We start from the raw sequence: 72,089 nt of genomic DNA, 5'->3' as shown, positions 1-72,089 counted from the left end.
TAAGTTTATAGTTCTGTTAGTTAAAATACTGAGTGAAGGATTTAGTGGAAGAGGCATGGGAATGATGAAAGGTAAATGCAGTGGGTGAGCTAGAGTGTAGGTTAATGAAGATATTTAGTTGAGCAGGGTTATTGTGTTTTCAGTTGAAGTGATTACATCTGTTGGCCCAGGGGTTGCAGTGTGCTGGTGAGAGAACCTTGACTTTACTAATCACTTAGATGGGTGAAGCCTGGGAAGTTTGTATGTATGTGTGGCAACAGTACCATCCTTGATATGTGAGAACAACTCTAATTTGAGTTGCACTTTGGGTTTTAGAAAGGATCACTAAGGTCTGAAGTATTTTCTGACCCTTAAGTGGGAGTCTAGTGTTTGGGAGGTTGAGTTAACATTATCAGTGTGAAGTCACCATGAAAATTGACCAGTCATTTCTTAGTATTCACATTGACTTTTAAGATTTTAGCTGTGTTCTTTTTATGTACAGTGGTGATGGTGGCATTGTAGTGTAGGACTGTAGGACTCAATACGTGTGTAGACATTGCTGTTGGTGCTATTGATGTATGTGTGTAATGTGTTTCTGCAGTTTCCATCCGTCAAATTTCACACACAAACCATTGATCATAGATTTAGTACAGATACTTGCTACCCAAAGTGTGGCTTATGCATCCAAACACAAAACCACATGGTTATGAAGCAAATGTCTTAATCACACAGCCATGCCTGCACCCATATATGTATGTACGTGTACATAAACTATGTAGAAGATGGTATCAAAGTGTATCAGTGTAAGCAACGAAATTGTGATGAGAACTGAATGTAAATTAAATAAAGTGGTAATGGTGTTGGTATTGTGAGGATGGTAATGAAAATAATGATTATGTTAATTATAATTATAATATTTATGCAATCACCAGTTGTATTTTGTAATAAAGCTTTACAATGAATTGTCAAATTTATATTAAAAAAATGTAATTATGGATTCTAGTGAAAATGACATGGTTTCTCTCTGTGGATTGTTATTTGACATGTGTAATAATATAATAAAATTGTAAGAATAATGTCTGTCAGAACTATGGAAGTCTATAAAATCAGTATTTAGCTCTACAGCTTGCAACATTGTACAGATGTGAGAAAAATCTCGTCTCTCTTTACTTACCTCAAATACAAATGCCATCGATTCACAAGATCAGTTTCCTGCAAACAGGAGATTTTTTACCTATTAATAATAGATCTGTCACCTATTAAAAGTAGATTTGTTTTCTGTTAATGGTATACGTATTACCTGTTGACAGGAGATCTAATACCTTTTCTGAATGGTTAGGTGAACTGATGTAATATAGAATTAATGTTCTGACAGATAAATACTTTTCACAGATGTCATTGTTTCAGACACATGTCTACAATAGCCTTGCACATTGGTAGTCCAATGTCTTGACCATCCCAAAACTGCATGTTATATATTACATGGAGATAAGAGGCTAAAGAATTTTGTTTAGTCATTAAAGAGAAATAGGCAATTGGTAGAGGGAACAGCAAATGAAAAAAGCCTGATGACAAACAGTCAAAATGTGAATTTACAGTGGGGTCAACAGTTAGAATGTCTGTTAATTAAAAAAAACAGCTTTGGTCTTAAAGTAAGACATAGACAACAGGGTATAAAGCAACAGAAATAGATGATGGAAAGCAGATACAGACATGGTAAAATGGTGGAATACAAATGAGTATGGTCCCTAGAGCAAGATCTATATGTAGAACAAAGACACATGTGATAATGGAAGAGAAGGAGAGCAGGAAAAGTTGACTGAAGAGACCAGTAGGGAAACAATTTTTGAAATAAAAATATTGCTAACAACAGCGGGGTGTTTACTAATAAAGGGGTACTGACTGAACTTAGTTTTCATTTTGTGACAGAGATAGTGTAGAAATGTGATATCAAGATTTTGTATAGAGATTTTTTTCTTTTTTACCTCAAAAGGTACATTGGACATGAGATTAAGGTGCTGGACTTTTTTAGGAGTGTGGACGATCTTTTAGTACCATGAGTGAATTGTAAGGGTATAAGAAAAAAAACCTGTGTGGGTGGTGCATCAATGCTGTGAAAAATAATGAATTTTTACTATGCAACTTGTGTTAAATTACTGTTTTGTCTTAAAGCTTAAACCATTATTTTTAGTAATTGGGTTTTTAGAGGACTTCAATGGTGAGCAGTTTTGGAATTGGATGCAAATAAAATTATGATTCAGGTGAAGGGGTTCTCCATCATTTACTTGATCATATGTTCAACCTTTATTTACTATATCACAGTGTGTTGTGCCCTTAGGGTTCAGACACAAAATACTGCTTGCCTAAGTTTGCCTGATTAACAGCAGGTCAAATTTTGCTTCCAAGATATATAGTTAGCTGTAGAACAGACATCCACGTCTAAAACCAATTGCTCCCACAAATGGAACAAAAGAAAACTCATTACTCTCACGCTTACATGGAAATATGGGTGTAAAATAGTAAAACAAAACAATATGGAAATTATATTAAAAAAGAATAGAAATCTTTTGTTATTGACTGTTAATTTGTTGGTGCAGTGATTTATGTGAAACTGGTGATGAATAATTGGTATAGGGCACAAGGCACTTATTATAGAAACACTCAAACACTTTCCTCTTTACTACAGCCTAACACATGACTGCAAACACTATTTCTAATAATTATATTTGTACATAATTTAACAAGCTCTAATATCTAATAAATTATATATAATATCATATATGTGTATGTATTGTATTTATATTTATATTTCAAACTGTATGTGTGTGTGCGTGAGTGTTAGAGAGTGATAAGCTTCCTGGAAATTGAAGACTTCATTCCAGGTTGTACCATTTCACATCGTTTCTCATACCCACAAAGCTGGCTTACCCTCAACATAGAACACAGAGATGAAGTCTTCAATAGTAATCTAGCACTCAAACAAAATTTATGGAATGTTTCACATTATATATATATATATATATATATATACACATATATTTGCACACGCACACATTTCTCACCAACTGAAGGAAAATAAATATCATGAGATGGCACACGGGATCATACCCTATTGAAGTCAGCTGGTGTGACTTTCCAGCAGGGTCGCTCCACTATTTCCTGCGGAAGATTGGTCTAGAATCCAGACAACTGAAAACTGGCCACCAAGGAGATAGTTATGATTGCTGAAACCAGCTCAAGATGACTACGGTTGACAGGAGACCTCAAATGAAACCATTCTGGTGAAGACTAATTCAGTTCTTGCTGTCCCAATCAGTTGAGGTCAACAGGCTAAGATGTGAAACACTTGTGACCCTGAGACACCAACTGACAATACAGAAGGGTTTCCAATATTGTGATGAATTCAGAAGAGCTTGCAATAACTCGGAGTAGCATTTATTTTACCCATATCATCATCATATTTATATATATATATATGATTGATACGATTATGTGCATTCATGTATGTGCATGCGTGAGAATGCACTGCCTAGTGGTTATGGTGTTACAATCGTGAGATTGTGATTTCAATTCCTAGACCAGGTGGTGCATTGTGTTCTTGAGCAAAACACTTCATTTCATGTTGCTCTGCAATCACTTCAACACCTGACACATGGCACACAGTGCACCTGTTCAGGCAACATTGATTTGGTGAAAGAATGGCACATACACTTGATCGCTATAAACAAATCATTTGTGCAGGTCATTTGGCAAGAGCTGTACACTCATACACCATCTTCGACAGGAGTCCATCATCATATATATATACATATGTATATATATATATATGTGTGTGTATGTATATATATATATGTGTGATATGCCTATTGATATATACATGATATGTATACATATATATGTATGTGTGTGTGTGTGTGTGTATATATATATATATATATATATATATATATATATATACATACACACACATACATACATATACATAAATGTTTTAACTCATTATACCAAAACAATGCAAGTTATAAAAAAAATAATTATACAGGTTGATTAGTATTTCAAAACTTCAAGGTTAGAACTCTTTCATCAAGAAATTTACAGTGAAAAGGTCTTGATAGTTAATTTCTTTGCTCTGTAGCGTATGTGTATACTACAGAGCAGAGAAATCAAGCTTTTAACACCATTTCTCTGTATATTTCTTGAAGGTGAAGCGTACAGGTTATATAATATATATATTTATATATATATCTTTATATATACATACACACACACACACATATATATATATGTGTATATATATCATCATCATCATCGTTTAACGTCTGCTTCCCATGCTGGCATGGGTTGGACAGTTTGACTGGGGACTGGTGAGCTTGATGGCTGCAAGAGGCTCCAATCTGATATGGCAGAGTTTCTACAGCTGGATGCACTTCCTAACACCAACCACTCCAAGATTGTAGTGGGTGCTTCTACGGGCCAGTCAGGCAGTACTGGCAACGGCCACACTTTAATAGTGTTTTTATGTGTCACCTGCACAGGGGATAGTCCAGCGGCAATGGCAAGACCCTCGCTCAAATGTTGTTTTTCACGTACCACTGGCACAAGTGCTAGTAAGGCGACACTGGTAACAATCATGCTCGAATGATGCTTTTTACATGCCACCGGCACAGGAGCCAGTCAGTTGCCCTGGCAACGATCATACTCAGATGGTGCTCTTAGCGCTCCACTAAGCACAGATACCAGTCATGTGGTCCTGTCATTGAATTTGATTTCGATTTCACTTGGCTCAAGAGGTCTTCGCAAGCAGAGTTTAGTGTCCAATGAAAGAAAGGTACACCTAAGTGGGCTGGTTACACCACTGGCATAGGCCAAGCTCCTGTGCCTTGGCTTGCCGGGTCTTCTCGAGCACAGCATATTTCCAAAGGTCTTGATCACAAGTCATTGCCTCGGTGAGACCTATATATATATATATATAGTACATATGCATATCAGCGGTGGCAACTTTAGTATCCAAGAATTTATTTTCTTCTTTGTTGAACGCTTCCTTTATGGTGATGTCATTGATGACTCTGTAGACCAGTTCTTGCATAGAAGAGTCAATGCCAATGACTGCATGGTAATGTTGGTGGAGGACAAGGTTGATTTTGTATATATATACTGTCTTATCTTATTAAACTCCAAACTTCACAAAGTCACTCAGAGTTTCACATAACTATTATCAATTGTGATAATACAGACTAGAAAAGAAATTTTATAATTTATGTGTGTATGTGTGTGTGCATGTATATATATATATATATATTTGAGCCAAAAAGTAATGCAAATAAAAATTGCATTACTTTCCAACTCATCTTTATATATATATATATCATCATCATCATCATCATTCATTATCATTTTAACATCATATATGTGTGTATGTATATGTGCATGTATATATATATATGTGTGTGTATATGTATGCACATGCTTATATGCATGTATGTTTGTGTAAATATTTATGCATGCATGTATCTTTAAATATCAAAATCATCCCGTCCAGAGGACTGACTTAACATTGGACATTAGACCCATCCATAATCTTGTGGATATTAGTTAGATTTCACAGGAGGTGAAGTGATTTTTTTTTTTATCAGACTGATCTGCTTCAACACAGCTAAAGTCATTAGCAGACCACTTGTACATAATAATAACATTTTAAACAAGCAAAATGCCACTAATAATAATGGTGGTGACAGTAACTGTGGTGAACAAATGTTTGGTTGGTGGTCAGTATGATGTGTGATGGTTATGGTGACAGTGCCAACATTGGTAACAGGTTTGTAGTAGTGGTTTTGGTGGTCTTTGTTGTTTTCTTGGATTTTGTTGTTATTTTTGATACACTGATATTGATGTTGATATTGCAGTGCTGATATTGGTAAATTCTGGTTTAGAAGCCTCTTTTGACTTTGAGCCAACTCACTAAATGTTCAGAGAACCACAAAATGAAGTCTTGAGATTTGTCTTGTCTTTGCCAAATATGAATTCATTACTCTTCTCTATTTATTCCAATGTATGTATGTATATATATGTGCCACTGCGTGGCACCTTGGGCAAGTGTCTTCTACTATAGCCTCGGGCCGACCAAAGCCTTGTGTGTGATTTGGTAGACAGAAACTGAAAGACGCCTGTCGTATATATGTATATATATATGTATGTGTGTCTGTATTTGTCCCCTCCAACATCACTTGACAACTGATGCTGGTGTGTTTACATCCCTGTAACTTAGCAGTTCGGCAAAAGAGACTGATAGAATAAGTACTGGGCTTACAAAGAATAAGTCTTGGAGTCGATTTGCTCAACTAAAGGCAGTGCTCCAGTATGGCCACAGTCAAATGAGAGAAGCAAGTAAAAGAGTAAAGAGTATATATATATAGGTATAGGCATATATGTATGTATATGTCTATATTTATTAAAAGACTTGAATATGTGGTATCATTTTAATGCTGATACACATGTTTCATGACAATATGGGAAATACATTTTATGAATATAAATATTAATATTAGTATTAATAATATAAATGTATTAAATTCATAATAGAAATATACATACATTTAGATCATCCTCCATGCATAAATCTTCAAGCAGAATCTCAAAATAATACATTTAAGACTTGAATAATTTCAAATATATGGCTTATTGAAATTCAACATGTATGTATGTATGATTTTCTCATTTAAAATAAAACATCTACATACAGACAATTGATAGCATAAAAGACACAAGGACATGTTAGAAATATCTCAATTTCAGCTGGGCACTTTCAGGAGTAAAAATAGGTTTGTGCATTAATGCTTATGGTACATCCAACTTTGCATATAGTGCCTAGAGTGACTTTTTAAGGCATGGGAGGGGAGGGTATTTTACATCCCATCAAGTACAGTGTGTGTATGTGTGCATGAATGAATAAATAATAAATGTTTATTTTATCAATCTGGGAAACAAAGAACTAAGGTTACTGCAATAGGATTTGAACTCACAACTGTTAAAACTATGTTGTGATTATTCAGCTATGCTGGTCAGTTTGGCAGTTTTCTGTTGATTGAAGAAAGAAATGTTATGAGTTTAATAGTGGCTTCCTTCACTGGAGAATTCATCAAAGAGAAGTCTATATACATACAGCAGCACTGTCTAAAACTAATGTTATGCGTACATGTTTGTGTGTATATATATATAAACATACAGAACATTAATACTCATTAAAGATATTAATGTCAATAGCTGCAAGCTAAACCATATAGGCAAAATTAATAGATATATATAGAAGAATTATATATAACAAGGGCACTTGTTATAAGCACCAGCTTTGCTAAAAATAAGATACAAAATATTCTGAAATCCACAAAAATTATCTCTAGATTTTCACAGGCATGGTTGGGAAAAAAAACTAAGTGAAATTGGGATTGCGTCTTACCTCGGCAAAATGCAAGAATGAAAAAGCACCCTTGTCATCATCATCATCATCATCATCATCGTTTAACGTCCGTTTTCCGCGCTAGCACGGGTTGGACGGTTTCGACCGGGGTCTGGGGAGCTCGGGACTGCCCCAGGCTCCAGTCTAGTCTGGCAGTGTTTCTACAGCTGGATGCCCTTCCTAACGCCAACCACTCCGCGAGTGTAGTGGGTGTTTTTTACGTGCCACCTGCACAGGTGCCAGAGGGGTCTGGCATCGGCCACGTTCGGATGGTGCTTTTTATGTGGGGGGGGGTGCAGAAATATAGGGGAGCACCAGTGGGGAGGGGTGGTTCAGAGAAATGATGACAGGTTCTAGGCAAGTAGAACGTAGGATATCGAGAGAGGGGTAATGCATGGTGAAATAGTGTATTGAAGAGGGGGGTTCGAAGAGTAGACACCTATAATGGTGGTGGGAGAAGCGACATCCAGTATAGATGGAGCAAAATATAGAGATATCCGGTATTGGTGGTGGGGGTGGGCAGGGCGGGTGTACCGTGAAGATACGAAGTTTGATTTTAGACGAAAGATATAGATAGATAGATAGAGAAATTAGATAAATAGTTAGACAGATAGAGAAACATAAATAAATGTTAGCCGAAGTAAAAGTTAAGCATTCAACTTATCTGCTCTCGGGACTACAGCTTGTAGATGAATGAGAGAGAGAGAGAGAGAGAGAGAGAGAGAGAACATATGTGTATTAGAGGGGCATACTTCAAGATGGCGCGAAGATACGAAGATACGAAGTTTGATTTTAGACGAAAGATAGATAGATAGATAGATAGAGAAATTAGATAGGTAGAGAAATTTGATAAATAGTTAGACAGATAGAGAAACGAAGATACGAAGTTTGATTTTAGACGAAAGATATAGATAGATAGATAGAGAAATTAGATAGATATATATATCTTTTATCATTTGTATTTTACATGTTCCAGTCATTAGACTGCAGCCATGCTAGGGCACTGCTTTGAAGTCTTTATTCAAATGAATCGACCCCCAGTACTTCTATTTTTTAAGCCTGGTACTTATTCTATCAGCCTCTTTTACCAAACCACTAAGTTACAAGGATGTAAACACACCAACACTGGGTGGCATGTGACAAACAGAAGCACACATACAGATATATATATATATATATTATATATATATATATATATATATATACACAAACACACACACAAAATGGACTTCTTTCAGTTTCCATCTACCAAATCCACTCACAAAGCTTTGGTCGACCCAAGGCTATGTATGTGTGTACACTACACACACACTCTGAGCAACTTATGTGTAAGTGGGGTATCAATGACCTCTGGATATGCTGGCAGTATAGGTTTTATAAATATATTGTAATAATGATACCAAGATGTGTGCTGACTTTAGGGTTTGTTCTAATTATTAAATGTGAAAAATAGCTGCAGTGTTTTGTATAAATAGTTTTGGGGGACAGAGTTGGTCGATTATTAAAGTTGGAAAGATTGTAAGCAATATTTCAGATCTTTTCAGTTTGAACGGCAGTTTTTAACATAATTGCTAGGTAACTAAAAAATTTAAAACTTTGTATACTGGTAGAATGTGTTTGTAAAACATCTTTTTCTCTTGGCTTTATTGAGAAAATTCTATAGTTTGTAAGATATTTGTTGTTTTTTTTCTTCAATTTCTGCAATTTCAACCAATCAATTATGTCCATTCAGGTAAACAACATTCTGTGCCGTATGAATATGTCCCTCGTTTAAGAAACAGATTGGGTTTATTTACATTTCTGAAGAAAAAAAGATACCCTTCCCCCCACCCCTAGCTCTAACCCTAACCCAAAAACAGATTGAAATGCAATAGATCGATACTAGGGTCATAATTGTGGGTGACAATTTCATATGCCACCGCTAGAAAATACTGCCGTTCAAACCGAAAAGATCTAATATTTCTTCATTTCTTCAAGAGTATTCTTCATGTCTTACAGTTCATTTTCTGACACGATCAAGCAACTGAGTCACAAAGTATCTATTCCTCTCTCTCTCTCTCTCTTTCTCTCTGTCTCTCTCTCTCCCTCTCTCCCTATCTTTCATTTCATTGAGTTAAAAGAAAATCAAAACAAACAAGACATATTTAATTCTACTTCCTTCCACTTCAGACATAGCTTCAAATAGTTACAGTTTAGTGAAATATTCCAAGCAAAATATAGACAATTTTTTTTTTTGTAGAACTTCTGGATAAACTCTGATAGAATTCACTGACATATGCCATAGGAGCAACAAACCAAACTCTTGAATATAAATCGCAGCTCAATACATTTGTTGCTATCCTACTTTTTTAATCAGTTTTCCTTAGTGTGTATAATGTGTGTATATCTATATCTATCTATCTATCTATCCATCTACCTATCAATCTATATATATATATATATATATATATATATATATACTTCTCTTACTCTTATTAATTTAGTTAATTTTGACCAGTCATTTATTTGGTAGCAAGGTTGTGAAGGAAAATATCTTGTTTAAACCATCATCCTTTAAATCTTAAGAAGGTCTTGCAGATTTCTCATTTGTAGCATATAAATATGTGCTAGCCCGTCCAACCCATGCTAGCGCGGAAAACGGACGTTAAACGATGATGATGATGATGATGATATTGTGTGTATATGTATATGTATGTATGCAGTATATATTATATATATATATATGTATATATATATATGTATATATATATATGTATATATATGCTTATGTATATATATATATAAGTAGTTGAATGAATTATCTTAGTATCTTGTTAAATCGTCGTTCAACTCCATTCTTTCATTTATATATATATATATATATATATATATATATATACGTTTATATATCCATTTTGCAAGATTCTTGATGTGAATTCGTGTGTTGAAACAGATATTGTTGTATTTGGGGGATAGTCAATAAAACATATTGTTGTATTTGGGGGATAGCCAATAAAAACCCACGCACTATATATTTGGTGGTCACTTGCTTCAACTTTATACAATACAATCAATATAAAATAAAGCTGAAGCAAGTGAACACCAATTATATAATGTGTGTGTTTTTATTGGCTAAACTGGCAACATGACCATCCCAAAATACAACAATATATATATTGGGTTATCCCAAAAATAATGTGGGTTTTTTTATACTTCTTTTATTTTTCAAAATTAAGTTCTTTTTTAATCTAAAATATACTCTCCTTCATTTTCTACAATGCTCTTCCATCTATCTGGTTGGCTTGCAAGGCACCTCTTCCAAAATTCACTTGTCTGTGACAAAGAATACTCCTCCAGTACTGTTCTGACCTCATCTATAGAATTCATATTTTTCCCATCCACATGACTTTGGAGACTGCAGAATAAATGATAATCAGATGGGGTAATGTCTGATGAATATGGTAGGTGGGGCATCGTTTCCCATTCAAACTGCACCAGCCTCTGGAATGTCATCCTCGCTATGGAACTTTTAAGGTTTGAAATACTAAATCAGTGTTAGCAAGGTAAAAAACACAATAATATTAATTATCTTATCATTTGGCTATCTAATAATGTCTAAATATACACACCAAATTTTATTTATTAGTGACAGAATTAGTCTAAATATCGAGTGGATATTGTTAGAATAAACTAATATGTGGTAGTTACAATGAGAGGAGAGATAAATTCTCACCATCTCCAGCTCAGAGACCACCAGATCACATGATTTCAACCTTGCTTGGTTTCATCAATGATGGATGCTCAACTGCTAAAGATAGTTGCGGCTCATCTCCCTACCAGCAATATATAGAATAACAGGGCCAGAACAGGCGTTGGTGTCTCGATTAGCCAGTGAGCTTGCTAAAAAAAAATTATATCTTTATATATACACAAACTTGCTAGATATACACTGCAAATTCAATTTTTTCTGTTAAGACAAAAATGTTTTTGCAGAAATGGGAGTAGAGTCAGTCTAATCAGCATAAGTGTTTTTCAAACATCCTTTCAACCTCAAAGAGTTGAAATGTGTAGTTGACCCTAGAAAGATTTGGATTCAAAATACAGTGATTTCAAAGTTAAATTTACAATATTTAATTTAGTTCTTAACTCAGTCCCTATATAAATGTTCTTTGTTAAAATTGACTAAGACTCAAGATTAACTCGTGTGTCTGTCTGATCTAATCAGCTTTGGAGGTGAATGATTAAGCCCATCCAGGTTTTGCAAATTTGAAGCACATATAGGAAGATGTGGTACTTGGGGATACTGATAGTTCTAGCTTTGCAGGGTGAACATTTCATCTCAGCAGCAGTTCTTTCGCATTTGTGTATGTCAGACTGTACCACTTTGGTTGGTTTTGGGGTAGGCTGTTCCCAGGCAAAGTTGAGGTCACTTAGAGATACTTTTAAACAGTACTTGAACCTCTTCTTTTCAATCCTCAACAGCAAACTTTCCTCGACAGAGTTCACCATAGACTAGCCATTTGGGATACAGTGACAGGCATGCATCTGATGTGACCAGCCCATTGCAGATGCAATTTCTGCAACAGGTTATAGTTTCAGGATGTTGGCATACGGAAGCACATCAGTGTCAGGAATCTTGATCTGCCAGTGGATGTTCAAATTCCAGTTGCAAGACATTGATCAACTTGAGTCTCTGATAGAAGACACTGATTAACCTGAGTCATTGATAGAAGACATTTAGTCTAAATACCATGCAGTGAGGATCAAACCCAGAACCATGTGGCCCTTAAGTAAACTTCTTATACACCCAACCATACTTTCACTTCCAATTGGATAGAGGTCTATATCCTATCATTGGCACTACACAGTATCTGTGGCCAGGATATTTCAGTCACAATAGTTCAGCCCACTAGATGTTGAGTAGGTACAATCCAGTGATACATTCACTGCTATAAACAATGAGTGACTTGCAAAACTGATGAGTATTCAGTATTAAGTTTAATCCCTGTGATAGGCATGTATCTTCAAGTGAAGTGGTCCCAATCAAGATACTTTCTGGATAGTTTAAATGAGGAGAAATCTTTCAGTCATGTTCCAACAGCAGATAACCTTGGGGATAAATTCTCTCTCTCTCTCTCTCTCTCTCTCTCTCTCTCTCTCTCTCTCTCTCTCTCTCTCTCTCTCTCTCTCTCTCTCTCTCTCTCTCTCTCTCTCTTCCTACATCCCTCTCTCTCTCTGCATATGTGTGTGTGTGTGTGTGTATATAAATATATATATATAATATATATATATATATATATTATATATATATATATATATATATATATATATGTATGTATGTATGTATGTATATATATATATATCATCATCATCATCATCATTTAATGTCCACTTTCCATTCTAGCATGGCTTGGACAATTTGACTGAGGACTGGTGAACCAGATGGCTGCACCAGGCTCCAATCTTGATCTGGCAGAGTTTCTACAGCTGGATGCCCTTCCTAACGCCAACCACTCTGAGAGTGTAGTGGGTGCTTTTACATGCCACTGGCACGAGGGCCAGTCAGGCAGTACTGGCAGTGGCCATGAAAAAATCATGTTTTTTTTTTTAGGAGTTACATATATTATTATTTAAAACAGTTTCATTTGGCCCCATACAACTTCAAGTTTCAGAGGCATCTTAAAGAAACTTATCTCATCAGATAGCTAGATAGATAGATAAATGTGAAAATATATTTGTTTGTTTTATTTAATGAAAAGCTTACACATTATTTAAAATTCTTTTCCTAGTCTTCAATCAATAATGAAGGCTGATTAAATAATTTAGAGAGAAAGTGATAAAAGAATAAAAAAGAGAAGAAAGAAAAGATTAATTTTTACCTCTTGTTTCAGCATGACACAATCATTGTTTTAAAATAATAGAAACCAGTAGCTACATATGTAGTTAAAAATGTAAATATTTTCTTAATTTTTCCAAGTTCTCAAATCATTTTCTTCTTTTTGCTTATTCATTATATATAAATACACACACACACATGCATATATGTATGTGTGTGTGTGTGTATATACATATAGTGTCGATGTGCATAGCAGAATTAGAAAAACAGTATGCCTACAGATAAGTGAAAACTGTGGGATCCATTGCTAGAGTGCTATGAATTTATAAATTGCAGTGGTAGGTCTGCATGTACTGGGGGCAACAGTGATTTCTGAGATGACTTCTCAGAGGAGCAAAATTTCTTTCTGCCTTTTTTCCTAAAATTTGTATGAATGACAGTCTTCAATATATGTAAACACTTTTCTGTAATCCCATGAAATTCCTAAGTCCATATATGATGTATGCTTTATGCTGCTCACTTGCCCCCTCAGAAGTAACCATAAAATGAATGTGATAAATGGTTCTATTATCATCACAAATGCAACTATATTCCCATTCTGCATAATTAGATTGTCACTCTTCTAGCTTCTACCAAAATATATTCTAAGAATTAATTCATTTCCTTCCAGTTGCTTTTATTGTTGATGTTATTGTCATTATTTCAAATAAACTTGTTGTTCCCATTATTGTTACTATATACTCCATATCCCAATCTCATACACACACACACATGCACACACACACACACACACACACACACTGTATCTTAAACAATGTCATACTACCATTTCTATCACAACCTATTACTCTCTCACCACCACTACCACCAACACCATCGTTTCCCACCACCATTACTACTAACACCATTACTCCTCATATCATCACACCACCACCTCCACCACTACAAATACTGCTTAAGCTAGCAGCATGTTGAATATACTCAATCCACAAGAACTAATATCCTAAAATCTTTTTCTTTTTTCATTTCATATCAACCTTTTGTTCCCCAAAATAAATTAATTCCACATATAAACTTTAAAACACACACACACATACAGCTGTCGCTTGACAGACTGGATATCATGCAATCATAAACTATTGTTCAGAAACAAGAAGGAAAAAAAATCAAAGCAAAACAATATTGAAATGTTTTAAACATTAACTAATTGAAGACAATCTGAGAACTAATAACCAAAAGCTACATGTTTATGAACTGCTCTGGAACATTCTAGTCCAAGGAATCATTGAAACACATTGACTACTGAGAATCAAAACATTGACTACTGGTTATTAAAACATACTGACCAGATTAGTCATAAGATAAACTCAACCTACTGTTAAACAGTTTGAGCTGTTGGTTGAATAATTTTCTGTTCATAAATTCACTGAAATCTAACTGTAAAATAACTATAAAATGACTGCTATCCATAAATATTAACCACTGGTAACATGAAATATTCACCTTAATGCCAAAAACACTAATTATACAGACACACACACACACCACTTTAAAAAAATTTTACTGGTTTATGACATTCATTGGCAAAGTAATATGAACTACACATACCATCGACGATACTACTTTTTATGCTGCTGACTAAAAAAATTAAAATTATTAACAATTGTTACAAAATCTGTAAAGAATTTGAATAAACTTGTGTAATATTTGAAGAAAATTCAATGAAATGTCAATAAATTCCAATGAAACTTGGAAGAAATTCATTAAAGTATATCATGAAAATTTCAATGAATTTCACTAAAAATGTAAAGAATTTTACTAGAACTTGAATATATTTTACAAAGGCTTATGAATGAGTTTCTTCAAAAATTCAGTGATTTTTGTGAATGAAATTCTGCGCCAAAATGGAAGAATTTGCATTGGAAAATTGATAAATTTTACAAATGTATTCCTATAATAAAATTCTGAATGAATTTTGCAAATATATTTCAATAAAGAATTCGTGAATTTCTCTCTAACTTCAATGAATTTTCTTAATGAATTCCAGTAAAAGTAGATTGGATTTTGATGAAACTTGTATGGACTCTTATCAAAAACAGAATCAATTTAAATAAATTTCAAATTATTTCTTTTTTCCTTCAAATGGAAAAATTACCCTACTAGATGGATTTCAATTAAAGACACATGTTTTACTGAATGCAAACAAATTCCTACAAAAATTTCATTAAAATAATTTTATTTATTCATTAGGATTATGTTTCACTTAATCTCAAATCAGTTTCAGTGAATTTACAAGGAACAAAACCTCTGAGAATGATTGATGAATTGATTTCTTACAGATTTATGAATATGAGTGTGTACATGCTCATTGTAAGTATACATGAATGCTGACTGTGAGTATGACATCATTAGTGTGTGTCTGCATATATGTATGTGAGTCTGAATATGTCAAATTATTTTGATATATTGAACAACAGAAATGTGATTTCAACAGTAATAAACTTAGGTGAAATGTATATTGTTGTCTTGTATATTTTACATACATATAAAATCAGTGTGAATATATCTTTAATGTAGATATATATATAGTGGAGTAGGCATGGCTGACTCATTAAGAAGTTTGCTTCCCAAACAGGTGGTTTTGGGTTCAATTCCACTGTGTAACACCTAACTGGCTCCCATGCTGGTGGCATGTAAAAGCACCCACTATACTCTGGGAGTGGTTGGCATTAGGAAGGGCATCCAGATGTAAAAACTTTGCCAGATCGGATTGGAGCCTGGTGCAGCCTTCTGGAAAGTGGATGTTAAACAACAAAGATGATGATGATGATGAGATAAATAAGTGTATATGTATATATATATATATTATCATCATCACCATCATCATTTAACATCCTTCTTCCATGATGGCATAGGTTGGATGGTCTGACAGGAGCTGGCCAGGCAGATGCCTGTAGTACACTTCTGAGTGTGTTTTGGCATGGTTTTTACAGCTATATACCCTTCCTAACAACATTCACTCTGTAGTGTGGGTTGAGTGCTTTTTATGTGGCACTCACACAGACAAGGCCAGTCTTGGTATGGTTTTTACAGCTGGATGCCCTTCCATATGCCAACCACTTTACAGTGTGGACTTGATACTTTTTAAGTGACACCTGTATTGGCGGCATCACCAAGTAAGTTTGCAAGACAAAGCATCATTGAGAGGAGAGAGGGCATTGGAGGAGGTGAGCTTCTGTCAAATGATGAAAGATTAGAGTGTGATAGAGAGGCAGAAACAGGTGTCTCGTGGTAGAAGAGGTCCATGGTTACCCGGCCAAAGAGAGCGAGAGTTAACAAGAATGAGGGAAGAAACAGTTACCTAGAGAGAGAGAGAGAGAGAGTGGGAGTTAACAAGAGGTGAGCTATTGTAAAGGAGATACATGGTTCCCTAGCCAGAAGTAATGGCGAGGGAAGGAAGGAGAGAGAGTAGTTAAGAATGAGGGCAGAAACACGTTTGTTGCTGTAGATGAGATTGGTGATTACTCAGCTTGAGGGGAGAGGAAAGAAAAGAGAGAATAGGAGAAGCAAGAGCAGGGGAGGGATGGCAGCAAGTGCCAGGGTATACTTGCAAGGACCAGGGTATCAGAGCATAGATGGAATGGTAGAGTAAGGAAGAGGGAGATGAATTGTAGCAGGGAGGGGGGAATGCAATGACTGGAGAGAATCTAGCTATATAGAGGGGGTACAGGGGGGAGCAGTGAGGACTGGGTTGGGGAGTAGGGGTAGGGAATGCTGTGACTGGTGAGAATCTGGGTTTGCAGAGGGGGAAGGGGACAGTGGGAAGCAACAAAACAGTGAGCAGGGTAGCAAGGACTGGGTTGGAATGGGAGATAATCATAGTGTATGAAGAGAAGAGAAACACTCTGGGAAGGGAAATGGAGGATGTAGTTTGGTTTGTTGGGGGTAGGGTGTGTGAAAGTTTTATTGTGGAACACAATGCTTCTGGATCTCAAGTTCGCTGACATGGTGGGGGTCTTCTCTAGAACTTCATATCACCAGACATCTCAGCCCAATATCGTTTCCTCTGTGAGTCCCAACATCCTGAAATCAGTCCTCACCACTTCATCCATGTCTTCCTGAGTCTCCTTCTTCCACAGGTGCCATCCACTTTCAGTGACTAGCACTTCTTTATACAGCTGTCTTCATTCTTATGCATCACATGACCAAACCAAAATATAGTCTCTCTTGCAAGCTGCATTTGATTCCTCTTATGCTCAACATGTCTCTCAACACATTTGTGCTTCGTTGTTCATGTGCATTGAGGCTGCACATCCCGCAGGGAATACTACCTTCATTTCTCTCTAGTCTACACATGTCCTCTGCATTCAGTGCCCAAGTTTCACTAGCATGGCGCATAGTTGTTCATACACAACCATTGTACAATCTACCTTTCACTCTGAGAAAGAGAATCCTTTTGTTGCCAACAAAGGTAGGAGCTCTCTGAATTTTCTCCATCCTATTCATATTCTAGAAACAATACTTTCAGAGCATCCACCCCCACCTTGCTAATTTGGTAACCTAAGTAACAGAATCTATCCACTACCTTGAGAGAGCCTCCTGGATATTTGAGAGGGTCTAAGTCCCATGTGCTCTTAGTGTTTATTGTTTCTACATATCTGCCACACATGAAGGTGATCTTATCTGTTAATCTACTTGTGATTTCACTACATCTCTTATATGTCCATAACTTACATTTGGTGCAGCAAATGGAATTATTTCCCACTCATTTAATACAGATTGAGCAGGGCCATTTACCTGATGGAATTAGAGTCTTGTCTGCTTTCTTGCTAACAACTTTGATCTTTGCTAGATCAAACTTGGGATTTACCAACTGAGTGAAGTACAATTTAATTGTTTGTCTTAAATGATTCTAAAGGTTCCCTTTCATTCAATGCAGTTAGCCAGATCTGGATGATATCAGAGTACACATAAGGTGGCTGCCATTTAAAGTGATGTCATTTTTCATATGTGATGTAGTAGTGTTACAAAATTTGACATGTGCATAATAATTTCCATTATGTTCTTTATATTGTATCAAAATTTCATGCATTTATTTGTAAAGTTAAGGAAGTTATTAAAAATTGAAACCCATCAGTGACTTTTGGGACACTCTGTATATACATACATACATATACATATATATATATATATATATATATATATATATATATATATATATACAATATATATATACATATATATATATATATAATATATATATTTATATATATATATGTATGTATGTGTATATGTATGTATATATATATATATATATATATATATATATATATATATATATATATATATATATATATGTATATGTATATATATGCATATATATACTCATATACATACATATGTATATACACATATATATCCACTACCTTGAGGGAGCCTCCTGGATATTTGAGAGGGTCCTAAGTCCCATGTGCTCTTAGTGTTTATTGTTCCTGCATATCTGTCACACACGAAGGTGAACTTATCTGTTAATCTACTTGTGATTTCACTACATCTCTTACACGTTTGTTGCTGTAGATGAGATTCATGATTACTCAGCTAGAGGGGAGAGGAAAGAAAAGAGAGAATAGGAGAGGCAAGGGTAGGGGAGAGATGGTGGCAAGTGCCAGGGTATACTTGCAAGGAACGGGTATCAGAGTATAGATGAGATGGTAGAATCTGGTGAATAAGACAGGTGCAGAAGCGATGCAATGTTATTTTTGTTGAGAAACTTACAAGTGAGGAGAGCTCAGTGACTGGGCGCTTTGTTGTCATGAAGAATCCAATTTTAAATAATTTAATTAATTGTATTTTAATTTTTCTAGTAATGATATTATAGTTTGTTATTCTTTTCTTATATAAGTTAAAATTTTATTTTCGTAAATATAATAAATATTTATACCTATTTATTCTAGTTTTATTTACACCAGAATATATTTGTTAAGATATTTCGTATTTTACAAGATTATATATGTATATTTATTTATTTAATTATTTTATTGTTTTTATCTTTGACCTGAAGAGTGGCTGTATTTAAATTGAATTGATTTTACAGTTATCAGTTCTTAAGTATAGCCACGAAACACGTGTAGTCATTTTACCAATTATATACGTTTTATTTATTATTTTGTATATTATTTAATCATTGATATATGTTTTATCTTATATTTAATTGTTATCTATATGGTGTAATCTTTTTCTATATGGTATAATTTGATTTTTTCATAGTTGAATTGACAAAGGGTGGTTTTTTATACACATACATATATATATACATACATACATATACATATGAGGTGGTATCAAAAAGTACCCAGACTTGTTACTTTTTAATAAAAATAACTTATTTACCCAAGATTTAACATTATCTGTTTCATAATAGTCACCATGTACAGCAATTCATTGGTCCCAGCATTCCTGTCACTTATGGAATTTGACCTGGGAGTCATTTTCTGTAAGCAAGTCAAGGGCCTTCTGCAATTTGCTCTTTATCTCAACAACAGTGTTAAAACAGTAACTTTTGAGCTGCATTTTCATCTTGGGGGAGAAGTGGAAGTTTGCAGGTGCTAAATCTGGTGAATAGGACAGATACAGAAGCGATGCCATGTTGTTTTTGGTGAGAAACTCACAAGTGAGAAGAGCTCAGTGACTGGATGCATTGTTGTCATGAAGAATCCAATTCTCTGTGCTCCAGTTGCTTTTGCTGAATGTCCTCTCTCAAATGCTTTAAAACATCATTGATTGTCCTCTGATGACCTTCATGCACAAGCTGAATAATTTTCTCTGCCTTTCTGGGAATGACACTTGTGGTATGTTTTCCAGATCACTCATTGTCTTCCAGGGATGTTCTTCCATTTTGAAGCACCCATGCCACTCTAAACATTACGTGCAGCTCATTGCCTTATCATTATAAGCTTGCTGAAGCTGGCTCCATGCCTCTGTAGCAGAGTTCCCAAGTTTAATGCAAAATTTCACACTGGCTCTTTATTCCAACTTCATCATCATCATCATCATCATTTAACGTCCGTTTTCCATGCTAGCATGGGTTGGACGGTTCGACCGGGGTCCGGTAAGCCATGGAGGCTGCACCAGACTCCAGTCTGATTTGGCAGTGTTTCTACAGCTGGATGCTCTTCCTAATGCCAACCACTCCGTGAGTGTAGTGGGTGTTTTTTTTTATCTTCGATAAAAATCACAGACTACTATTTATGCACAATCTCAAAAAAAAAAAAAAATTTCACAACTTGCAAAGTAAACACAGCAATGTCACTCAACACACTGCCTCATGAAGGTCACTGCTAACTCTCACTACGCATGCAACCATGTGCTGCTATCTGTTAACATACTACAGAACTAGTCTGGGAACTTTTTGATACTATCTCATATATGTATGGTTGTGTATGTGTACCTATATAAGTGCTGGTGTCATGTAAGAATGCTCGTGCCAGTGCCACATTAAAAGCACCCAGCACACACTGTAAAGTGGTTGGCATTAGGAAGGGCATCCAGCTGTAGAAATCAAACCAAATCTGACTGGAATCTGGTGCAGCTCTTGTCAAACCATCCAACCCATGTCATCATGGAAAACTGACATTAAAGCATGATGATGATGATGATGATGATGATATATATATATATATATATATATATATATATCATCATCATCATCATCATCATCGTTTAACGTCCGTTTTCCGCGCTAGCACGGGTTGGACGGTTTGACCGGGGTCTGGGAAGCCAGGGGCCGCTCCAGGCTCCAGTCTGATTTGGCAGAGTTTCTACGGCTGGATGCCCTTCCTAACGCCAACCACTCCGTGAGTGGATTGGGTGCTTTTTACGTGCCACCTGCACAGGGCCGGGGGGTCCGGCATTGGTCGCGATCGGTTCGAGCTTTTAACGTGCCAGCGGCACGGGGGCAACTGGGTCCGGGGTACTTTGGGGATCTGGGGTACTTTGGGGATCCGGGGTACTTTGAATGGGTAGGGGGTATGTGGAATTGCTGCAGAAAGCAGCCCGGGTCTTTGCAGTCACAGCATATCTCCAGAGATCTCGGTCTTTCACCATTGCCTCAGTGAGGCCCAATGCTCTGAGGTCATGCTTGACTACCTCATCCCATGTCTTCCTGGGTCTACCTCTCCCCCTGATACCTTCAACTGTTTGGGAGTGGCACTTCTTCACACATCTCTCTTCATCTATCTGCAGCACATGACCATACCATCGCAAGCGTCGCTCTTGCACACCACATCTGATGCTTCTTATATCCAGCATTTCTCTTAGGATGCTTACACTCTGTCTTGCGTGCACACTGACACTACACATCCAGCGGATCATGCTAGCTTCATTTCTTTCAAGTCTACGCATGTCCTCTGCAGTCACTGCCCATGTTTCATTACCGTGAAGCATGGCAGTTCGCACACATGCATCATACAATCTACCTTTCGCTCTGAGGGAGAGACCTTTTGTTGCCAGTAGGGGTAGGAGCTTTCTGAACTTTGCCCAGGCTATTCGTATTCTAGTGGTGATACTCTCTGTGCATCCACCTCCGCTACTAACTTGGTCACCCAGGTAGCGGAAACTATCAACTACTTCTAGTTTCTCTCCCTGGAGTGTGATGGAATCTGTTTTCTGAGTGTCTGTTGTGTCTATTGTCCCTGTGCATCTGCCGCACATGAAAGCTATCTTATCTGTTAATTTCCCTTTAATGTTGCTGCATCTCTTATATATATATAATAATAATAATAATATTAGGGAGTATAACTCCAAACTTACAGGGAAAAATTCAATTTACTAGTAAATCAAATTTCACAGTATAAATATATAAAATATAAAATATACTTCAGGTGCACACATACATACGTACATACATACATACACACACACATACATACATACATACATACAGACATACATACATGCATACACACATACATACATACATACATACACACATACACACATGCACACACACACACACACACATTTGTACCTATCATCATAGGTGCATTAAGTTATGTACAAACAAATTTGCACAAAAAAAAAACTAGAAATGCTCAGTTTCACAAAAAAAAGAACATAAGAAACATGCGGATTCTCCAAATCCAATCTATTAGTGGCACAGTGAAGATTTATAAGACATTCATCTGAGGTTCTTAAGTGAATAGATGCACACACTTGGGTGCATGCATTGACAGTTTAACCAACACACCACCTCAATCACATATTTACAAACACTGGGAACTCTCTTAACTCAAAACATCTTGTCACTTTGTTAGTGACTGGCTTGAACTCTCTCAAGAAGAATTAAATAAAACTCAAAGAAAATTCATACATATATGCATGCATGCATACACACATACATGAATATAGACACTCACACACATACACACACACATATTTTTGCTCTGATACTAATATCACACCAATATTGATATTACTATATGAATATTGCTATTAATATCATTGTAACATTTATTAAACCAATATCAGTAACAAACCAATACTAATACCACTTCAAAAATCAATAATAATAATCTCAATATCAAATTAGTATCAAAATCAATATTGCACCAATATCAATGTAGCAGCAATATCACACTAAAATCAATATTAATCAAATCAAGATATTGCACCAAAATCAATATTACACCAAAATCAGATTCACATCAAACTTATCAATATCACATCAAAATCAATATTGCAGCAATACAAATATTGTAACAAAATCAATATTACATCAAACATCAAATGCAGTATGTTCTCAAAAAGCATCACCAATATCTGTACCTAAATGAAGATTGTCATTATGAAGGTCTTAATTAGCTAGAAAAGTCTGTGGTCAGATGGCGGTGAACTGGCAGAAACGTTAGCACACCAGGTGAAATGCTTAACAGCATTTCATTTGCCGCTACGTTCTGAGTTCAATTTCCGCCGAGGTCGACTTTGGCTTTCATCCTTTCGGGATCGATTAAATAAGCACCAGTTACTCACTGGGGTCGATATTATCAACTTAATCCATTTGTCTGCCCTTGTTTGTCTCCTCTGTGTGTAGCCCCTTGTGGGCAGAGCCCAAACACCCAACAACAGATATGGAGGACTCTTCCATCACACTGACTTTAAGATCATCTTTCACTGGAGACATTTAGAGAAGAGTTAGAAGGGTGAGCAAAATTCCTTTTATTCTGGCTCCTTGCATTCTGAGTTCAATAGCTATCAAGGTCAGCTTTGCTTTTTGTCTTTCCAGGATTGATAGCTGAAGTACCGATCTAGAGTGATGGACTGATGGAAATATCAGAGCATCAAATGAGATGTCTAGGATCATTTGTTCCAATTTGTTGAGATCAGAGTTCAAACCCCACCATGGCCTACTTTTACAATGGACTTAGTCACCCAGTCTAACATCACTACTTGGCATGTCAGTGCCTTTAGTGGAATCTGTTTCATTACAATCATTGGAGGTAAGTCTTCAGTTTGAGAATGCCTCTCCTCCTGCCCACCAACTAATCTTGGAGACCTTGTAAAAGGTAATAGGCACTACCCCTCTCTCTTGACTAACTGATGAAAAGGAAACCCTAATCTTTTTCAGCAGTGTAATGATACAACCACAACATACATGCACCTCCCATATGCTCATCATGAACTACAGACATCATAGTCTCTTAATATCTCTTGTGGTGACCTCACATACTTAACACTGTCAAATCTATGTCCTCAATACAAGGCTTTCTCTTCAAGAATGTAGCATATTTCAGCTTTAATATTCAGTTCTTCATATATTTTACATCGGAATTGGTGAATAATAGCATCATTGGTTGAAAATTTTAGTAGAACCATTCACTAATTCACTGTATTTCTGAAAGTGAAAGAGACAAGAATGTGTATAACTTGGTTCAGAACAAATATCATAAAAGACTTCCTTTAAACACTTCTATTTTTTTTTTTTAGTTTCTTGCCAATATTTATATCCTCCTTTAATATATACATATTCAGATATACACACATACATATCCTCATCATCATCATTATTTAATGTCCATGTTCCATAACCAGGCTCAATGACAGGTGAACATTTGCAAACAACTGCTGGCAAATACTCAAGCTGCCCATTTTAGTATCAAATTGTAATTGGATCTATTTTCATAATTCTAATAAAAAATATCAGTGGCTATGTTCCAGCCAGGCTTCAGAACCTGTTGCCAAACAAGGACAGTTTGAACAGAAGGTCATGTTGTGTGTCTGGTGGAATTTCAAAGGTGTGTTGTACTTTTAGCTTGTTCCAGATGGTCATGCTGTCAATGCAAGCCTTTATGCTCAACAACTCCAGTCAGTATATGATGCTCTGAAAGCTTGCTACCCATCATTGGCCAATTGGAGACACAAGCTCCTCCAGCTTGACAATACCCAGTATGTTTCTATGGCTGGATGCCCTTCCTAATGCCAATCACTTTATAGTGTATATTGGGTGCCTTTTTCAAGCCACCAGCACTAGTGAGGTTAGCAAATAACTTACAATATAGAGATAAACAATAGGGAAAAAGCTCCTACTACAAGGTGATGGGGAGTATTTGAGGTAAGTGACGTTTTATACCAAGGCAGAGCATGATAGAGGGACAGCCATAATAGGTGTCTTGTTACACAGAGAATACGTGGCTACCACACTTGTACAGTGGTGGGTGAGAGCAGTTGGGGTACAGGAAGATGAGTATAAGAAAGGATACAGATAGTGGGTCAGAGGAGAGGAGAAGAGAAAGGAGTTCTTTCATAAATGTGTGAGGGGAGAATAACATATGGTTAGATATGGTGGTGGAGCTACAGCTGATGGAAAATACCTGTATGGAGATGGGAGTGAGATAGGAGATAGAAATGGCTCAGGAGCATTAGATCAGAAGATTGGTGGGGGGGATGATGTATAAGGTGTAGGGTGTGACAACATTGAGGTGCCACCAGCTTCCTGTCCAGTTATCCAGTCAAAGAAATTCCTCTTTCTAAAAGAACTGCTGTTACTGAACAACTTATCTTACTCTGACAGCACTATGTGACCCTCCTGGTGACCTAGACTTTAACATTTGTTCTTCACATAACATGCAGCTTCTCCTTCAGGATTTTGTGCAATTTGAATGCTCATGAGTTTTCAGAATGGTAGACAAGAAGTGGCTTAATCTTCAAGTTTCCACTCACATTGGCACAAAGAGCAAGAGTTAGCCTATCTTTCATAGGGTTGTGGCCAGGCATTTTCTTCTCCTCTGCAGTTATGTAGGTTCTTCTGGGCATTTTTTCCAAAAAAGGCCAGTTTCATCACAGTTGAATACCTGTTGTGTAATGTACTCCTCGGCTGCGATGATCTGACAGAATTCACACACATAATCTTCAGCTGCTTCTCCATACCTGATGGCATTATGAACACCAGACTTCTTGAAATTATCAAACCAGCAGCAACTGGCCTTGAATGTGTCTGCTGATGTCTCCTCCATCGATGTTCCAGGGTTCTGCTTCAAGAGATCCCCATACAGCGCTCATGCTTTTTTGCAGATGATGGTCTCTGTAATAGTATCCTTTGTGAGTTGTGAACAGATTCATGTCACTTAGAGAGTCTGGAGATAAACTTTGCTGTTGTATCAACCTTGATTTCATCTTTTTTCTTCAGGCTGGGGCAGATCATCAACATGCTTCAGTCATATTGATGCACTATGCCACTACACACATTCCTTTTTCATGCTTATCAATGATTGTCTTCTTCAATTCTATCATAATCAGTTTTTTCTTCTTTTCAGCACTGTACTTTGCACTAACATTTTTAGGACCCATGGCTAACACAACTAATTATTATAAAATAATAGAAAAAAATGCACAAAACTAAACAAAAACACTGGGGAAAACACAACAGGGATGCTGCCACAATGAGATAAACATGTGAAGTGAGCGACTGGAGACTGCACTTAAAGGGAGAGCATGTGCGAGCTCAGTGCTGACTAGGGGTCACTTGTATGAGACTCACTTGTCCTACAGATTTTAGCTCATACTTCAAGAGAAAAATTCAGTTGAGCCTCAGCTCGTACAGCCATACAATGGTGCACTCGTACTGTGAGGTTCTACTGTATAATAGGATTTTTTTCAACATCAAATGGCTTGGAGGGGCCATCCAAGTAAAATAGGAATCAAAGGGGTCCATAGGTAAAAAATGGTTGAGAAATACTGCCCTACAGCCATGCAGTTGTAAATCCATGCTTCTTTGTATGAAAATCTGTGACACTCTAGAAATTTTCCCCCTTGTCAATATTAAGAAACAGAATTTCAGGAAAGCTGTTACATGGTTGCCTGACTTGCTAGAAATAGAGCCAATCTCCTTCACGTCACACCAAACTGTCATTTAAATAATGGGCACACCAGATAATGTAATCAGGAATATCAGGAATACTTTGTTTGATGGATGGGAGGATCATGGTTGGAAGGCCTTTGTTCTATGTCCTTATCTCTATCTTTGTCTCTGTCTGAACTGAGCTGGGGCTAAACAACAACAACCTCAGTATTTTTGGAAGGTTTAGCAAGGCCATGAGTGACTCTCCTCCAACCCCTCTCCTATGCCCACCCCACCCCCACTTGTCTCCTACTGTATCTTTTTCCTCCTCCCCTCCTCCTTTTCTCACTAATTAAGGCAAGAAAACCAAGAAACACACCAACAGCAACAGAATGCACAAACATATATGTACACTAACATTTACATACAATCACATACAAAATATATGCATAAACACACACATACATACATACACACAATACACATTCAGAATTATGCAGACAATGCTACAGAAACAAATACAGAAACACACAACTATAAAACATGCATACACACACACATACATACACACATACATACATACATACATACATACATACATACATACATACATACATACATACATACATACATACATACATACACACATACATACACACACACACACACATACATACAATCATACACACATACATACATACATACTTACATAAAGATATTTACACACATTCAAACATATACAGATGGGCACTAAAACACATATGCACACTCATTTAGGTACTCCAGCCCACCCATGCACAAATACATACACACATATACACATAAACACAAACACATATACACATGCATGCACACATGTACACACACACACATACATGCCAATGATTGCTGACAATGTAATAGGATACCTAACTGAAAATCAGTTTGTGGCAATAAAAAAAATGCCATTCCTGAAAACCCAACAGATGGAGGGTGGGAGAATGCATGGTAAGACTGTATCTTTTATTCTTTACATGCTTCAGTCACTGGACTGTGGCCATGCTGGGGCACCCTTCAAGGGTTTAGTCAAACAAACTGACCTCAGTACTTATTTATTTTCCTTTTTGATGTCTGGTACTTATTCTCTTGCTCTGTTTTGCAAAACTATTAAGATACTAGGATGCAAACAAACCAACACTAGTTTTCAAGCAGTGGAGGGGAGACAGATACAAACACACACACACACACATGGTGAGCTTACACGTGGTTTCTGTCAACTCTATACACTCACAAAGCATTTAGTCAGCCAACATATATTAGTGAACATTTGCCATGATACCACAAAGTAGGACTGAACTGAAAACCACATGGTTGCAAAGCAAGCTTCTTAATAACTCACCCATACCAGTACCTATATTGCCATGTCTGCACATATATCTTTTATCTTCTAACTTTTACTTGTGATTGTGAAACAAACTTCTCAACCAACTGCCATGCATATGCCCAGCATATCATCATCATCCTTTAACATCTGTTTTCCATGCTGGCATGGGCTTGTCAGTTTGACCAGAGCTGGCAAGCAGGAGAGCCGCACCAGGTTCCAGTCTGGTTTGGCTTGGTTTCTATGGCTAGATCCCCTTCCTAACACCAACTACTTTACAGTGTGTGCTGGGTGCTTTTAACGTGACAGTTTAATGGGCCAGTCTAGGCACAGATGTGACTGTATGGTAAGAAGCTTGCTTCCCAAACACTTGGCTCTGGATTCAGTCCCACTGCATGGCACCTTGGGCAAATGTCTTCAAGTATGGGTACTATAAATACAAGTCCTGAAATTTGGAGGAAGGGGCAAGTGGATTACAGTAGCCCCAGTACTTGATTGGTACTTATTCTATCAACACTGAAAGGATAAAAGGCAAAGTTGACCTCAGAAAGTAAAGACGAAAGAAATACCACAAAGATTTTTGTCTCAAAGGCTAAAGATTTTCCTAATCCGTCATCCTAATAATAATAATGATGATGTATCATCATCATCATCATGATCGTTTCAAATTTTGGGACAGAGCCAGCAATTTTAAGGGAGATGAGTAAATAGATTGATTACATCGGCGTCAGTGTCCGACCGGTACTTATTTTTATCGACCCTAAAAGGATAAAAGGTGAAATTGGTCTCGGTGGAAAGATAATAAGAACAATAATGAACTTATTGTATACAGTCACACAACAATCTATAAAATATCCCAAATTTTGTAATCATAAGTCAAAAGCATAAGCCTGGGGTTAAACATCACAATTACGAGGGATAAACAAGAGTGAATGGGACTCAACTAAGTAATAAAACTGTATCGTTAACCCAGATTATAACCAACCTACACCACTTAAACGAAAAACGTAATCGAACGCTAAATCAATCAATCATCTAATCAATAATGTTACCGGAATTGTCTCCATCAAGATATTTACATCTTCGAAGGATTACCGAAAGTTTCAACTGCAGAAAAAGTATCGATTTTCTATTTTGATTTTGCGTTTAAAATTTCAGATGGATAAAACGGCAAAAAATTCATAAATCAGACTAAATATTTTAATATGGAATTAAAATTTAAATTTAATTCAAAATTATTGATCATTTATTTATTTATTAAGAAGTAGAAACAGTAATCGATAGCAAATATATTTGATTAAATTTTGAGTTAAATTCAAATTTCAATATCAGATTTTTTTTTTCAATTGCAATTTTCAAAAACAATAAAGATTAGAAAATATTAATAAACAAGCTGGAATCGGATTTTTTTAAATAATTCTCAGTCGTGATTATTGTGGAGCAAAGATGGGATCTAGTTATCTCCCTTGCATTACATCCAATTTATGAAAGAATTTTCTGAGATTAATTATCCATCCGAAAAAATTGTGATATTTTTTATATCTATTTTGTACTCATTGATTTCGATCCACAAAAAAATGGAGGAAAAGGATTTTTATATATGGTTTATTTTTGAAAAACCGAGTAATTTTACGGAAAGGCATGGTTTTCATGTATAAATCTACAATTATTGTGTCATTTTCACCCTTTCAAGTGAATGTGTGTGGCCTAGTGGTTAGAGTGGTGGGTTGTGTTCTTCAGCAGGACATTTCATTTCACATTGCTCTAGTACACCATTTAGTAAATGTTGTAACCGTGCGACGCCACAGCATTTCACGTTCATTTATCCAGGTTGGAAAGCGGGTAACCGGTTCTATGATTCCTAGTCTTAGAGACAGGATTTTTTACTTCTAACTTGGGATCTTTTCGGTTTGAACGGCAGTTTTTTCTAGCGGTGTCATATGAAATTGTCACCCATAATTATGACCCTAGTATCGATCTATTGCATTTTAATCTGTTTTAGGGTTAGGGTTAGGGGTGGGGGAATGGTATCTTTTTTTTCTTCACAAATGTAAATAAACCCAATCTGTTTCTTAAACGAGGGACATATTCATACGGCACAGAATGTTTTCACCTCAATAGACGTCATTGATTGGTTGAAATTGCAGAAATTGAAGAAAAAAAACAGCAAATATTTTACAACCTATAGAATTTTCTCAATAAAGCCAAGAGAAAAAGATGTTTCATAAACACATTCTTCTAGTGTACGAAGTTTAAACGTGTTTAGTTCCGTGGAAATTATTTTAAAAAACTGCCGTTCAAACCGAAAAGATCCCTAACTTGAATAACTACAAAGTGATATTGCTGAACAATAAATAATACGAAAATATTGTACATCCGAGATGCAAAATTTTGAAGTGGAAGGATATAGTTTATTTTTTAAAAACAACACCAAAATAGGCATAATAGTAATTTTACGAAATTCATTCTTGGTAGAATTTGAACTCAAAAAGTACCAAGACAAAGGCTCGCAAAGCAATGGTCTTCCGTTTTTGCCAATCTTTGTTCTTCTTTAAAAAGTATTAAATATTTCGTATGTTTAGTTTACTATCAGTAGTCCGCCTTTTGATTTCTGTAGAAGTACAAGACCAATCAAAATGACTGGAAAATGTTGTTTTGGTCATTAGAATATGGCGATGCTTGGGTACCATCTTCAAGGAGATTTAAATTCATCCTATCAACCACTCGATTCTCGGGGTAAAAGAACACAACATATACATGCTCATATAGTATACACACCATTCATACATACATACATACATACATACATACATACATACATACATACATACATATGAGTGAGTGTGTGTATATAGATAGATAGATAGATAGATAGATAGATAGATAGATAGATAGATAGATAGATAGATAGATAGATAGATAGATAGACAGACAGACAGACAGACGGACAGATAGGTAGATAGATAGATAGATATAATTGGCTTACCATAACTTTCAGAGGTGAAACCAGAACCATGAGAATTGAAACTGAGACCATAGGAGTTGAAACTGAGACCAATAGGAACGTCACGCAATGGGAATATCACGCAAGAGCCATAGCGAGTTGTTTGGATATTAAGTGAAAGCGAGTCACCCCACCCTATTCTCCACACACACACAAACACAGAGACACAGCAAAAAAACTGACATTCATCATACCTCCATTCACTGCGTTCACCTCTATCCTCATCTCTATCCATCTACCACTCTCCTTTTACAACTTGCGAACTAACCCATGCACTCACTCTCTCTAATCCTCTGGAGCACTCTGTTCTACTCACTTCATGTAACTGATGCCTCTTTTACCATCTCTCCTTTTCCTACTGGAATAGTCATGTATCTCATGTCACCTCTCTTCATCTGGCACAAAGTCACCACACTCAATAACTACATCAGTTGAGGAGTATTTTCCTGCGGGTAAAGTAGTTGATATTAGAAAAGGTATTCAGCTGTAGAAACTATGTCAAAGCAAACATTGGAGACAATTTCGACTCGCTTTGATAATATTGTCCAATTTGGCTGTTGGGATGTATACGAGCAGTCATGATGAACGAACAAGGACAGAAAAAAAATAGCTCTGTACGGTAACAGAAATTATGAAGTCTGTAAACAAAAAAGTCAGTAAACAAAATAGATGAGTTGTAAGAACAGAATACATACAAAATGACACAAAGAAATATACGTATATTATATATACATACATAGGGTCTGTCGTGGTGTTCTATCTGCTTAGGAAATGCGTTCCGTTTAACACTGAAATGACTTAAATCCCTGTGAAGGAAACACTAAAACGCTGACGTGCGCAACTCATACAAAATAACAAACATATTCATGTCATAGCTCAGTCTAAGCCCAGTACTGGTTGTCTTTACCAGAGGTCCAGCGAGTATGTAATGTACTTAGATTGTAATTGTACTCTCAAATCACAAGTAGCTGTTGTAGTTTTAATGACTTCGAGCTTTAAAATTTCCAGAATTCCGAATATATCATAGAATTAATAAAAGTTTATTATTTTCCCACCTTATTATCTTAAATAATGAACAGGTACCTAAGCATGCCCAAACTCTCTGGTTATTTGAAAATCAGAAAATGGATACACATTCTGCATAAAGAAAATTGGGTCATAGAAGTGTTGGATCATGCAGGCATGAAGTGGATTCGATCCCCCATAGCCAAATTTAAATTAACAGTTCAACAGTTCTTTTCTCACAATGATTTTTTTCTGACAGCCATTTTACATTTGCCAGATTGCCTTTAGCTAGGCCGAAATAATGTCTTCTGGATAGTTAATAAAAGCAAGAACCCCCAAACAAAAACCGAGTGGTCACTTGGTGATAACTGAGTGAGTAGGCTCGTGACAACTCAATCAGTTAGGGAACGGACCGGTAAAGTCATGATCCAAAGCAAGGCAGCTACTAAAGACAATGGTCAGCGAGAGAAATGAAATGAGACGCCTTCCCATGACCCTACAACTTTCACTAGATCTATATCTGCTATCTTACAACATCATTCTATCGCTATCGGTAGCTTACTGCTAAAAAAAAACGTGTACACAAAACTATACAAAGAAAAATTCTACCACATCTAACTTTCTTTCGCATGTTCTTGGATTTTTTTCACCTTCTCGTCGAGGCAAGATATTTTCAACATAACGGTAAATAAATACTTTCTTAAAACTTCATGCATTGTTTATCTTTCACATCCTACAAAATGCCGTTATAACAACAAATTTTTATCGTTACAACTGGCGACCCCGAGCGAAAGAATTGTTGCCTTCTGAAGCTGCATTACCAACAACTTGGTGACCCTGTGTAAAGAAAAATTACCACCTCTTTTTTATTATATATGCACTTTCCAGAGCAAGACGCGCCTGCATCCTTTTCTTCCGTAGTCATGGCACTGCCTCAGGCCGCAATTTCAATAAAACTGCCATCCTTCTGCTCTTTCGATCCGGCCCTCTCGTTCACCCACGTCGTGGTTCTGTTTGCTGCAAATAGCATAACGAGCGACGCAGCGGAATTAACGTACTTAATTGGTGCTCTTTCACCTGAAATAATGATGGCGGTCAGGGACTTGATTATGGCCCCACCAGGTCCCGTGTCTTACGACACTTTTAAGATTTAATTCATAAAAGGACCTCTGACTCGGAGCAGCGGCAACTGCACCGACTTTTAATTTCCGAAGAGCTGGGTGATAAAACTCCGTCACAACTATTATGACGGATGAAGCAACTATGCTAGTTGATCACACCTTGCAGATGGGATATTCCCGAAACGTCTGCCTGCCAACACACAAGTAATACTGGCATCTACAAAAGAATCGGCCACTGTCGATGAATTGGCCGAGACAGCAGATCGAATCGCTGAGGCAGCCAACTCGTTTTCGACAATGGCTACAATATCTTCCAACAATCCTTTTGCTGCTTCTTCGGATTCCTCTGAACTACTGGAACTACGTGCACTCCTGGCTCAACAGGCTGCTCAGATTCAAACACTCTCGGCACAATTACAAGGGCTATTATAATAAAAAAATCTTAACCGTCACAATTAAATTTCAATCGATACAAAAATAATCAATCTCACCCGTTACAGAAGTTTTTCATATAAGCACCTATAACTATGATACCTCTAAATTTGAGGTTGGCGTGGTTTGATACCTATAATTTGAAGTTTATACCACTTTGAGCCTATGAAATTCTGGTAAGCCGTTAGATGATCGTGGTCACGTGGTTATGCGTGTTCACGTCGGGGTCACCATTATAGAAGGAATTGTGATCAAGCTTGAGCTGTGTATGCGTGTGGTCAGCGGCTAGACCTTTAAAGGTCTGCAACCAAAGACCTCGAGACGAGGAAAAGCTGGGTTTTTATAAGACGCAGTAGGTTCAAACGGGGTTGAGAAAAAGCTGTCTCACGTGATTTTACTTAGGGGCTCTGACTGGTTATACGCTGCATGTTGGAACGACAGAGTAAGAGACAAATTGCGCCAATACCAACCAATCAGAGTAGTGGACAAAACGGGGTCCAAATAGCGGCCAAAGGTTAACTGTTATCAGCTACGTCCGAATGTACATATCTATATATATAAAACTGTAGTTGTGTGAGTGTCTGTCCCCTTCGATTTAGATTCCTAACTACTCCCACATTTTGCGGTGCAGTTTAACCAAATTTGGGTATCTTATAGTCGTGATTCATATCGAGCCCGTCTGAGTATTAGCGCGCGTCTACGATGAGTCTACGATTTTAAAAATAATTTAACATCATTTTTTATTCCATTTTAATGCATAATTTTCGTGTGTCGATGGCGGCGGAGTTGGCGTCCATGGTCACACCTGCACCTGTTTGCTTCTCCCCCTTCTTCCCTCCCTCGTGAAGCTGTGGAGAAGGGAGTGTAAGGAAATCAACGTCGTAAAGCGTTGTCAAGGAGACCAGCGTTCTTTTAGAACAACGTCTTCATGGCTTGAAGACATCAAAACAGAAATGGCTAAGAAAGCCCGAGTTGGCATCTATAAGGGAAGTAACTCTCTAAAAATGCTTATATAGTTATTTCCCTTACAAACCCGAGCAACGCCGGGCGATACTGCTAGTATATAATAAAGGAGAGAGGAATTTCACTCTAGTGTGCGCTACAAGCCTATAATATACAGGCTTACCATAATGGCTGCAAACTTGTGTTCAAGTGTTGCCATCGCCTGATCGAAAGTCTCACACATGCGAAGGCTACGACCAGCCATGTTGTGATAGGTCTTGCGTTTTTACAAACGATGCCTGTGCATGATGATTTTTTATAGTGGGAAAAGGATTTGCATAAATCCAACCCTAGTCTCTGAACATGGACAACATAAACTCGAAAAGAACTAGTTTACATCATCGAATATTGTCTGTGTCGCAAGTTTTCTCTCAGTGTTTCCCTCTCCTAGAGAGATGTTGTGACAAAACAGAGGGACCTCCAACTCCCAATGGGCCAACCGCGCGCCCGGACACCAACCCAGGTATTTCCACGTCCCCGCGTTTACATGCATACCTACACGTGTACACATATTGGTGAATGGCTGTTGACTGTTCATAAGTTCTTCCGCCCTTTGACAGGTCTTATTTTTCGTCTTACATGGTGTTCAACAATCACCATCCTCATCAAGCAAGCTTGATGGAGTTGCCACTTTAATCGTCGACGACCTAACCATGCAACAGATGTTACCAGGCTTACCATGCATGCATACTTGCATGCATACACACATACACACACACATACAAACATACATACATACATACATACATACATACATACATACATACAAAAATATCTTGCTGATGTTGAAACTCCAATGAAGGAAACTTGGATCTAGGTTAAAAACCGGCTCTTTCTCTATTGGCAAGAAATCTTGAAATAAAACTGAACGATGACACACGTATGTACGTACGTACGTACGTACCTACCTACATACATACATACATACATACATACATACATACATACATACATACATACATACATACATACATACGTACATGCATACATAAAACATACATACTTGCTCTAGTGATGCAATCGGTCTTCTCAAAACACTGAGAACTGGCCAAAACCTGCCAAAAGAGAGATCAAAAATAATGTAAACAAACCGCCGCCATCGCTAAATTCTCTCGTAGTTGAGTCAACAGACGCAACAATGGGATATATTTAACTTAGAAATATCCTCAGACTACAGTTCATGGAAAACTTTTCTACTGCTTCAAAACTATCGTTAAGTAAAAGGCCATTCTTAACAAGAGTTTTTAAAAAATGCAACAGCTCTCATGTTGAAAGTTAACGATGATGTCGTTGGAAAGCACATGGAGTATTAATACTCTCATACACCCAGCTGCTATAACTGTTAAAGAACACCTAGGAGAAATCTGCAGTATACATGGTAATGGGAGTATGAAATCGAAACAATTTAGATGGAAGACAAAACTTGAAGAAAACATCAGCAATCTTCGACGCCATATTGGATAGTTAAAAACTTAATATGTAAAAGGAGCAATGAGTTTACACCTCATTAGTCACATCTTATAAACATCTTATAAGCTCTGAGGGGAATTTAATTACTCTAAAACACGAACTCAAGGCTCTGAGCGAAAATCTTGGCTACCACAAACGAAGTTTTGAACGACTGAGTCCCATTACTCTAGACTTTGTTTCCGTTACCATGAGTGAATATAAATAGCCTGATTAAGAATCCCTACACTTGAGGGATATAGGTTTTGTCATACTGCGTTTTCATTTAAAATAACAGCAAGTCTTTAATCCCATAGTAGGTTAATAAAATAGTAAGATAAATATGTTTAGTTGGTTTAGATACTCGTACCTATAATTTACACCTTGAACATTACTGAGAAATAATTATTAGGTTTATGGTGTCATCGTTGCTATTGTTTTATTATAGTCGTTTAAACCCAATGGATTTTGATTGAGTAGACCTATGATCAAACACATCTATAACCATCCAGGTCTTTTTTAAATGTGTAAAGGATTACATCATCTAATGTTTTCTTTTCATATAAGACAATATAGTTGTGATTTAAAGAAATTTGGCTAAATTTTATAGCAGGTCAAGCGAACATGTAGAGCAAGCATGGGCAACCTTTTTCGAGAAGCGAGTTGCAAGAGGTATGGTGTATCATTAGGAAGGGTGCACTACTAAATGAAAATTCAAGGTAATTTTTGTTAGGTGCACCGTTTAGATAGTCCCGAGATCACAATTTGTTGATGACTGATGAAGAGGCTGCTCTCTCGTTGGTTTATGGGTTATGAAGTTGCAGATGATACAAAATAAAAAAGAAAAGAAAAGAAAGAAAAAACCTTGATAGTAATTACTAGTAACATTAGAAACAATCTCGAGACTGGACTTAACATTGATAACAATACATTTGAATGATCTTCAGGCAATTTGGCTGCCAAGGTCGATTTCTGTTCAAATTGATTTCATATTCAGTGTAATGAAACACTTTTAGAGGCTAATCAATGCGATGAAAATCATTTTCGCAATAAATCAATAAATAAAGAGTTATTAATTATTAAAGTTTGAAAATTTGGGGTAATATTAGCCAATCGTAAGCCACAGACACATTCGTGCCTGTTTCCATAATAACAAGCCAAACATGAGAACTCTTTTGTCTGCGAGAAAGCACGTGTTGACTAATATGTTCTAGTCATTAAGATGGTTGGGATCTTTACCTTTTGACCTACAGATTTAAAAAATAATTTTTGTAACTAAACACTTTCAAACTTCAGACACTGGTAGAATGTGTCATATAAAATATCTTTTACTCTTAGCATTTTTGAGAAAAACTTTTATTTACGAAGTAATTTCACGTTAAAGTAGCCCTATTTCGGTAATTTCAACCAATCAATGACGTGTATTCAGCTGAATAAAATTCCTGCTGTTGTTTGTCAACAAGAACTTCCGGCGGTGTATTTTTCGTTTGTCGCTGTTATTTATGACGACCCTAACCCTGAAACCTTAAAGCTAAAACCAGTACAAACGCAAGAGCGATGTCATAAATAACAGTGACAAACGAAAAACACACCGCCGATAGTTGTTGACAAACAACGGCAGTAATTTTATTCAGCTGAATACACGTCATTGATTGGTTGAAATTACCGAAATAGGACAACTTTAACGTGAAATTACTTCGTAAACATGAGTTTTTCTCAAAAATGCTAAGAGTAAAAGATGTTTTATATGACACATTCTACCAGTGTCCGAAGTTTGAAAGTGTTTAGTTACAAAAAATCATTTTTTAAATCTGTGGGTCAAAAGGTAAAGATCCGATGGTTATCATATGTGCTAAAAATAGCATCCAAATAGGCCTTAAATCACGTACCAGAGGGGGATGCGGTTTCGTACACCGAAAAGAATTATGCAAAACGAAGAAGCATTTTATGAGTACAAGAAAACGTGGTAGGAATATGTATTGGCGATGCACGCGCCAAGGATGCATGGAGTCTGCTTTGAAGGTGGCACCCCTCCTCTTAGGACTGTAGTGCTTTTCCTTTTCTCATAGGTTAAAGAATTGACTTCAGTCCGGTTTTGTGTTGAAGAACTGGGGATGAGCCATTACACAGCTGTTGGTTATTACAGCTATGTTAGGGAAGTATGTGCGGAGGACTCGCTCCGTTATCCAGTTAAGGTTGGTGGTCCTGGGAAGATTGTTGAGATGTTTGTTTTTTTTAAATATTTAATTTGTAATGTGATGCTTATCGCATTAAGTGCATATTTAATGCTTAAAACTACAAAATACGTGTTGTTTACTTGTTTTGTTTTTGTCATTGAGGTGGTTGTGAGGTGTGCTAAAAATAACAGCTAAGTAGGCCTTAAATCACGCACCCCACAATTCTTTTTTCTTTTGCATAATCGTATGAAGTCCCGCGTGTAGAATACAAATTCGCAACAATTTTCTGAAAACTCAAAAAAAAAAGTTATGACGAGTTATATGTCATGCGGAATTCATTTGTTTAGGGCAGTGCTTTTCAACCTTTTTGCTGGAGCGGAACCCCAAGGAAACATTCCACTGGCTCGAGGAACCCCTGTGCAATAATTTAATTGTCTTATGCAAAAAAAATACAGCATTTAATTAATGAAATGAAAATACTCATGTTCAGATTTATTTACAATAAAATCACAAACTGTAAAAAAATTGTCAAGTACATATGCAACTTTATTCTTGCATCTACAGTTATTATTAAAACATGTATTAAAAAAAACTTTAGTTTGAATAGATTACATTTATTCTCATCAAAAACTCAATGAGAAACTTGAGCCTGGTGTTTCTTGCACAACTCTTTAAGATTGGGTCGATAGACACACACGACAGCAATTGTGCTCGCTTCTTGTGCTTGATGGTTGTCAGGGCTGAAAATCCAAACTCACTTTCTGGGCGATTGCAGGATATTCCTTTTCAACCAGCAACCAAAATGCATTTAGGTGAAGCTCAGAATGCTTCAATTTTAATGGTCTGTCATTTAAAAAACTAGCAAGTTCTTCTGTTAATGAGAACTGTTCTTCAAATGGCTCAAATTCTACAAATGGGTTTCTAATCCAGTCATACTGGTCAACAGATATCGGTGGAAAATATTTGTCAAGATTTGTTAACAAAGTGTGCAAATGGTTCAAAATCAGTAACGAAGTTTCTTGACAATTCCTTTTAAAAACACTTTGAAACATTTCCAAATTTCCTGCAGCTTTGCGTTTCTTCCATATTGTCAATTTCTTCTGAAAAGCATTTATTTTGTCAGTAGAAGACAAGATATTTTCGTTCCTGCCCTGCATGCCATTGTTCAAGAGGCTTAGCTCATGAAATATATCGGCAAGATATGCTAACTTGGAACACCAATGGTCATCACTTAAACATTCTACAAAGTCTTTCAGGTTTTCTTGCAAACAAAAGGTCAATGACTCTTCTCTTAATTCGTAAAAACGGGACAATACTTTTCCCCTTGACAACCATCGTATTTCTGTGTGCTGGATTAAGGTGGAATGGCCTACTTCCATACCCCAACAAAGTTTCGCAAACTGTCGACATTTAAGTGGCCTCATTTTGAAGTAATTATCTATTTTCACTACCATATCCAATGCAGATTTTTGTTCAGGTCCAATAGTTTTAGCAGCTAGTACTTCTCTATGAATGAAACATTTGGATTTTGTTTTCGTGCGATTGGGACAAAGCCTTTAAGACATCCTGTCATTGCAAGGGGCACCATCTGTACAAATACCTACACAGTTTTTCCAGTTCAATCCACAATACTCTAAATATGAATTTAAAACATCAAATACATCTTGTCCTTTTCTTGTTTCTGGCAACTCTTTGCAACACAGGACGTCTTCTACAATAGCTTCATCATTAATAAAACGAACAAATACAAGGAGCTGGGATTTACCAGTGATGTCTGTACTCTTATCAACTTGAAGTGCAAACAACTTATGTTTCAGTATTTTTGACTTATTATTGCACTCAACGTCTCCTGACATGTCTTGAATGCGCCTACTTATTATGTTGTCAGAAAATGGAATTTTATTTAGCTCTGATACAGCATCCTCTCCAAACATTATCCTCACTATTTCCTGGCATGCAGGTAAAATTACAGTTTCAGCGATGGTATGAGATTTCATTTTTCTTGCAACTATCTCCGCCACAGTATAACTTGCTTCTTGTCCTTTGTCACTCAATTTGAACTTTTTGGCAAACATAGAAACTTGCCTTTTATTAAATGCCAATTCTCTTTTAAAATATTGTTCTTTTTTTTTGCCTGACAACTCTGGATGTTTAGTCGTTAAGTGTCGTTTCAGTTTGGCTGGTGCCATAGCACTATTAGCCAGCTTCTCCCCAGAAACAGTACACAAAGGTGAAGAGCAGTCTGGGTTTCCATTCCAAGTATCCCAGAGCTATGTAGTTTTCACAATATTGACGAACTTTTAGTTGCAGGTTAATTCCATCATTTCTTGGTAATTTCGACGAAGCAGCATCACTGGCAGTGGTTGCAGCTTCAACAGATTGCCTCAGACCCTGCGTCTTTTCATCTGTATCTAACTTACGTTTTTTTTCAGAAATCTATCCATACTTGTAAGGCTGTAAGCAGAATTGTATGTATATAAAAGCAAACCTAATAGTGGCAGGATCAAATGATCTTTAAAGTATAGCGAGTTTAATGATATAAATTTTTTAGTAATAGGTATTTGATTGTATTTAAACAATATGTATATAATAATAAAATAGATTTTCGGATTTGAATTTAAAATGTCGTTTATTTGTTCATTGTTCTAATTCAGAAATTTGTAAGGAATTAATATTTATGCATATTTACATATCTTATAATTTAGTATCAGTTTCCCTATTATTTTTTTTCTACATATGTAATTCAACTCTCGAATTTTTTAATCTTAACATTTGACCAAATATTAATAGACGTCATACAAGAAAAAGATTTTACAAAAACACCTTTTAAAAAGCTAAAGATCTTTTAAAAGGCATATTAACAACAACACCTAAATGGCTTACGCAGTTAAAATGTTTCTTCCAAATATAGTCACTCGTATTTTACAAAAGATAACTAAACCATCATCTAAGCAGGAATGCAATTCGTAGATGTGCACGTACATGTACACATCAAGGATCAGGGTCATCTACGCTGGCGAGCAACTCGTAGATGTACACGTAGGCCTAACATGTACACACATATCTGCACAGGGGAATTAAAAATTACTGTCGAGTTTAGCATTTATGTAACTTCTTATGGAACCCCTGGACTGTACTGGCGGAACCCTGGTTTAGGGTTTCATATAAAAACACAGGTGCTATTTTCAGGATGTTGACAAAATGTACAGTCACGCACAAAATGACAGCTTCCAAATCCTGTTTCCTGACTGAGTGAAAATGATCAAACTTTAAACCTCTATAACTTAAAAAAATTTTTTTTTTTTCTGGAAAAAGTTAAATAACTCCAGCAATTCAGCTTGAAAAACTACATTAATGTACCAAATTTTAAAATTTAAATAAACTTTGATTTTTGAAATCTTGGCAAACCAACAGAAAAGATCCCAATTTATTTTTAGCAAATTCAGATGTTACATTAAACACATCAAGCATGCAAACTCATGATTGTAACCATGGAAGGCTGAAATATCCACCATGAGTGCCACTTGGACAACACACTCGAAGTATATACAATTATTAACAAAAAGTCGGAGCTGCTCTCGTCATCATCATGACAACCACCGCTACTAAAGCCATCACCACCACTACTATCACCGCTGCCACTCCACGCCGTTACCACCATCACCAGCGTCATTACTAACACTGCTGTCATCAGTACCGTCACAACCACCACCACGAAAGCCGCCGTCGCCAATACCATGACTACTACCACTAATAACATCGCAGCCGTCGTAATGTGAGAACGATTAAGTTCAAGATCAAGGTAGCAAAGTATTTTTGGTAGCCTTATGTGTCTATTTCTTTCAACCCGTTATTCACAAAGATCCTAATGTAGGCCTGCCTAGTTCAGGAGGGAATTTGTGGAAGTAGAACAATACTGGCCTAAATTCAGTGTTTGGGTTTTTTAGCTCAAATTCTGCCGCGATGTAGTGCATTTAGGAATCAGCGACCACAAACAATAGCCTCTACGGTGATACTTAATCTGTTAGAAATAACAGTCAAAGCCATCTCAAATGATACCCTATCGTCACACGAAAGAAGAAAGCTTCATTTGGATAATGTAACACTTGATACATTGTTTGAATAAAAAGGACGAACGCCTTTGATCGTAGGTCTGCCCGATCACAGTTTGCTTGGGTTTAAACAACACCAATTGATTTTGGAGCCTCTACGCCAGGACGTACTGTGAGTATTTACTCAGGGTAGGCAGTTGGTGACATTTATGTAGTAAAACACACAAAAAAATAAGCGAAACACAGCCACGTGACTGAGTTGACAGCAGATTTACTTCTGCCTTTTTAGCACGTAAAGAAAACAGAATCTGGTCTTTTTCATTCGCATAATGAGCCCCCTTTAATTTTGCTCGGATTGCTTTCAATTTTGGTGTATCGATGCAACTCTGAATTTTTTACGACCAGCCAATTACTTTATCTCTTAAATGAAAGAATCTGATGTTACTTGGAATTAAAGTTGGGAAATTTGGGTGATTTCAGGCAATCAACAGACAGTTGTTGTTTAAGTTACATCGTTATTTAGGTGTTATGCTAGATTTATGAGTAACTTCTAAGAATTAAGATAAATTATTGTTATGTTCTTTAGAATTATCATATATATAGACGTCGTCTGAAGCTTAGAGGTCACAGTCACGGACTTGGGATTAGAATGTCGCAGGAAAGGAATGTAAGACGGATTCTTGAAGCTTGTGGTCTCAGTGGTTATGCTTGGGAATCCAAACGGAAAGCATAATGACGGTTGCTTCTGATAGGATCCTGTGGATGAGGTGCCCGAGGGCTCTATAGACTCTCCCAGGAATAGTGGGCAGGGAAAATGGATGGATGACTGAATATATGTCATCTAAATACGTAAACCAACGTTCCACCTCGTTTTCGCAAACTGTCCATGATTCGTTAGAAATATGCAACACTGTAAGACCGAAACTAAAACGTTTGTCTCTAGAAAACAAGAAAAACAAAGTTACAGTGGCCCAAATAAAATTTTCATAGAAAAATATATACAAAACATTAAAAAAGATAAGTTAGACAGTTCGAGCGCAAAACTGTTTCATTTCTGTGGGTTTTACATGGGGAAATCTGTCACTTTTGACAGCAAATTATACTCTTTTTTTTCTTTCTTTTTTTTTTTTTGAAGGGACAAATCCCGCAAAATCCTCGTGAGTTACCCATTTTTATCTTTTGGATACTAAAATTATTTCTTTAGGTTCGTCACCAAGGAGTTCTCCGGCCATCATTTTAAGATATTCGCGTCTTGATTGGAATTCGTTCTTCTGTTTGAATTGTGGGTGAAATTCTATCATATTATAAAAGAGAACCTAATCTCCACCTGTCTGTCCGTCACATCTATTAGAGGGAGTGAAGAAAGAGAAAAATCAAAGTGAGAAGGGTGGGAAGAAAAGTTGTTTAAAAACTAATACAGAGAGAGAGAGTGTGTGTGTGTGTTGTCACCATAGTAACTAACAAATTTTTATTAAAAACGCGGGAATTTTAAGTACAAATTTGTCAACACAGCGCAACACAAACTTCAAACAAATAACTATATGTATATATACATGTATATGTAATACATAGTTATCGTTTTGTTTGTTTGTGTGTGTTTCCATGTCTTTCAACATATAGACAATGCACTACAGACTTTAAAAAGAAAATTTCTCTATAATGACAGGTTGCTGAGAGAGAAATACAGAGAGGGAGAGAGAGAGAGAGAAAGAAAGAAAGAGAGTGAAGGATAGATAGATAGTTACCGTAGGTAGTGTTGTCACCATAGTAACTAACAAGTTTAGATTAAAAAAACACAAATTTTAAGTGCCAGTCGGATCTTTTCGGTTTGAACGGCAGTTTTTTTAAATAATTTCCACGTAACTAAACACTTTTAAACTTCGTATACTGGTAGAATGTGTTTATAAAACATCTTTTTCTCTTGGCTTTATTGAGAAAATTCTTTAGTTTGTAAGATATTTGTTGTTTTTTTTTCTTCAATTTCTGCAATTTCAACCAATCAAATACGTCTATTGAGGTAAAAAAAACATTCTGTGCTGTATGAATATGTTCCTCGTTTAAGAAACAGATTGGGTTTATTTACATTTCTGAAGAAAAAAGATACCCTTCCCCCATCCCTAACTAACCCTAACCCTAAAAGAGATTGAAATGCAATAGATCGATTCTAGGGTCATAATTATGGGTGACAATTTCATATGACACCTGTAGTGACGTCATTTTCCAGTGTGTGCACACGCAACGTCATTCTTCAGTGTGCGTGTGCGGGGCTGGAACCTTCTGGAAAGGCCTAAGGAAGTTCCCTCATGCACATGCGCTTGAGACTGGGGAAGAAAATTCTATCGCGTTCCTTGTTAGCGTCGTTGACTTGAGACACGGCTATTGAAGAGAAAGGACGTGTTAAACGTGTGATCAGACATTCTCCTGTCCCAGACGCTTAGAATTTGACCTGCTCTGTTGCTGCTGAATTTGTTGTTAGAATCTTACAAATGTTAAAGTTCAGCCTTGCTATATCGAACCAAGTGGATACCAATATCTCAACATACTTCTTTTGCAAATAAGAAATAAAGAGTATATATATTTTTAAGGTTGCGTTCTTGTTCCTGACTGGTAGTTTCTGGAAATTAAAGAAAGGAAATAGGTTGCACCCAAACAGTGTGAAGAATTAATCAGTTCCATTACATTACACACCACTAATGCGAGGAAGTCTATTTGACAGTATGTGTAGTCTTTCACCTTTAATGCTAGTTCACAATATTTCTTAGTCGGTGAACCATCTATCATACTTTTATAGTTTTTTGTAGACAACATTCAAAATGCACAACTAATTCAAGGATGAAATTTTCAAAACTTGTATCATGTCACGACACATTTATAGAAGTTCCGTGAAGGGCTAAGGCTATGATAAAATCAGAAGATATACAGACAAGTTTTGCGCTGAAAATAAAAACGCTAATCAGTTCTTTCTAAGATTTACAGATCTTTGAAAAGTGTTCCATTTTCTTATACTTGAAACAATTATTGTCGTGGCTAGGACATTAAATATGATTGTGTCGCAGAAAAATTCCCGCAGAAATAACATCTTTGACTCGGACGAGGCCTAGCTACACAAAAGAAATCTTGCCCCTTTTAAATGTCAGACTTGTCTCAGAATTCAAAATTGTCTTCTGGCCATTTTCGCGGGAGGCTACTGAATGAGCCTTTTATATTTGAAGAGTAAAGCCAATCGTCCACAGTTAATTCTTGAACACAGCTTGATTTACGGTTGACACTAAGGCTTGAGTTTTGTTTTCCAAGATTCTAGCTTGTATCCGAGCAGAAATGATTCCAGCTATGAATGAATCGCGAATATATTCTTCATCTGTGTCAGCCGTGACATTTTTCATGTTACAACCTAAGCTAAGGATCTGAATAGCTCTTATATATTTATTAACAGACTCAGTGACCATTTATGTGGGAGCAATGAGCCTTGTGTTGCGTTGTTTCGAATATTCACCGACCGAAAGTGTTTTAATGGAGTTTAACTAGTTATCATAGATAGTGCACAAAAATGATTTCGGAATTTTCTGGGGCAACAGAACCTCAAATAAAAGTTAATACTTCTTTCGGGTGTAACAAGGATAAACAATTAATGTTAACGGTATCTGAAACCTAAAAAGCTGTCCGTACCACATCAAGATTATCAGATCATAGTTCACATTCCACTCCGATTATTGCAATTCTGGTAAATTACATTTAAGTCAAAATAAGATGAATTTTTCTTACGCCGTCAAATAAAATAACTGTTGATTGTTGCTGATGAAAATTCCCGTTTCCCATTTGCTTACCCTTACAGCGTCATTCCTTTTTTGACCATATTTTTCTCTCTCTTCGGTTTATCTTGATACGACAAAGCAACTATAAATGTGTCGGGTGTGTGTTTCAAAAGGCTACCATGACGTTTTCATGTATAAGTTTTATTGCCACTAAGAGTTTACATTAAAGATGTTCACTTTTAAAATATATTTTGCCTAATGTTTATGTCATCTACCATTCAACCGTCATGAGAGGAAGGGAGGGGGGAAAGAAGGATACGAGAGAGGAGGAGAAGTGACATGCGTGTGTATGTATAAATATGTCAGTCAATGTTGTCTGGCTGCCTACCTAGCGGCTTGTCTTGATATTGTCTGCTTGCTAGTCAGCCTTGTTGTGTGACTCGCCCTTCTGTCAGATTAAGTAGTCCTAAAGCATTGCTTTATAAAAGTGCTCTTGGCTTCTTCATACAACAAAGGTCGCAGGAAAAGAGGAAGGGCGGCGGTGTTGAATGCATCCAGTCACGCCCATGTCTCTACCAGCTTCCTGACCACATGGACCTGTGGGCAGTCAGAAGCTGGCGTTAAGTGGATATCTGGCGTTTTTTCTTCTTTTTCTTTTAATGTTTCCGGTGATCCAGATCATAGATGCTAAAATACAATACGATAAAACGGATGAAGGAAGACGCTGAGAGTAAAATGTAGTGTCCTCAGGATATAAAACTCGGCAGTGTCGATTTTTCGTGCGCATGTCGTGTGTACGTGTCTACACATGATTTTTTTTTCCATGTGTATTACGTATTGTAGTATAAATAAGCTTATAAAAATGACATACACTCTCAAGATAATTAACTCAAAACTAACTTTTTATATGGTTTAATAAAAAAAATAAAAGTTATTTTGGGGGTTACCCTTATGAGTCCTTGAAGTTCGTCATCTTATATAAGCTCCACAAAGCGACTGATACCACTTTATCTTTTCTCAGACAAAAGGAGCGAGAGCCCTGACCGTTAAATTCTTCATTCATAACAATAATTAAACCTTTCAAACTCTCTTAATTGTGACCATAATATTGGTTTCCAGCGAATTGGGGTTACTTATTTAATTGACTAGTACTTATGAAAGACAATGTCGACCCCGGCGGAATTTGAAGGCGAAACGTTAGGTCAGAAGAAATATCGCTAACCATTTTTATTCCGGCGCGGTAACGATTCTTATTTCTTTATTGCCACAAGGGGCTAAACATAGAGGAGACAAACAAGGACAAAGAAATTAAGTCGATTACATCGATCCCAGTGCATAACTGGTACTTAATTTATCGACCCCGAAAGGATGAAAGATAAAGTCGACCTCGGCGGAATTTGAACTCAGAACGTAACGGCAGACGAAATATCTATTTCTTTACTGCCCACAAGGGGCTACACACAGAGGGGACAAACGGATTAAGTCGATTATACCAACCCCAGTGCGTAGCTGGTACTTAATTTATCGACCTCGAAAGGATGAAAGGCAAAGTCGACCTCGGCGGAATTTGAACTCAGAACGTAACGGCAGACGAAATACGGCTGCGCATTTCGCCCGGCGTGCTAACGTTTCTGCCAGCTCGCCGCCTTAATTGTTGCCAATCTCACGATCAGACGGAAGAAAAAAATAAGCGCAGTCAACAGGTAAAGTGCACAGGACAAGACACAGGTATGAAAAATACTTGTTCCCTCGTCAGCTGTTGACAGGACGGTAATATCGGTACGTTATCAATAATTTCAGATAATGTACCGAAGTAACCTCGATCTTCAATCAACAGGAAGAATGGTCTCTATTGTCCTATTGTCTTTTATCTTTTACTTGTTTCAGTCATTAGACAGCGTCCATGCTGGGGCACTCAGAATTTTAGTCCAATGAATTGACCCTAGTACTTATTTTTTTTAAAGCCTGATACTTATTCTGTCGGTCTCTTTTGCCGAACCGCTAAATTACAGGGACGTAAATACACCAACACTGGTTGTCAAGCGGTGGTGGGTGACAAACACACAGAACACACACACACAAGAATGAAAATTACGGGCACAGGATCCTAAAATATTCTTCAGTATTGAACCTGGAGAAGTACAGAACAAGCAGTAATTTTTCCTGGAAAAGAACAGAACATGAAGAAAAAAAAATTAAAATATTGCTGCTGAAGTTAGAATTTAAAAACGAAAATGGTAATAAATGCCCTTTTATATTTTTTTAATTTTTACTTCAAAGTTTAAATTTAAATAGTCAAGAAGCTATTCATTTTCAATTCTACTGAAAAGACTAATTGCCTGCAAGTTTACACTATTTACTCTTTTACTTGTTTCAGTCATTTGACTGCGGCCATGCTGGAGCACCGCCTTTAATCGAGCAACTCAACCCCGGGACTTATTCTTTGTAAGCCCAGTACTTATTCTATCGGTCTCTTTTGTCAAATCGCTAAGTAACGGGGACATAAACACACCAGCATTGGTTGTCAAGCAATGCTAGGGGGACAAACAGACACACAAACGCATATATATATATATACATATATATACGACGGGCTTCTTTCAGTTTCCGTCTACCAAATCCACTCACAAGGCTTTGGTCGGCCCGAGGCTATAGTAGAAGAAACTTGCCCGAGGTGCCACGCAGTGGGATTGAACCCGGAACCATGTGGTTGGTAAACAAGCTACTTACCACACAGCCACTCCTGCTGATGAATATTTTCAGAAATTTATTTAACAAATTCTAACTTCAGCAACAATACTTCAATATTTTTTTTTCTGCTCTTCTTGTCTTGTATTTTCTTAGGGTTGTTCTATACTTTTACAGGTTCAGTACTTTAGAATACTTTAGGATTCTGTACCCGCATTTTTCATTCTAGTCCATTTTTATTCCAGACTACACTTCTATTATTATGATATTTACCTTTATAATTGAAAAAGTGACCTTATTGCAAATATTTTTTTAAATACAGATTTTGTTCAAACTTAGGAATTTTGGTGGCACCTAAAATTAACAAAGGATGAATAACAGCATATTTGTTTTATAACTAGGTCCATACCTGTCGCTATACTGCCAGGTAATGACCTAGTCAAGATTAAATGGATCCTTCAGTAGAAACCTACAAGGATTGTATTGATATACTCAACAACAACCTGTTGTTGAAGTGAAAGTATTTTTTAAAGTTTGTGTTGTGCTATCTATATTACTCTTTTACTTGTTTCAGTCATCTGACTGTGGCCATGCTGGAGCACCATTTTAAAGTCTGTGTTGCGTTGTCTATATGTTGAAAGACACACAGCAAAACACACACAAACAACCAAAAGGATAAATATATATATATAACCATTAAATATTTTATTTATTTTTTTAAGTCTGTGTTGCATTGTATTGACAGACTCGCACTGAAAATTACTGTATTTCTAATCAAAATTTGTTAGTTATTATGATGACAACAATACCTGTCTATCTATCTATCTGTCTATCTATCACATACATACACACCCTTTCTCACTCACTCATTGTATTTCTCTCTCAACAACTTTTCCTTCCCTTCTCTAATAGATGTTGTGACAGAGATCAGCTTCTCTTTTATAATATAAGATTAATTTCTTAAATAAATAAAATATTTAATTTAATGTTTTAATATGTACATATTTTAATACATAAACAGAATAATAAAAATTAATATGAAATTGCAAAAAATCAGAACTATTTTTATGCTAAGATAAAGTTTTCTCAAAAATATTCATCTCAATAAACACTTTTTATTTCAGCTCAAATTATATTATTTTTCTCTTAAAAAGACACAAATATTTTGATTTCTTGAAATTACCCTTTTTTTTTATCACTTGAAACCACACAACATTTTTTGCAGCTCATGTTTTGACAAAATTTTCACCATGAGATTCTTCGCATAGAGCTCTTTTACTTTGAGGTAAGCCCTGAACACGGAATAGCTGTGAAAACAGCTTAAAAGATTAGTCAAATATTCTTAAAAAAAAAAACAGAAAAAAAGTGGCTGGGGAGCCACTACAGAGAGTCAAACCCATATTGTTCAAACTTGGGTTAAGTGCTCTCTACCATTAAGCTAAGTGGCCCTTGACATCAGATACTATCTTTTATAATGCTAAAATGTCTTAAAATGACAAAAATATTTTAACTTGTTAAAATGATTACCTTTTTTCCCGGTCATTTAAAGCCACACCACTCTTTTTGTAGCTAATATTTTTTTGACAAGGTTTTCACCATAAGGTTCATTTCATAGAGCTCTTTCATTTGAATACAACTATTGTATAGTTTTCTTCAACATTGCTGAGATATTTTGATTCAATGTCAATTTTGGGGGTTGCTATTTTTTTGTCACTTAAGGTCACATAACTTTTTTCCTAGCTCATACTTTTTAATGATGTTTTCACCAAAAGATTTTTCTCAATGGGCACACTCTTTTAAACCCAATTAATCTAAATTTTTCTTTTAAAATAAGATATATCTTGATTCAAAGTCAATTTTTCGCCTTACTCTCCCATTTTGAGCTCACATATTTTAACCTAATTTCTTTTTTAATGAACCAAATTTGAATTTTCTGATCTCAAAATGTAGCTTAGGACCAGAGTATCATTGGTAAAATTACACACAAACACATTCAATTTGGTTGAGAACTGAATTAGTGACGAAGCATATAAGTGCTCACAAGTAACTAAAAGTTGATCTTTAATATATTCACCCACTGCCATGGGTGAATCACACACACACACACATATATTTATCATCATCATCGTTTAACGACTGCTTTCCATGCTAGCATGGGCTGGACGATTTGACTGAGATCTGGTGAACCAGACTCGAATCTGATCTGGCAGAGTTTCTACAGCTGGATGCCCTTCCCAACACCAACCACTCCGAGAGATTTATATATAAACTTTGATATTTAGTAAAAGCATCAGAGTTAAGGGGCAAAAGTTTCATGAGTTGGCAACACAAAAAAAAACTCCTTGGTCCTTGAGTTGCTTCTGCTAAATATTAATAAAAATATACATATACTCATATTTGGAGTGCTACTTTTCCTGTTTGCATCACCATACATACATATATATATATATATATATATATATATACATACATACACACACACACACATACACAATAGGCTTCTTTCAGTTTTCCTTTACCAAGTTCACTTACAAGGCTTTGTTCAGCCCAAGGCTATAGTAGAAGACACTTGCCCAAGGTGCCATGAGTGTGACTGAACCTGGAACCTTGTGGGTGGGAAACAAACTTTTTACTACTCAGCTAGCTATGGTTGTCTGTACCATTTCTTTTTTTTTTCCTGTAATTATTGTCAACAGAAGTTGTTGTCACTTTTCTTGGATTTCCCATTTTACTTTATAAATTACATCAAATTTGCACCTTTGTCACAAATTTGAAGTATGATTTTGTTAATCCCACGTTTCAATGCGATAGGTTCGCAATTTCTTGACACATCGAATTTAGACATGTCCAACTCCAATTAACCTGGAACAGTGGATAATGGGATTTTTGACGTTTTAACACATTTCGGATCTTTTCGGTTTGAACGGCAGTTTTTTCTAGCGGTGTCATATGAAATTGTCACCCATAATTATGACCCTAGAATCGATCTATTGCATTTCAATCTCTTTTAGGGTTAGGGTTGGAGGTGGGGGAAGGGTATCTTTTTTTCTTTAGAAATGTAAATAAACCCAATCTGTTTCTTAAACGAGGGACATATTCACACGGCACAGAATAGTTTTTAACTCAATAGACGTCAGTGATTGGTTGAAATTGCAGAAATTGAAGAAAAAAAAAACAACAAATATCTTACATACTATAGAATTTTCTCAATAAAGCCAAGAGAAAAAGATGTTTTATAAACACATTCTACCAGTATACGAAGTTTAAAATTTTTTAGTTACCTAGAAATTATGTTAAAAACTGCCGTTCAAACCGAAAAGATCCCACATTTCCGTCATTGTCGGATTAAGTCAAAATAGCAACGGGAATCAAACCGAAGTTACAGACTTGGTTTTGCAACAGCTTAATGTCTAACACTGCATCTGTGACATTTTATTATGTAAGATGTGTGCGCGCGCATCTGCTTGTGTCCTGTTAAATAATATTAAGCTTACACGCGGTTCTACGCCGTCTGCCTTAATGTGGCAGTTAAATACCGATTGAACAATTGTAACTCGTTTGTAAGTTCTCAGTTGGAACTGCTTTTCATCGATTTCGTTATTAATGTTTTTGAGAAAGCTTTAAAGTAACAACTTCGCATTTTACCTTCCTGAATTCATGCATGAATAAGAAACCGTTATTTTAGAGAAGACGGTGAATTAGCAGAATCGTTAGAACGTAGAACAAATGCCCGTCTAATAACACTTCGGATTAGGGTCGCTAAAGTATAGTCCCAGTTAAATACTTTTAGTATTCCTTTTAAGCATCCTAGCTATGAATTGATATATAATAATTAGAATTGGATACTTTACATGGTAACCAAATTTTGGAGTACAGATGCTTCGGTTTCACTTTTTATTTACCCCCTCCGCTCTGGAAAGGATAAATATAGACACCTGTGGTTTATGCGATAAAACCTGCATATTTGTGTGCATTTACAGTTTAAAAAATTGGGCATGGAAAATAAATTTCGAAATATCAATGCTATTTGTTACCATATAAGCTTGAACATGGAATAAAATCAATCGTGAATATATAGTGAGACATTTTATTTTTTTTATTTTTTCTGTAAGTGGGGATTTCAGTTTCAAATATTTCTTTTTTTATATTTTAAAATATTGTTACACATAGATATTGAAATTCCAGCATGTTTTTATTACATAAAATACAATTTCAAGCGCCTTGCGGGAAGCGGCATGGTTGCCTTTCGTACGGAAAAAACAATCTAGGGAAAATTAGAAGTGTATTGTGACCAGCAGTGTATAAAAGAAATTTCTTATAGTCAGATTGGATATATATATCTGTGTGTGTGTTAAGTCAGATACTTTGTTTTGTTACATAATTTTGAATGTAGAACTTAACCCCAATCGAAAAAGTGAGTTACTGTATATATATATCGTGAAGTATATTTGCCACCTAAATGTGACTAACCCTTAAGGGTTGATGCTACTGTAGCTTGTAGCCTCAGGAAGACATCTCCAGCTGACTAGCTATCTATATTCTATCTATCTAGATAGATTCATATTCATACACATAGAAGCAGGTAAATACAAATGGCTTTGCATGCACACACATACACATGCATACATAATTCAATATAAACAAATATACACGATAAATATAAATATATATATATATGATCTGTCAATAAATCTATGTATTAAGATTACTGTGTCGGGAAACATGTGCGTGGACTGAATTTATGTAATGTAGTGGAAAAAGGGACGGGAGGAATACAATAATAAAAAAGAGGGGAATATATGGAGAATCAAAGATGAAGGCACGTGATGGAGGAGAGGATGGAACAGACAGAGAAATAAATAGGGACGATGAGTGAAGTCATGTTGAGAAGGGGAGTAAATATGTACATAGAAAGCGATACACAGAGAAATGAATGCAAAGAGAGAGAGCGAGAGAAATAGAGTAGGAGAGAAAGAGAAATAGAGTGAGAGATAGAGAGTGTGTGTCAGGAGAAGGGAGAAGGCGGAGGAATAAACGTCTAAGTTACTAATAGAAAATAGATGTCAAGTCTAAGAAGATTGTGTAACAAATTATGGTAAACAGTCTTAATAAAATTCTTGTCTATCCAAGGAAGGATGGCATGGTTTAGTACGAAATCAAGGAGATAAACAGATGTTGATGGATTAGTGATAGGAAAATGAAAGAGAAAGAATTGAAGGAGGGGGAATTGTGAAAAGAGGGAGACAAAGAATGAGAGAGTGTGGAAAACAAAAATTAAACACTTAAGTGGAGGTAACCGTGGGAAACATGAGAAGGGGAAGGAGGAGAGAGAGAGAGCGAGTGAATGAGAGACAAAGAAAGGGAGAAATAATACTGGATAGTGGTTGAGAAGAGAGAGAAAGGAAACTTGACAAGAGAGATAGAGAGGAAAGATAGTCGGACACACACACACACACATAGAAAGAGAGAGGGAGAGAGAGTTGTAGTGAGAGGAAGGGCCATGGAAATTGCGGCGGGAGAGGATAAGAAGCATATGTAAGTGAAAATAATGGAAGAGTAAAATTGCAAGTGAAGGGAGAGAGCAAAAGGGGGAAGAAATAGAAAAGGTAAGTTATATGTCAGAAGAGAGAATGATGGATATATATATATATATATACAGATATGTGTGTGGAGAGAGAGAGAGAGAAATGAGAAGACTAAAAGAAAGTAGTCGAAATTAAGAGATATTAAGGAAAGAGAGAGGAAAGAAGGAGAAAATGGGAAGGATTCGCAGAGAAATGAAATAGAATGTTAAAGAGAAACAAGAGACCATTCGGAAAGTGCGTGAGATGAAAAAGAAAGAAAAAACTAGAGTGAGAGACACAGTGCGAGAGGTGATCAGGGATTAGATTTTTTTTTTAATAACGGAAATTATAATTGTCTGCTAAAGATAAGGAGAATGAGAGAAAAGAAGAGACTGCTGAGGAAGAAACAAGTTGTAGATAGAGAGGAATAGATGAAATAAGTGTCAAAACAATTCATCTGAAAAGAGGGAAAAATTATTCAAAAGATAAAATATGAGGGGTAAAAAGGAATAAGTGAAATATAGAGAAATGTACGAGAATGAAATAAATAATCAAAAAGCTACCAAAATAAGCGGAGAAAAAAGAGTAGCTGAAGAAAAAAATTGATAGAAAGGAAAGCTTGCGTGAAAGAGGGGATTAATAGTAAAGGAAGCTTGAGTGGGGGTGTTCAGGGTGAAAGAGAGGATTACGTGATAGAAAGCAAAGCTTGAGTGAAAGAGAGAGGGAGTGAGTCTGCCTCGAGTCGAGGTCCAGCCGAGTCGAGCGGAGTTAATCGGCATTTCACCTGTCATGTGACCAATATGGAGGACAAACTTCCTCCCGGTACACACACGGAGCGTCAAAGATGTGAGTTTTCGGCGAACTCTCTTCGTTATTTATTGTTTTACTTACATTTTTGGTTTTGCAATTAACATTTACATTTTCTCAAAAAAATTTCTAACGCTTTAACTTCTTTCACACATCCTCCAGTAAGTTGTGTCCCGACAGGCTGAACTGTAAGCAGCAGGCCGAGCGTGACAAATGACGTTCCGTTGTCGTTCAGTGAGTGTCGTCATGCTTGGCTACAGATATCTGGATGCAGACAAAACATGCTCTTTCCTTCCCTCCTTAAGTCTTGTTTCGAACGGCAACAACAACAAACAAGAGTGAAAGAGGTGGAAGAGGCGAGGCGCAAAGATGCCAGCAGGTGTGGATACTGCAACTGACTATACTATTGAACATGTGTTAAACTGTTGTGATTGAAATAGTCTTCTCCCCTCTCTCTCTCTCTTTCATTTTCTCTCATTCCTTCTGTTGTCATTGTAAAAGATCGGTAAAAAGTATCACTAAAGTCAGAAAAGTAGAAATATAGACATCTACATGTTTTCAAAATACTAGCTAATTGCCTTTTTTTAACAGATTAAAACTGTTCTTACAGACCTAGGCCAGGAGTATTCAAACTGCTTTTTGTATATTATCTAGGACTACATCAGGCTGATTATCCAATGTATTTCTTCGACTTCTTTTAAGTATGTAAGGGTGTTATTTGACTGCTTTTTGTAACAGGTTGAGTAAAAATGTAGATAGAGGTTACAAGTTACGGTAATAATCTTTTAGATGGGGAGTAGATGGAGTTAGGATCTGATATGTTTTATCTCGAATTGGGGCAACCTTTTTCATTAGACTTCCATCTGTTCGCTTTCTTGTTCTGCTCATCGATTCTCTCTTTCTCTCTAGCTCACAAATACCTTCATCTCTTTCTTTTTATCTTCCCTATCTTAATTCTCAAATCTCTATTCATTTACACCTCTCTCTTTCTTTCTCTCCACTTGATTTCGAATCACTTTCTCTCTTGTTCCTTTCTATTGATTTTCTTACTCTCACTTGCCCTCACATTTATTTATCTCTCACTCTCCATCTACATAGTTATGTCATTAAAAACTATTCTCTCCTAATTCCTTCTCACTCTGCAACTAATTTTCACCATTAGGGAGTACTTTCGACGGAGCCACTTCGTGGTTGCTTCATTTGCTAGAAATAGCACCTAAATCTCCTTCATGTCACCAACATCATAAAAAAGTATTCTATAACCGTAGATTTACTGTGAAAAAGAGACGGAGAGGTCATAACTAGATTGCTTTTGATTATAGGCTTGCCAGATCAAGTTCGGATGAGCCAACGAAAGAAGCTGTTACGTTGTCGCTCGACTTGCCAAAAACAGTAGCCAAATCTTCCTTAGATCTCACTGAACTGTCTTCAAAAATGATGGACAATTTGAACTATGTAGTCTTAGTCTTCGATAGCTAAAATGTCTTTCGATCGTGGAATGAGAACTAACCTGAGGCTAAACAACACCTGACACTCGTTCTCTCTCTCTCTCTCTCTTATACTCCTATGTAAACATACATGTGTGTATATGTGTATATATATATATATATATATATATATATATATATATATATATATATTGTTCGGTTCTCAGACACATTTTCACTCCCGTTTCTCGCCTCTGACCTTTGTGTACCACCGACTTAATGACTCAATAACAAACCAACAAAACTTTCTATTTGGTCGTTCGACCTGCTAAGAATAGCAGCCAAGCCGCCTTCTACTCACACTTTAAAAACGAAAGGCTCGTTGGATAACATAGTTCTAAATACACTGTGAAATAGTAGATGAGATGCTAGCCACCCTAGAGATAATAATTATAAAATGACGCCAGAATCAAAACTATTTTGTTAGTTTTAAGTTTACATTTTGGTAAGTTTTCAGTCGTAATCGAGAAAGTGTATCTAGATCTTACATTATTCTGTGTCTTAATTAATTTTAGTAAGGTAGGGCAAAATTCAGGAAGATGTTGCTGCTGTTTCTAGCAGGTTGAGCGACTAGCTAGAAGTTTTCTTCATTAACTTCAGCTCTTTCTTCATCTTGCAGTTTATGACCAAAGGCATTCCAACCATGACCATCCTACCGGACTACATTATTTAATGTATTGTTTATGTGAGATAGAATGTGATCTGAGGTTGATTTGGCTGCTGTTTCTACTAAGTCGAGTGATTATTTTGAGCAGGGGGGCAAATTGCAAGAGTGTAAGAACTTGTGAGGGTAAAATCTGATATAAATAATCTATAGTTTTATAACTTAATACTTAAATTACCTACCCCCACATGCCAACAAAGAGCTTCTAGGTGGTTGCTTGATCTGCTAAAAGTAGCAGCAAAACAGATCTCCCTCAAATCATACATTCAACTTTTCTAAAAAAAAGAAATGAGACAATGTAGTTGTAAATATACAAAAGACAGGATGAGAAAGGCTAGAACACCCTTTATCACATTCTTGCAAACTTAACTATCCATTCATGCTGTCCAGTCCTCTGGTTCACTCCTCTTATTTTCACCTTTGTAATTGAAACCTCTTCACCATTTTCTCTCCTTTTCCAAGTGAGATAACCGTGTATCTCCTCTACTTCAAGACATCTGTTTGTGACTCTATATCATACTTAAACCTCTCATCTCCTTGCATAAAACCACCTCCCTCAATGATATACCTCTTTCCTTCAGTTGAGGGGCTCTTGTCTTGTTATATGGTGACTTAATAAAAATCACCCACTTCACTGTGATGTGGTTGGCATTAGGAAGGGCATCCAGATCTAGAAACAATGCCAAAGCCGACATTGGAGCATGGTGCAATCCTCTGGATTGTCTGCTCCCATCAGACTGTCCAACACATGCCAGCATGAAAAACACATTAAATGGTGGTGATGGTGATAATTTAAACTACTGTTCTGGTATTAAAGGTTTTAACCAGTTTTTACTGACATGGGATGATTTTTTTTCCTTTGTCAAAAGGAGGAATGAACCTGAGATCTTTCTCCAACCTCAAAATCACTTCCTCTCTTCCTGGTAGGTGGAAGAATCCTCAGACCAGAGACCTAGTACAAATGCTTGTGACAGTAGAAGACACTTGTCCAAGGTACCACACAGTGGTATGGAATCTGAAATCATGTAGCAGTGAAACAAACTTCTTGATCATACTGCTCCTAAATATGAATAAGGTGGAAATTTTCTCTGCAGGCTAAGAGTTTCCTCACTCCTGGTAAGGGTCTCCCCGTTCTTGAAATAAAGAGGTTCTTTCATTAGTTAGATTATGGTTGGAGGTTGTTCTTTGGTCAAACTTATTCCAGTATTCTTATGACACAGAGTGTTTCAGTCTTTACCATCCTGATTTTGTATAGCTACAACAACTTTGTGTCATTTCTTTCTTTAGGAGAGTTGAATGTATGATTTGAGGGAAATTTGGCTGCTTTTTATAGTGGATCAAGCAACCACATAGAGGCTCCTCTCGTCAACATATGGCAGTAGGTAATTTAAGCATTAAGTATTATCAATACTTAATAAATATAAACACTGGAGAGATAATGGAAGTGTATGTTATATCACTGTACTGCAATGTCAAATAACTTAATATCCAAAGGATATATATGAAGGATATTAAAACATACATGGTGACATGAGAAATTATATAACCATTTGCACATGTGCTGTTATTTACAATGGGTAAGCCCTAAGCTGAAAGATATAGGACTCTCTAGTTATGGTCATCTTATCATTTTGTATTGAGTCATCATAAATAATGCGTTTTTTTTTCAGTTGCTTGAACCAAAAGTCAGAGGGGGACGGGATAAACTACCTGCATCAATTTGCTATAAAAGCAGGTAGTAAATTTACCTTGTACTTATTCTTAGTGCAAGTTTTAAAGAACGTAATTTGATTTTAACAGTTATTTTTTCAAAGCTATAATAGAAGTGACAAAGAATATTTGGTATATTATACTTTCTGAGTTGAATAAAAGCAACAATGCAACGGAAAGTGTGAGGAATATTAACGTAGTATATGGGGATTGGACAGTAAGTGTAAGCCAGTGTCAATGGTGGTTCCAGAAATTCCGAGCTGGAAACTACAGCCTAGAAGATGAGTGTGTCCTGGAAGATCTGTAGAGCTCAACAAGGACATCCTGCAAATCCTGATGGAACAAAATCCCATTGTAACTGTTGAGGAACTAGCAGAGAAACTTGGATTTGGTCATTCAACCATTCATTGACACCTTCATGCTATCAGGAAAGTCAGCAAATTGGGTTAATGGGTTCCTCACAAACTTTCCAAGTCTAATCATGTGCAGAGAATGAATGTGCGCTTTTTGCTGTCACGTCTTGTGAATGACCCTTTTTTTAGACTGAATAGTGACTGTTGACAAGAAATGGGTTCTCTATAAAAATGTCAAGCACCGAAGACAGTGAGTTGGGAAAGGAGATACACCGACATTCCAGGCTAAAGAAGGTCTTCACCCATGTAAGATGTTATCTGTTTGGTGGGATATGAGAGGTTTAGTCCATTTTGAACTTTTAAACCCAAACCAAATGATAACAAAGGAGCTCTATTGTGAGTAGCTTGAGTCAGCGCTTGAAGAAAAATGACCATCTTTAGTTTCAAGAAGAAAGGTATTCTTCCATCAGGATAATGCTCGGCCACATACAGTGAGGATGACATTCCACAAGCTGGAGCAGTTTGAATGGAAAATGATGCCCCACCCACCATATTCACTGGACATTGCCCCATCTAATTACCATTTATTCCACAGTCTTCAAAATCATTTGGACAAAAAAAAATATGAATTCTGTTGACAAGGTTAGAACAGTACTGGAGGAGTATTTTTCAATACCGACATATGAATTTTGGAAGAGGGGCCTTGCAAGTCTACCAGATAGATGGAAGAGCATTGTAGAAAATGAAGGAGAGTATATTTTAGATTAAAAAGAACTTTGTTTATCTTAATTTTGAAGAATAAAAGAAGTATAAAAAAAAACGCATTATTTATGGGATGACCCAATATATAAGAAGGATTTCCTCTTTCATTGTCTGCTACTATCAGTTATTACTGTCTTCGTAGTTAATAAACCAGCATTCTCAAGACATCCCTTTTAAAAGTGTGGGTATACATAATCATGAAGTCTACTTGCACTTGTTTTTCATTTTAAGTGTTGCTAATTTTAACAAGTTACTAATGACACTCCGGGAGAACAACAAATATTTCTCACCAGTAAGAACAGATCAAGATTGATATGCGATGTGATTCTAACAGAAGGTGCCCAAGTGACATGCTAGGGTTCCAAGTAATCATTCACCTTCTGAGTTGTCACTAAGCATGATTTCTTTTAGGAATTACCCAATATATGTTTGTGTATGATCCTCACTGATTATTCTTGTTTAATCCCAGCTAAATCTTGATCCAGCAGATCTAAACTCAAAAGGCTTTCTAGATATAACCATTCTGTCTGTTTTTTGTTAAAGTTCATATTGTGAAGTGGTTGATGATATGAAGAGTATCCAGCTGTGAAACTTACACCGTAGAAGGAGGAATGGACTGAGACAGTGTGGAGGAGACTCTTCCTCTAGTGATAGGTTTGAGAAGATACTCAAGTCCATACTGTTAAGTTGTTGGTTACAAGAGGTGGAGGTATCCTGCTGTGAAACCCATAACACATACACATCAACAAAATTTGGTAGTGTTCTCTATTGTTGTATGTGCCAGGTGATGAGGCACCATGACATGTAAAATGTTGTAAGACCTGCCCAACCTCTGCCAACATGAAAACAAAGTATATAAATGATAAGGATTCAAATTTATCTTGTAATACTCAGTATGACAACATACATATACAGGAATCCCCTACATTACAGAAATAATCATTCCTGGAAAACTTGCCATGATGCAAAATTGCTTTTCATATTATAAAGTGATAATGCTTTCTAACAGAATTTTTAAAACATACAAAGCAACACAACCACTTGAATATAACAATTTCTAAACATATATAGTACAATATTTATGCATAAAATCATTTGAAGAAAAATATATTAGGGAATAACAAGTATGTTGAATATGGTGTAAGGGTGGTGGTGGTTGACTGAGAGCTACTGGGAGGATGAGGGTCATTATATTCTATCATACAGTTCATTATTATCAAACATCTAAGGCAGTGGGCTGGCAGAATTGTTACCATACCAGATAAAATACTTAACAACATTTCTTCCCGCTTAACATTCTGAGTTGAAATCTCACTGAGGTTGACTTTGCCTTTTGTCCTTTCAGGGTCAATGAAATAAGTATCAGCCAAGCTTTGGAATCAACTACCCCTCCCTCAAAATTGCAGGTCCTGTACCTATAGTAGAAAAAATTATTATCAATCATCTCCTTGAGGATCAAAGAACTTAGCCAGAATTGTTTGATGTTTATCATATATCATCTCTTTACAGCTCAGTATAGGAACAGGACTCATTGTAAACTCCTCTTATAATTTTTATGTTACACTCATGATTATGGTCATTATCAGCAAAAACTTGCGGACCTTCTATAAGTGCCAATCCCATAGCTATATTCTTTGCAGAAAAGTGTCACAATGTCTTTGCAAATTTGATGTAGATTTTATGTTTGTTGAAAACTTGTAAATTTGCAGATACAAATTGGCCATTTTTTTTTTCCAAACACCATTCAAATTTGTGGGTTTTACTTCATTCCATGACTCAGCATCCGTTACGTTGATCTTCTATCAGAAGTCTCTAACTGTAGATTTATCATCATTTGATATCCATGTTCCATTCCATGCTGGTATGGGTTAGATGGTTTGATAGGATTCAGTGGGCCCCAGGACTACATTGTACTCTAATCACTTCACACTGTGTACTGGGTGTTTCTTTTGTGTCACCACCACTGAGGTCACCATGCAGCTTTCAAGACTATGTAACCAGAAGTGACAACTTTATGCTAGGAGATGAGAAGTAAAGTGGGGTAAAGTATAAGAGAAAAGGTCCAGAGTAGAACAGGTTTCTTGCTGTTGAGCAGTTATATCACAGTGTTATCCTCCCTGTCATATACATATGTTGTCTGAAAGTTCTTGCATAATGATTTGAATTTAGCTGTAACACCTTGATTCATTAACTGGAGCAAAATATTTATATTCTTGAGATATACTCTACTCTTGTGTTATCAGAAAGCTCATCTAAGTTCATCATTGTCATCATCATCATCATTTAATGTTTGTTTTCCATGCTGGCATGGGTTGGACAGTTTGACAGGGGCTAGTTAAGCAGAAGACTACCAAACTTCATTGTTTGTTTTGTCAGGATTTTTATTGCTGGATGCTCTTCTTAACACTAACCACCTTACAGAGGAGACTTGGAAATATTAAATTGTAGCACTGTCTCTTTCTACAGTATGACAAAAAATTGTTTGTACACTTTTTGAAAAGGATCTTAGTCATTCATGCCTTCTTATTTTAATGCCAAATCAGAGGTAAACTAAACTTTGTGTAACTCTTGAAAGCTCTTGAATTTTCATACTGATACACATGTAGGAGCTTTAATTCCAAACCACCAGTGACATTTCCTCCCAGGAGAAGCATTAACCTTTTAGTGTTCAGATTACTCTATTAAATGTAATCTTTACTTATTCATATTGTTTTTTATTAATCATGCATTATCTCACAGCTCTGAGGTTTCAATAAGGTGATTGTTTGTTTTTAAAATGGCATTGTAGAGTAGGTGTGAGAAGCTACACATGGCCAATTCGAATGTCAAAACAAATAGAATATTTGGGCCAGATATGGCCAGATTATATGCTTTTTATGAGCTTTAAATCTTGATGTTGATTTTCCTTCTCAAGGAATCTTTGCTCCAGCAAAGATGATCTTCCAGAAAAAAAACTGTTTCATCAACATTGCAAACCAGCCATAAAAACCATGCCAAAGCCAGCACTGGAGCATGCCGCAATCTTTGGACTCATTAGATCCTGTACTCTGTTTAGAACATGCCAGCAGTGTCTATAATTATACACGCATACACATGTTCACTACTAGAAATACACAACTAAATACACTTTTATTCTTTTATTTGTTTCAGTCATTTGACTGCGGCCATGCTGGAGCACTGCCTTTAGTCGAACAAACTGACCCCAGGACTTATTCTTTGTAAGCCTAGTACTTATTCTATCGGGCTCTTTTGCTGAACCACTAAGTTACAGGGATGTAAACACACCAGCCTTGGTTGTCAAGCGATGATGGAGGGACAAACACACACACACACACGCACACACACACACACACATATACAACGAGCTTCTTTCAGTTTCTGTCTACCAAATCCACTCACAAGGCTTTGGTCAGCCTGAGATTATAGTAGAAGACACTTACCCAAGGTGTCACATAGATGAACTGAACCTGGAATCATGTGGTTGGTAAGCAAGCTACTTACCACACAGCCACTCCTGCGCCTTGAATAAAATAGATTGATAGCAGTGTTTTCCTTTCATGGCATAATATCCACCTAATTCAATAAAATCATGAAGGTTACACTGATTAGTATACATAAAATACAAAATATATTTTTGTGTAGATTAGGTAAGCATAATTCAAACAAGACTTTATTTTTCTTTTGTCTTTGGTTGGTAAGTATTATTTCCTATTTGCTTCTATCTAGAAATCAAAGGAAATAACTTCTATTCCTTTGAAACTTTGCTTTTGTGAAATGGATGTCAATTTTTTGAAACTGACTTATTTTCCATTACATTTCAGACAGATTCAGTACTGAAGCAGAAATATCGTTATAACAAATATTCTGCTCAATACCACAGATTTGCTTGTCATTTACTTGGCCTTAACCACTTAAGCATGTCCCTTAGTGGCTTACAGTATAAGCATCTCTGATCATGAGCAGGTGTAGTGGGGAAGCATCATAACCATGTGTTGAGAGGAATTCTTTAGAGTTTGAATAAATGTTCTAAATTCTTTAGAGTTTGAAGGAAATATTAGCTATATTTCTTACTTTCTAGGGGTAAGCAAATAGAAGGTAACAGTTGCTACACAAGGACAAAAATCATGTTACACAGTTATATTGTTCATCTGTTATTACCTCTTTTCTTTATAAATATTAAATGCCATGACTATCATTCACTGGTTTTTCTCCATTGTTCCCAGTTTTTTGGACCTGGAAGACCATAGTTAAAGTTAGGCTATGTTAAATGCGTAATCCTAGACTCGTCAGAGTGTCTTTGGAGAGTCACATGTGCAGATTCTATGCCAGCTACCTAAATAGTCTCCTGACTTCACTCATGCATTGCACAAATCAATATTGTTTTTACATCACAAATATAGCATTATTAGTAACAGGCCAATCACTCACTGAATTTAGGATTGTATGTGTGTGTATTATATAAATAATATCGTAGGGCACAAAATTGCATTTGACCTTCTGGCCGATAACTGATGTGGAGTTGGTGACTGTGCATTTATAATGTTTTTTTAACTTATATATATATATATATATATATATATGTCTGTGTGTGTTGTGAAAGATATAAGTTAGAGGTAATGTAACTGTCTGAGGGATAGATGTATCCAAAGGCACTCTTGGTATTACCTCAGTATGTATGGTCCTTGTTATAAGGTGGTTTAATATATATAAAAAAACAAGTTAAATTTACCCCACCTTGGTATACTGAAACAGCTGTAAACATACTCTCATCGTTATTAAATGACTTTAAAACACTAACTTCTAACTGTTATTATTGCTCCATTTCTTATTGCTTTATATATATATATATATATATATACATAGAGAGAGGGAGGGACCATATACGCACACACATTATCCATCTGCCAAATTCTTCTTACATCCCAAGGCTGTGATACAATATACTTAAGCAAAGTACTACACTGTGAGGATGGATCCATGTAGGAGCAAAGTAGACATTTTAACCACATGACTGTCAGCTATTTAGGTTATGAAAGTGTGTGTGTGTGTGTTAAATATATTCTGAAATAATAGCTTCGTGATCATACTCCTCCTTGTCATCAGCACATGTCCATTTCCACACTTGCATGGGTTTGTCAGGCTCTTGTGATTCACTCTCTTTATTATGCCTCTTGCAAGGGCCTATGCAGGTTTCTTGTTTATAGCCAATTATCTTGTGTTTAGTTTCAGTGATCAATCATGTATGTTCACATTTTATTTCAACATATGCACATATACTAAATACTCAATCACATTAATGTTAATTTTTCTTTGAAGTATTCTCTCAGTAATTTGTTTGGGTTTATCATTTATCTATCTGTGTAAGAAACTCCTATTAATCTTTGCCTGCCTGTCTCTCTGTTTGTCTTTCTAGGTAACCTTTATTTGATTCCACTGCTGGGAGAACGGTTGCCTCTTCAGTGCTCTGCTGCTTTGCCATGAGGAAACCCCTCACATGTGTCTCATAATGGGCACATCCATTATAGAAGTTATCATCTTGTAATGAAATGGAAGAGGAGAGCAATGTCATTTATTTCAGGTAAATACATATCACCACTATCAATGTCATTATCATCATCATCAGTAGCATTATCTTTGTACTTCGTTTAACTGGTGGCTTCCATGTCTGTTGTACATAAGAAATACAGACACCCCAGCCAAATATATTGATTTCAAATTTTGGTACAAGGCCAGCAATTTTGGAGGAAGGGGTAAGTCGATTACATCAACCCCAGTGTTCAACTGGTACTTATCCAAAAGGATGAAAGGCAAAGTCACCCTCGGCAGAATTTGAACTCAGAACGTAAAGACAGATGAAATGCTGCTAAGCATTTTGCCCAGTGTGCTAATGATTCTGCCCACTCACTGCCTTTGCCCAGCCAAATATATGACCAATTTTGTGAGTTAGGATAAGTTTGTGTACCATTTATACATCTCACTTCATTTGCATTAATTTTCTTTCTTGTTTTTATTTGTTATACCCACATTTTTAGTTTAACAGAGAAAAATGGTCGCATTCTTGTCAGGATGAATTGAAGGCTTGAAATATTCAGTGTCATATTTTTATAAGCCAATCTTCTATTCTAATGTCATATAGATAGTAGACTTAATCAATTGCTCGGTTTAACATCACTTCTTGCTTCTTGTTGCTGTTAGTGGATTCTACACTATTGCAAACATTAAAATTAAGGTTCTGGACTGAGAATAACTTCCTTTGAAAAATTTCCTGCATATTTTACTCTACTACCTTAGAAATTGAAAATATGCTTAGATCATAGAATCTTAGACACCTCAAAAAGAAAAACAAATAATCAACATTGATCTTGTATGTTAACGCTTTTGATCATAGATGGTCTGGGGGTAAAAAACAAAAACAGCCCAATATTTTTGTTCTGTTTTACTTCATTTGTTTTATATTATTTTAAACTTGATTTTTTTTCCCCCTAATTTCTTTGTTTTCTTTTTCTTTTTACAGTATTCATTGACAAAGGACACTGACTTTTTTTTTTCTTGCTACAGCTGAAGATGTGAGAAGATAAAGCAAGACAGCAGTTACTTGATAAACAAGGGCAAATGATGTCCTGTGATCCATATTGAACTCATAGCATACCAAGTGTCTTGTCATTACATTAATTTTATATATACATACATATACATATATATATATATATATATATATATATAATATATATATATATATATATAATATATATATATATATATTATATATATATAATGTTAATGCTGGCATACTTCTTGTATTAATACCAAAATCTAGAGTATAATTGCCACATTCAAGACTGTTTCAATCTTGATACAATATTTATGTTGTTAAACACACAACATATAATAACCCCCATGCTCATACTATAAACACACAATGTCAAAGACCAAAATATCAACACTTGCCAAATTCTGACTTCAGTTTTAATTAAAGAAGGGTGTGGCATTGGACTTTATTTCAGCTCATATTTATACCCAAGCTACCTAATGTCTACAGTAGTAGGTAGATAGTTTTAGTAACTTAAAAGGTAGTTGATGGCACACTCTATTAGACATTGATTCTAATGAACTACTCATTGGAGTTCTATAACTCCATTGTTTCTTAGGGTAGCAAGAATTGTTTATCTATTTTCTCTCACTCACTCTCTCTATGTCTTCAACCTCCTTGCTAATAATTTAAACATTTTTCACCTTCTCTCTCAGTTTTAACTGTTGAAAGGCCAGTAGTTTTTATTTATTTATTTTTTTTTTTGTAAGAAAATCATCATCTTCATCCATTCCTTGTGTCTCACCGTTCCATTCAGCTAACTAGTCACACTTCATTACATTTCAGCATGCATTACTGTCACCTCCCATCAGCTGCAATATCTATGCATTATATATCTTTAACTGTTTTATAACATCTCTATTGAAATTGTACAGCAGTTGCAATGTTCACTTCCAGAAATCAGGTGGACATTTGTCTAGTCAATCGATGGCTCAAAATACTTTGGTCACACTACTGCTAACATTGCTGTGAAACTGCTAAGATAATAGGGCCACTACTGCACCAGACCAAACACTGCTACCTCATTGTTCTGCATTATAATAATTACACACCACTCTGTCATTAATCCCTAGCACTTGCTGAGATTTCCACCTGACCTTTCTCATACAACAAAAAAAAATCACATACTCGTGTGTGCAAGCACACATGCACGCACACATGCGTGCAACCTAACCTTCCCTATTTTTTGCATTCTCCATTATGAATCACATGATCAACACATCGAACTTTGAACTTTCTGAGGCCATCCACAATATGGAGCGGTCACACAGCTGTGACATCTGTGGCAAGGGTTTCACCCGCTACGATAACTTGGAGCGGCACAGGCTGTCCCATCGGGTTGACAAACCCTTCCGCTGTGACACTTGTGGCAAGAGTTTTTCACAGAAATCCCACCTGAAGCAGCATAAGGTAATCCACACAGGTGTGAAACCATTCAAATGCCATTTGTGTGGATCAGCCTTTAGCCAAAATGGCAACTTGACACGTCATATGAAGACTCATGGCATTGCCCCAACCATCAGCACACAGCACCATGACAACCAGAGTGAAACATACATGCACACACATTCGCAAATCTATGCAAATGATAAGCCTTTCAAGTGCAACGTCTGCGGTGCAGCTTTTTCTCGAAATGGTGACCTCACGCGACATTTTCGCACTCATGAGGAGTCACTCCTACCACAGAACAACCCAAATTTTAATTCTGGATATGGGAGCAGTAGTGGAAGTGGAGGGAACAGCAGTGGGGGAAGAGGTGGTGGTGGTGGTAGCGGTGGTGATGGTGGAGGAGGTGGTGGAAGTAGCGGAGGTGGAAACCCGGGGTTCAGCTCTTCATACAACAATAATGACAACCCTTTCAACTGCCGAGCCTGCTGGAAGGCTTTCACTGAGCGAACTGATGCAGGACTACATGAGCGCATTCATGCTGCACTTTTGCCATACCGGTGCGAACTATGTGGCAAGGCCTTCGCTGAGAACAGCTACCTAACTCGCCACAAGAGGGCGCACACAAGGGAGAAGCTGTTCAACTGCGAAGTCTGCAACAAGTCATTTAGTCAGAAGTCACACTTGAAGGTGCATCATCGCATCCACACAGGTGAACGACCATTCAGGTGTGGGCTGTGCGGCTATGCTTTCGCTCGCAAAGACCATCTGGAACGGCATCAGAGGAACAACAAAAACGGTGGTAAACTAAGCTGTGTGCCACGGCAGCAGCATGCAACATCAGCAACCACTGTAGCCACTACTGTCCCTGCCAATGACAGTGGACAACAAGTGTCCTCTAATGCCGGCGGCACAATCAGTGTGTCGCAGCAGACCACGTCACACGAGGTGCAGCCTCAACAAGATGCAGATGTGCCTCATTATATGAATATATGACCCTGTCGAGAACAGAAATGTATCCTGGGGAATTGGTTGTAGCTGGTCAGCTTAATTGGAGGTGGAGGGGGAATCAACAAAAAAGCAATGAACATTTCAGCCATTTGGGCCATTGCTGTCCACTGGTCAAATTTAGTTGACTTTTTTTATTGTTTATTTTTTGTTTTATATTTTTTTCCATGATTTCCTCCTCCTCTTGTTCTACAGTGATGATGATAGTGATGGTGATGGCGATGGTGATTGTTCAACTATATCTCCACCTTCTCCCACCTCTAATCCTTTCTCTCATTAACTTTTACTTAATCTCTTTTTTCCCTTTCAGTTTCACTTTTCTCCACCCCATCCTCTGTATCAAGGACAATATTACACACTGAATGTTCTATGCCGCCAGAACAAACCAAAGAAAAGAAACCAATGCACATACACACACACACACACACATACAAGGTAACTTTGAAGGAGAAGGAAGAGGAGTTGGTGGAGAAGGTTAAACAATAACAAAAAAAAAACTAAAAGAAAACATAAACAAAAACTGATATTTTGAATGACTTGTTCTTTTTTTATTCTAATAATGTCTCTTTTTATTGTGCTTGTTATTATTTGAGTTCAAATCCAGTCAAGGTGAGTTTTGCCTTTCATCCCTTTGGGATTGATAAAATAATGTATCAGTCAAATACTGTGATCAACATAACCAACAAAACTCCTTTCCAAAAGTTAATCCTAAATTAAAAATAATTATCATAATTTTGGCAAAATCGTTAGAGCATCTGACAAAATGCTTTGTGATTTTTGTTCCAGCTTTTTCTTTTACTTGTTTCAGTCAGTGGACTGCAGCAACAGGGTTTAGTTGAGAAAATTGACCCCAGTACTTATTTTTGTAAGCCTCATACTTATTCTATCTGTCTCTTTTGCTGAACTGTTCAGTTATATGGGATATAAACAAATCAACACTGGTTGTCAGGTAGTGGTTGGGGGAACACACATACAATGGGCTTCTTTCAGTCTTCCAAATCCAATCACAAGGGTTTGGTCAGCCTGGAGCTATAGTAGAAGACACATACTCAAGGTACCACAAAGTAGGACTGAATGTGGGAAGCAAATGACTTCCCACACAGCTTTCCGGGGTCAGTTTTCTCATTCATTCTTTGGAGGTTAATATAGTTAAGTACTGGGGGCTAGTGTAATCAACTGACTCCTTGTCTTAAATTTGGTCTTGTACTTAAGCCAGAAATGATACAACTATGATATTAAATTGATAGAATTGGAAGAGTGACAAACAAAATAATTGCCGAATTTACAAATCAACATTCTGAGTTCAAATCTTGCTAGAGTTGACTTTGCTTTTCATTTTATCTGAGTTGATTAAATTAAGTACCAGTGATCTGTTTGGGTCAACTTAACTATAGACATCCATTTGCAATGGGAGCTTATTGTGCTTTTATTAGAAAATTTTGTTAGTATAAGTCATGAGTATAGATGTGTTTAAGAAACTCATATTGCAACCATGTGGTTGCAATAGTGCCTTCTACTCTAACCCTGGACTGAGCAATACCTCGTGAGAGGATATGGTTGATGGAAACTGTGTGGAAGCTCATCATATGTGTATTTGATCTTGTCCCCCACTACCACTGCTTAACAACTGGTGTTGGTTTGTTATAGCCACATACCAGCAGTTCAAGAAAAGACACCAGAAGAATAAGTACCAGATTTTAAAGATAATAAGTTTTGGGGTCGATCTGGTTGAATAATTACTAGGCTTACAGTAAATCCTGGGGTTGCTCCAGCATGGCCGCAGTCGAATGACAAACAAATAAAACAATAAATAATTCAATTTGCATAAAAGAAAAAGAAATTAAAATATTTGTGAAACTCGGCAATACAATTCAACAGATGTGAATTGTTAAAGCAAATGTGACTGTGATTAAGGTGTTTACATTATTCTGAGTTTGATCTTACTAGATGACACCTTGGGCATATGTATGAGTGTGTATGAAGAAAAGCTGGCACTCCATCAATTATGATACGTGTACAACTTAATGTAATTCTCAAGGAGATTCAGTGTGACACAGAATATGGCAAGGCTTGCCCTTTGAACAACTGGTACAACTTTTTGCTAGCTGAGTAGACTGGAGCAACAGGAAATAAAGTGTTTTGCTCAAGGACACAACACACTGTCAGCAATTGAACTGATGACCTTACAATCGTGAGTTGAATACCCTAACCACCAAGCCACATACCTTTGTGTGTGTATGTATCTCACAAATGTGTGCCCATTAAAAGACATGCACATCAGCATGAAAACAGGAAAAAAACTACTGTATTTGAATTTTAAAAATATACCTTCTGTGGTAATTGTGACATTCAGATTAAATGGACAATTCCATGAAAGCTAATTCATTTTATCTTTAGCAGTGGATAATATATATCATCATCATTTAATGTCCTCTTTTCCATGCTTGTGTGGGTCACAAGGAACTTTTATGAGGCAGATTTTCTACAGCCTGACATTTTTCATGGAAGAGTGGAATGGAACAACAATATTGATGATGCTCATTTCTAGCCATCACATGAAGTCAAGACGAGGGTATACATAAACATATACACATATGTGTCTTAACCATGCCAGCATGGAAGGCAGATGTTAAATGATGATGATGATATATATATACACACACAACAGGCATCTTTCAGTTTCCGTCTCCCCAATCCTTTCACAAGCCTTTTGTTGACCCAAGGCTAGAAGATCTGCCTAAGGCATTGCACTCTGTAACTGAAGCTGAGTTCACACGTTTTGAAAGTAAACTTCTTTTATCATTTTTTTTTTAAATATAATTTGGGAGTTAAGCTTTTAAAGAAAACCAAGTATATCTGGCAGATTTCTCACAATTTTGAAGGCAGCAAGCTGGCAGAAACATTAGCATGCCGGGCGAAATGCTTAGTGGTATTTTGTCTATCTTTACATTCTGAGTTCAAATTCCGCCAAGGTCGACTTTGCTTTTCATCCTTTCGGGGTCAATAAATTAAGTACCAGTTGCACACTGGGGTTGATCTAATCGACTGCCCCTCTCCTCCAAAATTTCAGGCGTTATGCCTAGAGGAGAAAAAAGATTTCTCACAATTTTGATGAAGTTGACTTACATTTACTTTCAGTTTTA

General features: G+C 36.5%; 3 protein-coding genes and 2 long non-coding RNA genes across 7 annotated transcripts in view; 2 read left to right on the top strand and 3 right to left on the bottom strand.

Moving 5' to 3' along the window:
* LOC118765927 overlaps window positions 1–2,756 on the top strand; it is a 12,297-nt gene extending 9,541 nt beyond the window's left edge. Inside the window, exons 2-3 of the long non-coding RNA XR_005001840.1 lie at window positions 298–308; window positions 1,404–2,756. This is a non-coding gene — a long non-coding RNA (uncharacterized LOC118765927). The remainder of the gene's footprint in view (window positions 1–297; window positions 309–1,403) is intronic.
* A 36,102-nt stretch (window positions 2,757–38,858) lies between these two features.
* On the bottom strand, window positions 38,859–39,548 carry LOC115219298 (zinc finger BED domain-containing protein 5-like). The gene has a single exon (XM_029789460.1). It carries the CDS (start codon window positions 39,546–39,548, stop codon window positions 38,859–38,861), a length of 690 nt encoding a protein of 229 aa, XP_029645320.1.
* Window positions 39,549–39,680: 132 nt separating this feature from the next.
* Window positions 39,681–40,313, bottom strand: LOC115219297 (zinc finger BED domain-containing protein 5-like). Its single transcript, XM_029789458.1, has one exon. It carries the CDS (start codon window positions 40,311–40,313, stop codon window positions 39,681–39,683), a length of 633 nt encoding a protein of 210 aa, XP_029645318.1.
* A 2,364-nt stretch (window positions 40,314–42,677) lies between these two features.
* On the bottom strand, window positions 42,678–55,998 carry LOC118765928. The gene is made up of 2 exons (XR_005001841.1): window positions 55,072–55,998; window positions 42,678–42,932 (listed from the first exon to the last, which is right to left on the bottom strand). It is a non-coding gene; the product is annotated as an uncharacterized LOC118765928 (long non-coding RNA).
* Window positions 54,079–69,479, top strand: LOC115219492 (zinc finger protein OZF-like). Of its 3 annotated transcripts, XM_036508780.1 has the most exons (4): window positions 54,322–55,026; window positions 63,114–63,181; window positions 65,377–65,541; window positions 66,478–69,479. In XM_036508780.1, exon 4 carries the CDS (start codon window positions 67,753–67,755, stop codon window positions 68,932–68,934), a length of 1,182 nt encoding a protein of 393 aa, XP_036364673.1. In that variant the 5' UTR covers window positions 54,322–55,026; window positions 63,114–63,181; window positions 65,377–65,541; window positions 66,478–67,752; the 3' UTR covers window positions 68,935–69,479. The 3 variants fall into 3 exon arrangements, with proteins under 3 accessions (XP_036364672.1, XP_036364673.1, XP_036364671.1); XM_036508779.1 differs by lacking the exons at window positions 54,322–55,026; window positions 63,114–63,181 and adding an exon at window positions 54,079–54,222; XM_036508778.1 differs by lacking the exon at window positions 63,114–63,181.
* Window positions 69,480–72,089: the final 2,610 nt, after the last annotated feature.

The sequence above is a fragment of the Octopus sinensis genome, linkage group LG14, assembly GCF_006345805.1.
Source record: "Octopus sinensis linkage group LG14, ASM634580v1, whole genome shotgun sequence".
Classification (NCBI taxonomy): Eukaryota; Metazoa; Mollusca; class Cephalopoda; order Octopoda; family Octopodidae; genus Octopus; species Octopus sinensis.
Note: the sequence above shows the minus strand (reverse complement) of the source record. Positions and strands in the feature narration are given on the sequence as shown.

Coding starts and splice junctions, on each gene's coding strand:
- LOC115219492 (XM_036508779.1), top strand. CDS start 67,753: ATGAATCACATGATCAACACATCGAACTTTGAACTTTCTGAGGCCATC.
- LOC115219298 (XM_029789460.1), bottom strand. CDS start 39,548: ATGAGGCCACTTAAATGTCGACAGTTTGCGAAACTTTGTTGGGGTATG.
- LOC115219297 (XM_029789458.1), bottom strand. CDS start 40,313: ATGGCACCAGCCAAACTGAAACGACACTTAACGACTAAACATCCAGAG.